This window comes from Salmo salar, chromosome 09 (assembly GCF_965601325.2).
Source record: "Salmo salar chromosome 09, fSalSal1, whole genome shotgun sequence".
NCBI lineage: Eukaryota > Metazoa > Chordata > Actinopteri > Salmoniformes > Salmonidae > Salmo > Salmo salar.
In genome coordinates this window covers 148,560,529-148,631,509 of record NC_138299.1, presented here as the reverse complement: position 1 = coordinate 148,631,509, position 70,981 = coordinate 148,560,529, and the positions used below count along the sequence as shown (strand labels likewise).

Sequence of the window (70,981 nt, the reverse complement as noted above, 5' to 3'; positions counted from 1 at the left end):
TAGGTATTTTCTTAACTGCATTGTTGGTTAAGGGCTTGTAAGTAAGCATTTCACTGTAAGGTCTACATCTGTTGTATTCGGCGCATGTGACAAATAAAATATGTACATTAACATTCATAGCTTTATACACAGAACATGAAAAAACAAGCAACAATATTTCATGCAAATATGATGTGGATATGGCACATTGTCAATAAAATAAATCAAGAAATCACATGTAGGCCTACAACTTCCAGTTACAGTGGTTTCCATATGACAAATTGAACAAAAATGTAGTTTGTGGCCCATGACGAGCACAGAGGTATTTTGGTAAGTTATTCAACAAAGTGTTTAAATTATCTCTGGCTCTGACCAATGAATGAAGAGACATGAGAGAGCAGTTAGCTGTTAGCTAGCGTATTCTTTTGTCACTCAAAACTCTGTCAAGGTACATAATAGGTTTTTTGAAATAACCTCTCCTCTTATATTTGACGAGGTGTAAACACTTCTGGCACCATGTTATGCGTTCAAGACAACTGAGAACTCGGGTAAAAAAGGAGGTCAAATCATGACATCAGTGATCTTAAGGTCAGGAAGTCGGAGCTTGGAGCTCTAGAAAGAGGCCCGAGTTCCCGACTTGGTATTCGGAGCTCTTTTTGTTTCGAGTTCCCAGTTTGAGCACTCGGAAGTCGGAGAGTTCCCAGCTCCCAGTTGTTTTGAACACGGCATTAGTCAGATATCACAGGAGGTTGGTGGCACCTTAATTGGGGACGAAGGCTTGTGGTAATAGCTGGAGCAGAGTTAGTGGAATCCATAATTACGCTGTGAATCCATAATGATGCTGTGAATCCATAATGATGCTGTGAATCCATAATGATGCTGTGAATCCATAATGATGCTGTGAATCCATAATTACGCTGTTAATCCATAATGATGCTGTGAATCCATAATGATGCTGTGAATCCATAATTACGCTTTGAATCCATAATGGTGCTTTGAATCCATAATGATGCTGTGAATCTATAATGATGCTGTGAATCCATAATGATGCTGTGAATCCATAATGATGCTGTGAATCCATAATGATGCTATGAATCCATAATGATGCTGTGAATCCATAATTATGCTGTGAATCCATAATTACGCTGTGAATCTATAATGATGCTGTGAATCCATAATGATGCTGTGAATCCATAATGATGCTGTGAATCCATAATGACAATGACAATGATGATGATGATGAATAAACAAAGTTGCTGGATGATGATGATTATGATGATGTCTCAAAGGCAGGTCGGGGTTCTGGCATGCAGTGGAGGAGATGGTGCTTTCCAATGCAGCCATGGACTTTCTGAGCTCCACACAGTCTGACCCGGTCTACCACTTTGACTCGGAGCACGTGGAGGAAGCCATGGCGATGCTACGGCAGTTCTGGGCCCAAACCCTGCTCTCTGCACGGGTCAAAGAGTGCCAGGGGTCAAGATACAGTCTGGGACAGCTGCTACACTCACTGCATGTACAATAGGCCAACCACATGGTACTCTGTAAGATAAAACATCATGTCAAATGTAAACATCACTCATCCAATAGTTTTTGGCATTGTGGAAATTTGAATGTGCAATGAGCCTTTCACATGAGAATGACAGGAGAGATCCCCAGTGTCTGACCTGCAGGACGCTGACTGTCTGTCTCTGTGAACAGGATTTCTACAGCCATAGCAACCGGGTGGAGATGCGTCAGCGTTCCATATACCTCCACCGGCTGCAGCCTGGGCATCCAGCCTTCCCTTTAGCCAGAGGTACAGTTAAAACACATTGTGGGTGATATTAATGAGATCGGTGTTCATGGTTCTCTTTGTCTACCTGTCATCCACAGAGGACACTCCTACCTGTATGCAGAGACAACCTCCTGCGCAGGCTGACCCAGAGTCAGCAGTACCCTCTACTGCTCACCATCGGGTACTTCAGCACGTACCCACCCAAACCACAAGGTACGGAGGCCTAGCTATATTCATCCTTGTGTAGTTGTACAACTAACATATGAGTCAGATATACTGATTAAGTTATTTGTAATCTTTCAAAAACCTTGAAATATGGTAGGCCTATGTTCAAACGTCTGCAAGCTTCAACATGAGTGTGGTATCCATTTGAGAAATTCTCTTTATAATAACTTTATACATTCTCTTTATAATAACTTTATCTTTGAATAATCCAAATAAATCTTTATAAATGCTGTTTCTCAGGGAAGTGTAGTCACAGGGGTTGTACTGGACAGCAGTCGCCACCAGGGGTTCAAGGGGGATATCAATAAGGACAGCACCTCCCCACTATTCTCCTCCCATCACTACCTCCATGTGGAGGCTGCCCGTCTCGCTACCACGGCAACCCTTACTGTGCTCGGAGACCTCGGAGACAGTGTGCACTACACTACCTTCCTCTGGTGGGTTTTATGTAGCGTTCATTATGATGTTAAATGCACTTTTTTAAAATGCAATTTGATATGATTACATTTGAATTTGATCTATAGACAATCCAATATACATTTGTGCTGATATACTGAACGTGGTACAAATACAGTACTTATCACATAATGTGTTGAAACCACTCGTGTCACAGTGTTTCCTTCTGTTGGCTGTACTCTCCTGAGGGCAGACTGTTTCCTTCTGTTGGCTGTACTCTCCTGAGGGCAGACTGTTTCCTTCTGTTGGCTGTACTCTCCTGAGGGCAGACTGTTTCCTTCTGTTGGCTGTACTCTCCTGAGGGCAGACTGTTTCCTTCTGTTGGCTGTACTCTCCTGAGGGCAGACTGTTTCCTTCTGTTGGCTGTACTCTCCTGAGGGCAGACTGTTTCCTTCTGTTGGCTGTACTCTCCTGAGGGCAGACTGTTTCCTTCTGTTGGCTGTACTCTCCTGAGGGCAGACTGTTTCCTTCTGTTGGCTGTACTCTCCTGAGGGCAGACTGTTTCCTTCTGTTGGCTGTACTCTCCTGAGGGCAGACTGTTTCCTTCTGTTGGCTGTACTCTCCTGAGGGCAGACTGTTTCCTTCTGTTGGCTGTACTCTCCTGAGGGCAGACTGTTTCCTTCTGTTGGCTGTACTCTCCTGAGGGCAGACTGTTCAGTGTGAAGCAGCCTCCAGCGTTGGTGTTTGCTATGGACTCCACAGGCAGCATGTTTGAGGAGATCACCACTGCCCGCCTCCGTGCCCACTTCATCATCCAGACCCGCGCCAACACCCCCGAGCAGTCTGGTACCTTCCTGCTGGTGCCCTTCTATGACCGAGGTGAGGGGAGAGGAAGAGGGCATGACCGGGCCAGGGGTCAGGGTTAGGGTCAGGGCCAAACCCCTGTGCCGAAAGTGTGTTACAGGCAAAACTCCTTTCTTCAGTTTATTTAATGTACACATACTAATCACCTTGCCCATCCCTCTATATGTCATCATTTCCTGTGTAGTATTCCTGATATCACATCCTGTCCCTTTCTCCCCCAGGATCCTGACATGTCTCCCTCATCTTGTTCCACCATGCAAGTAGAGCACACCTGCCCAGGCCAGATGGACTGTCTCTCTGGCTGTCTCTCGGGCCTGGCTTCCCTCCAGCTCTCCGGGGTTCAGGGCGTTCTCACCCTGCTCCACGGCCCCACAGACCCCCCCCAGGGGACAGCCTAGAGGTGAACCAGCCCACCCCCAACCACAACCAGAGAGACAGGGGGCAGACACGCCTAGCACAGGGGGAGAATGGCCATGCTGAACTGAGACCCAGGCTGGTACAAGGTAACCCTCCTCTGAACGTGGCCCAGTGGACAGGTGGATTGCCCTGTGGGTGAGGTACACCTCCCCCTGCTGCGAGACGGGGCTGGCAATGTGAGGCGCTGCCATCTGACCTCCAGCCAGCAGAGGGGTTTGTGGGAGAGGAGTGGAGTGTTAAACAGGGCTGTAGAGAAGCCACTGCAAAGTTTCTTCCTGTTTCCATTGTTGTTGAGTTTGATTTGGACTGTTCCACTGTAGGTTGATGTGGGAACATTTCTCTTTGTCAAATAAGCTTAAAGATGTTCTGTAACCAAAAGGCTTCCGTTTTTATGGGCCACTTGAAGAATACTTTAGACTTCAATTCCTCACTTGAAAACACACTGTAACTGGAAACCCTACACTGGAAAGCAGACAATGATTAATTAAGTTGTGTTTTTTTAATTGTATTTAAATAAATGCTGTGTTTTTTTTACTTGAATTTTCCATGAATGTAGTTCCTCCAGTCCGAACCATGTTAAAATCAAATCACAATGTATTTAAAGTGCATTTAACAGTCACAACACACTTCACAGAAAGAAAATAGACAGTTGAAATGTAACTCCTCCTCCATGGAGTTACTTCCTGATGTTAACCACTCCTTCAATGATATACTCAAACGTTTATTTGTTGTTTAGATTACATCTTGCAGCTCGTAAAATAACAACAGGACCAAGATATTTTTTTGTAACAACATCAACCACAACAACAAAAGCAGCAATTTTAACATGTATAAATGACTTTAGGGTTGTATAGAGCATCAACCACAACAACAAAAGCATCAAGTCTAACATTTTGTAAATTACTTTAGGGTTGTATAGAGCATCAAATGCATCTAGAGGACTTTTCTCATTCATCGTTGGTCATCCTCTTACTCTGGGTATTATGCTGAATAAACAGGAAAGGGAAAAATCTTTAAAATGTGTGTGAGGGGTCATTAAGCTCTTGTTTACTTTACTCTGATCAGAAATAACACCTAGTGCAGCAAGAGTTAAGATTGACTCTTACCTACTGCTCTCCTCCTTACTAAATACTTGAATAGGACAGTGAGTATCAAGACTACAGACACAATGATGACTATAGCCATGAGCACATTGGCCAGGTTCTTCTTTGGAGCTGGAAAAAGAATATCATACATATGAACATATTACATGCTGTAGTATATCTCCAGCCGATTCAATTGTAAGTAATATTGGGAAATGTACCGATACCTTACCCCAGGTTACTGTGATGTTCCCAGCTATACTGCTGTGGAGCACCAGGCAGCTGTAGCTCTGGGTGTCCTGGGCTTCCTGTGGGACAGTCAGGCTCTTCCTCAGCTGGTACGAGCCGTCTCCGTTGGGCAGCACCTCCCCACTGCTCACCCCGTCTACCATGGGAAGCCCCTCTGCCCCCAGCCACTCCACCTGCACCGCCCGAGGGTAGAACCCTGTCACATGACATGTGACCTCCACCTCGGAGTTGCCATGAGGTGGTCTCTCAAACAGACTGACGGCAGGGACTTGAAAGGAACATATTTGATGAACACATTTGGTCTGCCTTTCCAATGCAATGGACATCTTGACACTACAGACATGTACTGTTTGTTTACTGGACTAGAGGAATTCTGTCTGCAAAATGTCACACCGCGAAGAACATATACAGTGCCTTCGGAAAGTATTCAGACCCCTTGACTTTTTGCACATTTTGTTATGTTACATCCTTATTCTAAAATGTATTAAATTGTTTTTTTCCCTCATCAACCTGTGCACAATACCCCATAATGACAAAGCAAAAACAGGTTTTAGAATCTTTTGCTAATATATATATATATTTTTAAATGATATCACATTTGCATAAGTATTTAGACCCTTTACTCAGTAATTTGTTGAAGCACCTTTGGCAGCGATTACAGCCTTGAGTCTTCTTGGATATGACGCTACAAGCTTGGCACACCTGTATTTGGGGAGTTTCTCCCATTATTCTCTGCAGATCCTCTCAAGCTCTGTCAGGTTGGATGGGGACTGTTGCTGCACAGCTATTTTCAGGTCTCTCCAGAGATGTTCGATCTGGGCTCTGGCTGGGCCACTCAAGAACATTGAAAGACTTGTCCCGAAGCCACTCCTGCATTGTCTTGGCTGTGTGCTTAGGGTCGTTGTCCTGTTGAAAGATGAACCTTCGCCCCAGTCTGAGAACCTGCTACAGAGAGCTCAATTTTGAGTCTCATAGGAAAGGGTCTGAATACTTATGTAAATAAGTTATTTCTGTTTTAGTTTTTTAAATAGATTTGCAGCAATTTCTAAAAACCATTGTCATTGTCATTGTGGGGTATTGTGTGTAGATTGCTGAGGATTTTTTTTTTAATTCATCCATTTTAGTATAAGGCTGTAACGTAAACAAAGAGTGGAAAAGGTCTAGAGGTATGAATACTTTCCGAAGGCACTGTATAGCTTGTGCTCTGGGTCAATGATTTTGTTTAATCGAAAGGAGAACATAGGTATGGTAAGTGCAACACCTCGTTGAGGTTTTACAAAATGTACCGGTTAATAAAGTATTTGGTGTGTTGTTACCTTTGGGTTCTCGAAATGTAACACTAAACTGTAACAGTTTCTTCAGCCAACGGATGCATCCAGATTCGTAATGAATGACCAGCCTAACAAGATCTTCTAAATCTGTTTCCCGTTTTCTTTTGTAAAATACAGCATGGGAAACTGCAGCTGTCCATGTTCTGGTCGATACATCGAAGCTGACAAAGTCCTTGCCGTCATATGCATGGCTCATAAAGGCCTCTGTGGTTCCGTCTGACTTCCATCCACAGCGTCCATGAGCTTGGTAAAAGTGATCTGTATGACACATAAAATGACCATAATAAATCAGCACCATTTACTTCAAATATAGGCTACTGGTTAAAAGTATCAGCTCACAAAGGTAGGCTAATGGCTGCAACTAAGAAAATATGTTTTTTTGGTTATTGAACCTCTGTATAGCCATGCAATTCTCCTTTAGGCCTTCAGCTCTGTTGCACTGTCTCGGCACACATATTTTGTCCTACCATGTGAATGATTGTAATGTTCACTTGTTACTCTCACAGCCGTATCCATTACAAATCGATTAAATTTCAAATTTCGATTAACCTCCTGCCAGAATTCAATTCCCTCAGGGTGGTTCAACCATTCTGGCACTACGGCCTCTTGTTCAGCACTGCTGTTGTAGTAATAGACAGTGACATCATCTATCATTACCAACTGGATATTTTTCGGATACAAGGTCCCTTGGGTTGCGATGCAATGGCGATGAAGAGAATGAGGGGCTGGAAGACAACACTTCAAGTTATTGTTTCTGTAGCCTATTTCAATAGACAACGTCAAGACAATATTGTGTAGGGGTTGTGTTTGCTGGGTTTAGCCTATTGAAGCCTTTACAAAAAGTATACAAAGTAAAACTGCATTCAGTTTGTTATACTATGATACAACTTGGTGAGACAAGAATGCCAAAAACACAACTCAAATAATGAACTCACCTACGATGGAGAACTGCATGAATGAAATTAAAATTGTGGTTATCATATTTGCAATAACATGTTCTCGTTGGTGTATTCATGAATACAGAAGTGAAAGTGAAATAACCTGTCTAGGGTAGGTGGGACTAAATCGTCCCACACTAGACCTGGCACGTCCAGCAGATGGAGCCATCACCTCGTGATGTACACTCCATCTGCTACCAGGCCTCGATGAGTCTTCCCCTGGTGGCTTACCTGCTGTACGTCACGTAACACAATGTGCCATTGGAACACAGGAGTGATGGTTGCTGATAATGGGCCTCTGTGTGCCTTTGTACTGTAGATATTCCATAAAAAATCTGCCATTTCCAGCAACAATATTCATTTACAACATTAATAATGTCTACACTTCATTTCTGATCAATTTAATGTTATGGACAAGAAATGTGCTTTGACCCCAAACTTTTGAACGGTAGTGTAAACTCAACAAAAAAATAAACTTCCCTTTTTCAGGACCATGTCTTTCAAAGGTAATTCGTAAAAATACAAATAACTTCACAGATCTTCATTGTAAAGGGTTTAAACACTGCTTCCCATGCTTGTTCAATGAACCATAAACAATTCATGAACATGCACCTGTGGAACGGTCGTTAAGACACTAACAGCTTACAGACGGTAGGCAATTAAGGTCACAGTTATGAAAACTTAGGACACTAAAGAGGCCTTTCTACCGACTCTGAAAAACACTAAAAGAAAGATGCCCAGGGTCCCTGCTCATATGCGTGAACGTGCCTTAGGCATGCTGCAAGGATAATGAGGACTGCAGGATTGTAGGCCTGTAGGCAGGTCCTCACCAGACATCACCGGCAACAATGTCGCCTATGGGCACAAACCCACTGTCACTGGACCAGACAGGACTGGCAAAAATGCTCTTCACTGACAAGTCGCGGTTTTGTCTCACCTGGGGTAATGGTCGGATTCGCGTTTCTCGCTGAAGGAATGAGCGTTACACCAAGGCCTGTACTCTTGAGCGGGATCGATTTGGAGGTGGAGGGTCCGTCATGGTCTGGGACGGTGTATCACAGCATCATTGGACTGAGTTTGTTGTCATTACAGGCAATTTCAACGCTGTGCGTTACAAGGAAGACATCCTCCTCCCTCGTGGTATCCTTCCTGCAGGTTCATCCTGACATGACCCTCCAGCATGACAATGCCAACAGCCATACTGCTCGTTCTGTGCATGATTTCCTGCAAGACAGGAATGACAGTGTTCTGCCATGGTCAGCGAGGAGCCCATATCTCAATCCCATTGAGCATGTCTGGGATCTGTTGGATCGGAGGGTGAGGGCTAGGGCCATTCCCCCCCAGAAATGTCTGGGAAATTGCAAGTGCCTTGGTGGAAGAGTGGGGTAACATCTCACAGCAAGAACTGGCAAATCTGGTGCAGTCCATGAGGAGGAGATGCACTGCAGTATTTAATGCAGCTGGTGGCCACACCAGATACTGACTGTTACTTTTGATTTTTACCCCCACTTTGTTCAGGGACACATTATTCCATTTCTGTTAGTCACATGTCTGTGGAACTTGTTAAGTTTATGTCTCAGTTGTTGAATCTTATTATGTTCATACAAATATTTACACATAATCGCAGTTGACAGTGAGAGGACGTTTATTTTTTGCTGAGTTTATACACATAAATATAAATGTGGGTGGCCCAGAATAGCCCATATCGTAGCTAATATCGTTTCCCTACAAAATGTCATAATTCAACTTTCTCAAACATACAACTATTTTACACCATTTTAAAGATAAACGTCTCGTTAATCTAACCACATTGTCCGATTTCAAAAAGGCTTTACAGCGAAAGCAAAACATTAGATTATGTTAGGAGAGTACATAGACAAAAATAATCACACAGCCATTTTCCAAGCAAGGACATGTGTCAATAAAACCCAAAACACAGCTAAATGAAGCACTAACCTTTGACGATCTTCATCAGATGACACTCCTAGGACATTATGTTACACAATACATGTATGTTTTGTTCGATAAAGTTCATATTTATATCCAAAAACAGCATTTTACATTGACGCGTGATGTTCAGAAAATGTTTTCCCTCCAAAACTTACGGTGAATGTGCACATCAATTTACAAAAATACTCACCCAAACGTTGACAAAATATATAACAATTATTTTAAGAATTATAGATAGACTCCCCCTGGATGCAACCGCTGTGTCAGATTTTAAAATAGCTTTACGGAGAAAGCACATTTTTCAATATTCTGAGTACATAGCTCAGCCATCACGGCGAGCTATTCAGACACCCGCCAAGTTCGGGGCAACCTAAACTCAGAATTAGTATTAGAAATATTCTCTTACCTTTGCTGATCTTCGTCAGAATGCACTCCCAGGACTGCTACTTCCACAAGAAATGTTGTTTTTGTTCGAAGTAATCCATATTTATGTACAAATACCTCCGTTTTGTTCGTGCGTACAGATCACTTATCCAAAGGCATAACGCGCGACCGTGGAACGAGATACGAAAAGTCAAAATGTTCCATTACCGTACTTAAAAGCATGTTAAACGCTGTTTAAAATCAATCTTTATGGTATTTTTTACGTAAAAATTGCGATATTATTCCAACCGGACAATAGCATATTCATTCAAGAAGAAAAAGAAGGAGGGGCGCACTCGCGGGACCGAGCATATCCAATCCCTTTGTTGCCAGGCAGTCCACTCAGAAACTGAGCTCCTATTATCTGCCCAGTGACAGGAAAATGCTCAAACCACTTTCTCAATGCTTTAGACAGTCAATGGAAGCCTTAGGAAGTGCAACGTCCCCCACAGACACTGTAGTTTCGATAGAGAATCAAAAGAAGAACTACAATTCTCAGACTTTCCACTTCCTGCTTGGAATTTTCTCAGGTTTTTGCCTGCCATATGAGTTCTGTTATATTCACAGACACTATTCAAACAGTTAAGAAACTTCAGAGTGTTTTCTATCCAAATCTACTAATAATATGCATATTCTAGTTTCTGGGCCAGAGTAGTAACCTGTTTAAATTGGGTACGTTTTTCATCCGGCCGTGAAAATACTTTCCCCTAGCCCAGACAGGTTAACCACTTTTTATTGATCTAGTCGCTGGTGCTTCCTGCTTTATTAGTTATTAGTTTAAGCACACTGTGTTCGTCTATTGTTGTGACTAAGATGATCAGATCAAATTTTATGACAAATTTATGCAGAAATCTAGGTAATTCCAAAGGGTTCACATACTTTTTCTTGGCACTGTATGTATATATATATATATATATATATATATATATATATATATATATATATATATTTAGATAGATAGATAGATAGATATATAGATATATATATAGATATATATATATAGATTTACAAAAAATATATATGGGGATGGAAATTATGTATTGATGGAAGCTACAATCTATCTGCAATACTAAAGCTGATCTACCCCCTAAAAATGTTTCAATAAAATAATTTTTTAAACCCAGTTGCTTCCAGAAGCAGTTTGGAACTCGTTAGTGAGTGTTGCAACCAAGGACAGACGATTTAGCAGTCGGCAGTTCGGTTCTGTGAGCTTGTGTGGCCTACCAAATCAAATCAAATCAAATGTATTTATCAAGCCCTTCTTACATCAGCTGATATCTCAAAGTGCTGTACAGAAACCCAGCCTAAAACCCCAAACAGCAAGCAATGCAGGTGTAGAAGCACAGTACCACTTGGTGGCTGAGCTGTTGATTGCATGGCTGTGGGCTTGATATACACTTATACACTTGTCAGCAATGGGTGTGGCTGAAATGGCCAAATCCACTCATTTGAAGGTGTGTCCACATACTTTTGTATATATATAGTGTATCTTAAGATGAATGCACTTACTGTACGTCTGGATAAGAGCATCTGCTACATGACTAAAATGTAAAAGTTTTACATACAGATCTCGTATTATGGTATTGAATAATTTATTTAAAAAATAATAATAATATTGACGTCACAAATATATCATTTGTACAGTTCTTCATTAAACATTTAGTTATTTATTACATTTGACTGTGTCACGTTCTGACCAGTATGAGGGTTATTTTGTTAGTGTAGGCTGGTCAGGACGTGGCAGAGGTTATTTGGTTTATGTGATTCGGGGTGTGTGAATTATGTAGAGGGTAGTTGATTTATGTATTCCGGGGTTTTTTGGTCACTGCTCTATGTTAGTCTATTTCTATGTTCTTTCTAGTCAGTCTGTTTCTATGTTTAGTTAATTGGGGTGTGGACTCTCAATTGAAGGCAGGTGTTGTCTAGTTGCCTTTGATTGAGAGTCCTATATATTAGGGTGTGTTTGTATTTGTGGGAGGTTGTCACTTGAACTGCTGTCGTTTGCCTTCAAGTCTGTATTCGTCGTCCATCGTTTTGTTTTGTTTGAATAAGTGTTTTCATTAAAGTTAATTATGAGCACTCAACCCGCTGCGCCTTGGTCCATTCCTGACGACCGACGATACAGGACCACCCACCAAATCCAGACCAAGCAGCGGAGGAAGGAGCAACAGGTGGACTTTGAGGAGCAAAGGGAATTTGAGTTGGACCAACGGGAGAAATGGACATGGGAACAGATTATGGCCGGAGAGGGCCCATGAAGAAAATGGAGCGAAGACCGGAAACGCTACAGGGGAACACGACTGGCGTTTAAGCCGGAGAGGCAGCCCCAATAATTATTTTGGGGGGGGCACATGGGTAGTTTGGCAGGGCCAGGATTGAGCCGCAAGCCAAATCCCCGTGCTTATTGGGGGCAGCCTATTATTAGTCAGGTCCCGTGCGTTGGAGTGAGGTGCACGGCGTCGAGGCCTAGTATTCACAGGCCAGTGTGCGCAGTACCTGCGACCCGCATTTGTCAGGGGAAAGCGGGCATCCAGCCAGGAAGGGTGGAGCCAGTACTGCGCTTAAGACCGCCAGTGCGCCTTCACGGTCCAATATATCCTGTTCCCGCCCCACGCACTAGCCCTAAGGTATGTGTTTCCAGGCTGGCATATCCAGTACCAGCACCACGCACCAGGCTTCCAGTGCGTCAGCCCAGTCGAATACGTCCTGTTCCCGCTCCTCGCACTAGCCCTAGGGTGCGTGTCTCCAGTATGGTACCTCCATTACCAGCACCACGCACCAGGCTTCAGTGCGTCAGCCCAGTCCAGCACGTCCTGTCCATGTTCCTCGTACTAGCCATGTGGTGCGTGTCCTTAGTCTGGCACGTCCTGAGCCAGCCCCACGCACCAGGTCTTCCGGCAACAGTGCCTCGTCCAGAACTTCCGGCAACAGTGCCTCGTCCAGAACTTCCGGCAACAGTGCCTCGTCCAGAACTTCCGGCAACAGTGCCTCGTCCAGAACTTCCGGCAACAGTGCCTCGTCCAGAACTTCCGGCAACTGTGCCTCGTCCAGAACTTCCGGCGACAGTGCCTCGTCCAGAGCTTCCGGCGACAGTGCCCTGGAGAGAGACGGCCCACTGTTCGGAACCAGGTGAGACGGCCCACTGTTCAGAGCCGAGTGAGTCTGGCTACAGTCCAGAACCAAGTGAGTCTGTCTACAGTCCAGAGCTCCTAGAGTCGTCCTACAGTCCAGAGCTCCTAGAGTCGTCCTACAGTCCAGAGCTCCTAGAGTCGTCCTACAGTCCAGAGCTCCTAGAGTCGTCCTACAGTCCAGAGCTCCTAGAGTCGTCCTACAGTCCAGAGCTCCTAGAGTCACCCTACAGTCCAGAGCTCCTAGAGTCACCCTACAGTCCGGGGTCGACAGAGAGGGACATCACTGTAGAGACAGTTTATGAGGGGAGTGAGCCAGGGGTGGAGTGGGGTCTGCGTCCGGCTCCTGAGCCACCTCCTGAGGGGGGAGTATTGGGGTTAGGGGGGGGTGTTGCAGGAGCACCGTCGGTGACGGTGGCCACCCTCCCTTCCCTCCCATGTACTTTTGGGATTTGTTAGTGTTTTGGGGGTTATTTGTTTTTTTTGTTTTTTGTGTGTGAGGTGCATCCGGGGTCTGCACCTTTGGGGGGGGGGTAATGTCACGTTCTGACCAGTATGAGGGTTATTTTGTTAGTGTAGGCTGGTCAGGACGTGGCAGAGGTTATTTGGTTTATGTGGTTCGGGGTGTGTGTATTATGTAGAGGGTAGTTGATTTATGTATTCCGGGGTTTTTGGTTACTGCTCTATGTTCTATGTTCTTTCTAGTTAGTCTGTTTCTATGTTTAGTTAATTCGGGTGTGGACTCTCAATTGAAGGCAGGTGTTGTCTAGTTGCCTTTGATTGAGAGTCCTATATATTAGGGTGTGTTTGTATTTGTGGGAGGTTGTCACTTGAACTGCTGTCGTTTGCCTTCAAGTCTGTATTCGTCGTCCATCGTTTTGTTTTGTTTGTATAAGTGTTTTCATTAAAGTTAATTATGAGCACTCAACCCGCTGCACCATGGTCCATTCCTGACGACCGACGTTACAGACTGGGTAAAACTTAGTAGTTCTACTTATTTCTCTGAGAGTGAGGTGGATGTATAGCATTTTGCACAAAAAAACATGATTATTTGTCTCTGAAATGAAACCATCAAATTATAGATTTGAAACAAATACATTTTTACCACCATTCATTTTTAGAAACACTTAAAATAAGGGGTGTGTTTCGTGTAGGCTTACCCTGGCGTGACCTTGCCATGTATATCTCTCTCGGACAAGGTGACTTTTATCAATATATTCGGCTCTATTTACTCTTAGATTCGAAAATGCTAATTAGCATCGAAGTAGATATCATGCAAGACTACAAATCCTTCCTAGCTCCTGCACGTCATCTCTAACTGACACCTTTGCTAACAGGTATTGTGTCAATTTAAAATGTGTACAAGACAGTACACAGAATTGTCAATTTAAAGAAATGTTGCCAATTTATTAATTGCTACATTTAGCTAACATTAGATACATTTTCCTCGATTCGGCAGTGTAACGCCCTGGCCATAGAGAGGGGTTTGTTGTTCTTTATTTTGGTTAGGCCAGGGTGTTACATTGGGTGGGCGTTCTATGTTCTTTTTCTAGGTTTTTGTATTTCTGTGTTTTGGGCCGTGTGTGGCTCCCAATCAGGCACAGCTGAAGTTCGTTGTTGTTGATTGGGAGTCACACATAAGGAGCATGTTTTTCCTTTGGGTTTTGCGGGTAATTGTATTTTGTTAGTGTTTTCCTAACAGAACTGTTTGCTGTCGTCTTTAGTTTATTTTTGTAGTGTTCCCTTTTTCATTAAAACACTAATGATGAACACATCCTCCGCAGCGTATTGGTCCACCTTTTCCGACGATGACTTCTCTGTTTCATCTGACGACGAAGACAGCCGTTACCGGCAGTCTCGTCCAGATCATCATGGCATTTGTAGTTCTTTACAATAGCCACATTAACAGTTAGTTAGCATTTTATTTTTGGGGAGTAAATAGAAGGCGAATATATTGTTAAAAGTCACTTGGTTATGGAGATTTACATGGTTATCAAAACATCACGCCAGGGTAAGTCTACACAAAACACTGCCCTTATTTTAAGGGTTTCTAAAATCCCCCATGGGAAAAATGAATGGTAGAAAAACGATTGGAACTATTTCCCTGTTTAACCGTTAAGTTTTATGGGTATTATGACTCATACTGTGGTACTTTATTGAACAACCCCATGCCATGATTAGATACTGAAAAAACATCCGAATCTCTTTCATAATTTCTTTAAACAATTCAAGTTAATTTACCAACATTTCTGAAAATGGATACATAGCATTTTGGAATGAAAATCTGTAACTTATTCTTTGCATATGTAACGCTGATGTTTAAAATCATCTTCTCCTCATGAACCATATGTCAGATTCACTCCAGATTTTGTACATAACGGAAGATAGTTACTATATGATATAGCGCTTGCTTTGTTATCCAACTGATGTTGTGTCCTTTCTGTCATCCTGTGAACCCCATTCATTTTGATCCTGTTTTGTTTTCAGCTATTTATTTAATTGGTTCTGTGGTGTGTGTGTGTGTGTGTGTGTGTGTGTGTGTGTGTGTGTGTGTGTGTGTGTGTGTGTGTGTGTGTGTGTGTGGCTCTACCAGCCTGATTTGCTCCTGTGTGTGTTTGCCATGCTCAGTGTCTCCAGAGTGATGTTGAGGACCCCCTGCTCGGTGATAAACTGGTGTGTGTAGGAGACAGGGTTAACACACGGGTCCAGATGTTGGGGAGTAAATCTCTGCAGCCTGGTAGAGCCAGTACCACACACAGCAGAACATACAACCCCCTCATCTGAACCCCTGACCCACTGTGACCCCTACTCTGCGACGTCATCACTTCCTGGGGAAAAGGGTGGGGAGAAAAAGCCATTACACCTGAAACATACAATTATTTCCAGTAGACTTTGGTCTTAGGTACCGGTAGACTTGCAAGATTTGTAATCGTTTAATCTTTACATGAAAGGCAAACCAGTGTGTTACGTGTGTTACGTGCCTGTGTGTGTTGTGTTAGTTGTGAGAACAGGAGGATGTGTTTTTTGAACCTTGTGGCCACATAAACGTTTGTTTGTGGTGACAAAGATTTTCCATGTAGAGTAAAATAGGCCATGACCTTTTTGTATTTGTCACGTCCTGACCAGTAAAAGGGGTTATTTGTTATTGTAGTTTGGTCAGGACGTGGCAGGGGGTATTTGTTTTATGTGGTTCGGGCTGGTTGTGTTAGTAGTTGGGTGTTTGATTTATTATTCCGGGTTTTGGGCACTGTTCTATGTTAATGTATTTGTATGTTTAGTCTAGTTATTTTGTATCTCTATGTTTAGTTAATTGGGGGTTGGACTCTCAATATGGAGGCAGGTGTTTTCTAGTTGCCTCTGATTGAGTGTCCTATAAATAGGTATGTGTTTGTGTTAGTATTTTGTGGGAGATTGTTCTTGTTTAGCTATATGTGCCTGACAAGACTGTCAAGTTCGTTTTGTGTTTTGTATACGTTTTTGGTGTTTTTCCTTCTTCACTTTAATAAAAGAAAGATGAGTGTACATTTTCCCGCTGCGTCTAGGTCTCAACCCTACGAAAAACGTGACAGTATTTTGCCACCATGTTTATGGAGCATTGCTCAGTGAAGTCCCTTAAATTCCACACACCAAAGGTCAAACCTCTCACTGAACATCGTTCCGGAATCTCTGAAGCCTTCTAGCACATTCTCTGTTGCACATACTCACCACAGTTTGACTATCAGTTTCATGTCTCTAACCTCAACCACATATGCTGCTTGTCCTATCACAAGCCTTGTTTCCAAAAACGTTATTATTTTTCTCTCTCTCCGCTTATCTAGCTAGTGTATGCTGTATGAATTTGTTGAAATGTTTAGTACAATGGAGCCTAACAGAACTTTGAAGAAAATTACATGGTGAAGAGTCACATTTGTACACAGTAGTGAAATAAGGATGCTTACCTGACATAGGCATGTCTTGATGACTAGATTAACTGGATTGTGGGTGCTACCCATCATAGAACGAATCTGATTTTGTTTTATTTCACCTTTATTTAACCAGGTAGGCTAGTTGAAAACAAGTTCTCATTTACGACTGCGACCTGGCCAAGATAAAGCAAAGCAGTGCGACACAAACAACAACACAGAGTTTCACATGGAATAAACAAACGCACAGTCAATAACACAATAGGCCGCAGTGGCGAAGTAATTACAATTTAGCAATAAACAATGGAGTGATAGATGTGCAGAAGATGAGAATGTGCAAGAACAGATACTGGGATTCGAAGGAGCAAAACAATTTTTTTATATATAAATATATATATAAATAACAACATGGGGATGAGGTACAGATGGGCTATGTACAGATGGGCTATGTACAGATGCAGTGATCTGTGAGCTGCTCTGACAGCAGATGCTTAAAGATAGTGAAGGAGATATGAGTCTCCAGCTTCAGTGATTTTTGCAATTCATTCCAGTCATTGGCAGCAGAGAACTGGAAGGAAAGGCAGCCAAAGGAGGAGTAGGCTTTGGGGGTGACCAGTGAAATATACCTGCTGGAGCGCGAGCTACGGGTGGGTGCTGCTATGGGTCGGGTTGTGTGGGGTGGTTGCTCTCCTGTAGATGAATTAAGCAGCAGAGTATCTGCTGGCCATCCAACATGGCAATTCACATAAAAATACATCACCTACAACAGCCTTTGTCGTGTAGAATAGAGAATCGAGTACAGATCTATATATTGCATTTCTATCTGGAAAACTGTATCTGAATGCGGTGCCTCAGATGAAATAAGCCGCCGTTCTTCATTCATTATCAATGGAGAAAGCTCAAAACTGCGGAGGACAGCAGAGAGAGGGATGGTGGGATTTGTGTGAAGCAGAAACACAATCAGAGGTTCAAGCACTCGCCGTAATCAGCAGGATAGGAAGAGCACACAACCATTCTAGGAGGCACTCTGCCACAAATGCGCTCATTTGATCTTTTCCAGCTCCGAACAGCGTGGTGACGAGTCAATCTGCAAATCTAATCTAGGCAAGCAGTGAGGAGCGCACATAACAATACATGCTCCAGACATCACAAGCCAGCAAAAAGAAACCCATGAAACAAACACACAACCTCGTGTGATGGATAGCTGTCGGCTATATTAGCCACGACTTACCGCTCTTTGTGCAGCTTCAAATGTTGAAAAAAGTTGGAAATTGTTGTGCCTTCATCTGTAATTTTCTTCCCGCATGTTTTGCAAGTTGCAATCCGTTTTTTGTTGACTACAGCGTAGTCTTTATATCCTAATATAATAATTTTCGGTATCATCTTTCCAAGGGCTACATCTGAATTCACCTGCCGACGTTCCTCTGCACTGCCACGCACAACTTTTTCTCAGCTGGCACAATTTGATTGGCCGCTGTCCGATTCAAACTGTAATCTGTTAAATAAAGAGTTGATGCACTGCACACTTTTTTGATGATGCTGGACGGGCGGGCAGGTGCGGGCAGCGATCGGTTGAAGAGCATGCATTTAGTTTTACTTGCATTTAAGAGCAGTTGGAGACCACGGAAGTAGAAATGTATGGCATTGAAGCTCGTCTGGAGGTTAGTTAACACAGTGTCAAAAGAAGGGCCAGAAGTATACAGAATGGTGTCGTCTGCGTAGAGGTGGATCAGAGACTCACCAGCAGCAAGAGCGAAATCATTGATGTATACAGAGAAAAGAGTCGGTTCGATAATTGAACCCTGTGGCACCTCCATAGACTCCCAGAGGTACGAACAACAGGCCCTCCGATTTGACACACTGAACTCTGTCTGAGAAGTAGTTGCTGAACCAGGCGAGGCAGTCATTTGAGAAAGCAAGGCTTTTGAGTCTGCCGATAAGAATGTGGTGATTGACAGAGTCGAAAGCCTTGGCCAGGTCGATGAACATGGCTGCACTGTAATGTCTTTTATTGATGGCAGTTATGATATAGTTTAGGACCTTGAGAGTGACTGAGGTGCACCCATGACCAGCTCGGAAACCAGATTGCATAGATGTAGAACCCTAATTGAAGTTAACTAATAATGTGTATAATCATCGCCATAGTAATAAAGTTATCAATGTTGTATATACGGTATATGTATTTCAGTGAACTTATAACTTGTGAGGTGCTTCCTTATTTAAATTGTGTTAGATAAACAATGTTAGTGCCATGTGCTGGATTGCAACCATGGATTTCAGGAATAGATATATGAACCTACAATGTTTTATATGAATACCATTAAATACCATTAAATGTCATAAACAGTTGTTACCTATAATTTCTATAGTTACTATAATGTCTTAGTGTATATCAGATGAGGAAAGCCCTCATCTTCAACTTGATTATATAAGTTTTCCAAATAAATGTACTTTGAACGTATTGCTGTTCGTAGGTACGAGTCGACACAGTTATTTTTTCACCTTAGTTCATGACCTGTCTTGGTTCCTGTTCCTTCTACTTCCTGCTTGATAAGTCAGACACTATTGTTGTGTGTGTCAGACATGCTGTGTGCTAGGTGAGCCTTCAACCACAGTCTGTAACCAGAGAAAGGTTGTTGAGGATATTACACCATTATTGAGTCTACATAAATATGTCATGGATGGGATGTGCACCGCTGTTGCAGCTTGCATGAGAGTCTGGTTGAAACTGAGTCTTTCTTAAGGGGTAAACAGAAGGCTGAAGGCATCCTCCTGTCCCCCTCCATTAATACACGGTGCATTGACTCTCCACAATAAGGCTGCATATACTACCAGCCATGGTGTTCAACTGAAGGCCTCCTCCCTCTTCTCTCAATCCCTAACTCCCTCTCTTTTCTCCTAGGAAGAAAAACGGTGGGACGGCCTCTACGATGAAAAACAACCTCTCCACACCCTCTCCCACCTAGCAGATCCTTCCTTATGAGGGGTGGGGGTCAGTTGCTAACCAACGATAGACTCAGCATTGCACTTCAGGGTCTGACCCCCAGAGGAAGCAGAGCTAGACTCTATAACTTAAACCCGTATGTTTCCACAGGAGAAGGGAATTGGGACTGTGACTGAGAAATGTGTGAGCTTCAGAAGGGGATGTCAGAGAAAAAAGGGGAAATGATTTACTATTGTTTATTTGCATGCATCAATATAAATATGAAAATGAGAGACATGGGAGTAGATGAGGTTAGAGAATTAGAGAGTTTGGGTGAATGACTCAACAGACGATTAATAATGATTCAGAAAAATGGAACCGGAGGAGATGGCTGCTGTTTTACGGGCGCCCAACCAATTGTGCTACTGTGTGCTGACAAGGCAGCAGCTACTCTTCCTGGGGTCCAGCAAAATTAAGACAGTTTATACAATTTTAAAAACATTACAATACATTCACAGACCGTGTGCCCTCAGGCCCCTACTCCACCACTACCACATATATACAGTACAAAATCCATGCGTACATGTGTGTATAGTGCGTATGCTATCGTGTGTGTGTATGTGTGTGTGTGTGTTTGTGTGTGTGTGTGTGTGTGTATGCATGTGTCTGTGCCTATGTTTGTCATGCTTCTGTCATGCTTCTACCCTCAAGCCATAAGACTCCTGAACAGCTAATCAAATGGCTACCCATTGTTCCCCTCTTTTTATGCTGCTGCTACTATCTTTTTATTATCTACACATAGTCAATTTAACTCTAGCCTCGCTACTGTTATTTTACTGTTGCTTTTTAATTATTTGTTATTTGTTATTTTTCACTTATCTATTTTTATCTTAACACTTATTTTTTGTCTTAAAACTGCATTGTTGGTTAAGGGCTTGCAAGTAAGCATTTCACTGTCAGGTCTACAGTACACCTGTTGTATTTGGCGCATGTATCAAATAAAATGTTATTTGGTATGATTTAAGCAACAGTGAGCGTGAATTAATTGGAATCTGAGTTAGGCTTTGAGGTGACTCACGGATGAAAGAGAGAGAGAGAGAGAGAGAGAGAGAGAGAGAGAGAGAGAGAGAGAGGGGGAGACAGAGAGAGAGAGAGAGAGAGAGAGAGAGAGAGAGAGAGAGAGAGAGAGAGAATATTGTGAAACTCATAACCATGCACAGTCCACCCTAGCTGCACCATATCCAGTGTGCCTTTATAAACCAGGAAGAAGTAGTGCACTCTGATGCATATTCATTATAAACTAAAGTAAAAACTTGTTATTGTTTTTTATCACCTGGACCAGTAAAGCAGTTTTTGAAAACCATCACAGATTTTAAGGTATGTTACACACATGTCTTGTTTGGGATGATTACTTTGTTAACGCATTCAGGTTTTCTACATTTTGAATTACATTTACTATGTTTATTATTGTTGGCCCAAAATTGTTATAAGTAGACTTAGAACCATCCAATTCGATAGGATCCACATATCACAACATTCTATTTTATGGCGGTTTGCTTTAGCTAGCTAGAATAGATGCACAACAAGCAACATGTGACAACTTCTCAGGGTCTGTTCAAGAGTGCGCAACGTTACAAAACGTTCAGAATGTATCATGTTTATTGAACAGACATTAATCACAGGCTCTATAATTCTTTCTGGTAACGCTTCAATTTAAGGGGTCCTTATTATAGTGTAATTACATGTGTAATTACACTAACAAGTATTATAGTTAACTGTAACAACTCATAGTTACAGTGTAATAACAACATGTAACTGGTAGTAATTGCGGTCTGTAATTACAGAGGTGTAACAATGAATGCTTGTTACCATGCTTGTTACAAATGGGCAGGTTTCCACTAAATTCACCAACTTCTTCTCAGCTGCATACAGTAACAACTGTCACAAAGATGATCTCTCATGGATGCGCTGGGTGTCTGAGAGATTATAGCCTATGGTCAATAGGCTCTAATTATTTAGCCTTGAATGTGAACTGTTCAAACTATATCTCCACTCAGTGTTGTTGCTAGCACTTGCCCCCAGAATAAAGTGTTCTATCTGGGTTAACTTGGTTGAATAGGTAAAAACAGATCAGTAGATCAACCTCACTGACTGGGATCTAATATGGGTGGCATCCCAGATGTGGAAAAATACATTATTTCAAAGCATAGTACATGTCATGTTTCCCTGAGTAGATTATAATGAACTTACTAGATGTTACACAGGATTTAGCCCATTCAAAATAAGTGTATGTTGAGGCGTACTTACTTAATTAAGTGATAATGCCCTCGAAGCCGATGTAGGAAGGATATATTGGCACGGCTGTGCCAGATATGAAGTCGAGGGCCGGCAAACCGTGCCAATATATCCTCCAAACACCGGCTTTGAGGGCATTGTCACTTTTATACAATGGGTTACCAACATATTCAAATAATGATTTACATATTTTAATTACAAATATTATGTTGATGAATTTATTCATACTTCCGCAAGATATAGTCCGACACAAATCCTGGGTTGCTACCGAAGCCGGCTGGTAATTCTTTCTATCGGTTGGGTTGGTAGAGATGCGACCCAGTCATTAAGCATTTTTGTTCTGTATCTATGGACGCGACCCAGTCATTTATTCTAAATGTTCCTTTGCATACTGGCTGGCAACGTTCTTATCTCTTGCTTGCTAGCTAGCCATACTATTGCAAACTTACAGTCACGTCAAAAAGTGCAGCCAGAATAACAGCAAACTAGGCACATTTGCATTTGTTTAAGTAGTTTTCTAGTGACATTTATTTGGATACATCTATAACAATGAGCTAATGAGGAGCGATTTCGCCTGGCATTCAAAATGTGCTCGCTCGTCAGGACACTGTTGTTCAGAGGAGCTAGCCAACAACACACCTAGCTAACACAATCACTTCAAACTGAAGCTGGAAAGACTGCAAACTAGCTGACATTTCTTTGTACACATCCATAAACATTATGCCAGCTGATTCAGGATTTCAACTGGCTGAGAAATGCTGCCTCCCTGCCTGTCTGTCTCATCCCAACACATGTATTACTATGGGACAGCTGGAGACCGAATTTGAATATTGAAATAATGTTGAAAATGTCAGAGAGACAGACAGCAAGGTTTATACAAATCTCCGCTGTTGCAAACTAAATGTTAGTATAAAAGAAATGTGGAATAATGTCTAGATGCTTTTTATAGTGGAGATCAATTTTATAAATTGCTGGGCTGGGCTGATGAGACAGTGGATTGCGCATTCAGATGGAACAGAGTAAATATGCATGTTAATGTCATAGATTTAGCTGGTGGTAACTTGTGGAATGGACACCGGCTGGAATGTGGTTTTAACCAATCAACATTCAGGATTAGACCCACCTGTTGTATAATTATAATTAAAGTGTACTTATACAGTAAATTAACCATCCTGAAAACCTGGCCCTCATTTTAAAGGTGCAATGTGTACAATATGTTACGAATTAGTAATTAGCGCAATATGTTACGAATTTTAAAAATCTATGATATGTTGAGAATTTTGATTTGTTGTGGCTAACGTCAGCTGGGTGGCTAGGTGGCTAACACTAGCTAGGCTAGGGGTTAGGGGTTAAGGTTAGGGTTAGGAGTTAGGTTAAATGGTTAAGGTTAGGGTTAGGGTTATGTGGAAGGGTTAGCTAACATACTAAGCAATCGCAAAGTAGCTCAAAAGTAGTAAGTAGTTGAAAAGTTGCTAATTAGCTAAAATACTAAAGTTGTCTGTGATGAGATTCGAACATGCAACTTTTGGATTGCTTGATGTTCTTTTTATACGCCTTCCCATCCACTCCGACCAACAACACTACTTTAATTTTTACCTAAAGTAACCTATCTTATGCAACCATACCAAACATAACTTATACTAATTTGAGTGTCCCGGATTTACATGTAGTATGTTACGTCTTGTCTATGAGACCACTCTGGTTGTTTATTTAGCATATGACGAATACATTTGATTTGATTTGTATGAGTAAATACAGCACTGTATGTTCCCTCTCCTAAGAAGACCAATGTTGTATTATTGCCAGGTTTTATCAATATTGATACAGTACAAATCAATATTCCAACAGGGCCTGTTTCCCAGTAAGAGGACAATAATATGACACCTGACTTCCCCATTCAGGTGCCAAAATGGTGAACTGCTGTGGATTGGTAACTGTCAAGAATAAACCAGGTACTGTTTGAAAGCAGAAATTGTTGTTTACTTCCCATGTCTATGTGGATTTTCCTTCTCCCAGTCATGAGCTCTCATTGGTATCTTGTTTATCCTCTCTCCATCCATCGCTCTCTCTCTCAGTGCCTCTGAAGAGTATTGCTGTGGAGGTGAGTGTCCAGGGGCATGTGGCCACTGTGAGCTCCACTCTGCAGTATGAGAACCAGGAGGAGAGCCCCCTGGAGGCCATCTTTGTTTTCCCTCTGCCAGGAGAGGCTGCTGTCTGCAGGTTCAGCGCCAAGATAGGACAGTCTGAGGTGGTGGCTGAGGTTCAGGAGAAACAGAAGGTGAGGGGAAATGACAAGTCAACAACGAGACAAATGCAACAACGCAGATCTACAAAAGTATAATTTATAGTTGGATTCAGGTTAATTTCATGTTTATAACAATCAATAACATGTTAGTACAAATGTTACTAGTGTAGTTACATCATTACTACACAGGTTTAAGAACAACTTGGTGTAAAGTCTTACTGGGCAGCTATACCCAATTGGTTAACCAAGCAGTCTATGACTTGCGGAGCTTCAAGAATCAGTATTATCCTTTTGACCGCTCTCATATCACTATTGCCTCAGGCTGATGATGCGTCCTTGTGATCCTCTGTCCCCCTCTCAGGCGCGGGAGCAGTATGATGATTCGTTGAGCTTGGGCCAGCAGGCCTTCCTATTGGAGGAGAGTGATGAGAGCCCGGATGTGTTCAAGCTGAGTGTAGGTAGTCTGCCTCCAGGGGAGAAGGCCTCTGTCAGCCTGGACTATGTGACAGAGCTGGCTGTACAGGCTGACGATGGCCTGAGGCTCTGCCTTCCCGCCGTGCTCAACCCCCGCTATCAACCCCAGGGTAAGAACATGGGCCCCTGTATGGAGAGACACAAACCAGTAATACATCAGAGTGCAGTGTAAAACCTTGTGGGCAGCAGTGTGACTAGGAACCAGCAGCTGGTCCCAGAGGGTGGTGGTCTTCAGTCCTGCTCTTGGAGACCCACAGGGGGTGGTGCAGGCTTTAGTTCCAGTCCAGCTTATACACATATCTGATTGAATTAATCAAGGTCTTGTGAGTTGTTGAGTTGAAAGGTGCTGGGCTGGAACAAAAACATGCTAAGTGCTGGGCTGGAATAAAAACATGCTAATTTGTGGGTCTCTCTCTTCTCTCTATCCTTCTTTCTTCTCTCTCTGTCTCTCCCTCCTCCTCCCTCCCTGACCCCAACTTTCTCTAAGGGTCAGACATTGTTAGTGGTGGCAGTGCCCTGGTGTCCTCGGTGCCCGCTGGTTCTGTGCCCTACAGTCTGTCCCTCAGTGCCCGAGTGTCGTCCCCTCATCCCATCTCTAGAGTAGAGTCCAACTGTCCCCTGGACCCGCTCAACTACCTCAACACAGAGAAAACTCAAGCCACGGTACTGTGTGTGTGTGTGTGTGTGTGTGTGTGTGTGTGTGTGTGTGTGTGTGTGTGTGTGTGTGTGTGTGTGTGTGTGTGTGTGTGTGTGTGTGTGTGTGGGGGGGGGGGGGGGGATACGTTATATCTGTGTGTATGCACCATGAACCATCAGAATCCTTCATAGTTGTTACATTCCCTCTCTGACTGCTCTGTCTTCATGTGAATGTTGTTCTAACTGCAGGTCAGTCTGGCTGCAGGTCATCAGTTTGACCGGGACGTTGAGCTGTTGTTGTATTACCAAGACACCCATCAGCCTACTGCTATAGTAGAGGCAGCACAGACTTCTGCCAAGCCAGGTGAGGGGGGGTGGGTGTACTCTGTTGTAGATGTGTGGATATGACATCAATGAGTAGGCTACTACCTTAATTCATCTTTACATAGAGGAACATGGTGAGACAGTAGATACAGTAGATGTAGTGTAGAGATGGAGAAAGGCTGTTCTCTCTCTCTCTCTCTCTCTCTCTCTTTCTCTCTCTCTCTCTCTCTCGTCTCTTCTCTCTCTCTCTCTCTCTCTCTCTCTCTTCTCTCTCTCTCTCTCGCTCTCTCTCTGTCTTTCTCTCTCTCTCGCTCTCATTCTCTCTCTCTCTCTTTCTCTCTCAAATCAATTAAAAGTGCTTCATTGGCATGGGAAACATATGTTTACATTGCCAAAGCAAGTGAAATAGATAATAAACAAAAGTGAAACAAGCAATAAACAATTAACAGTAAAAATTACACTCTCAGAAGTTCTAAAGGAATAGAGACATTTCAAATGACATATTATGTCTATATACAGTGTTGTAACAATGTGCAAATACTTAAAGTACAAAAGGGAAAATAAATATGGGTTGTATTTACAATGGTGTTTGTTCTTCACTGGTTGCCCTTTTCTTGTGGCAACAGGTCATAAATCTTGCTGCTGTGATTGCAAACGGTGGTATTTCACCCAATAGATATGGGAGTTTATTAAAATTGGATTTGTTTTGACATTTTTTGTGTGTCTGTGTAATCTGAGGGAAATATGTGTCTGTAATATGGCTATACATTTGGCAGGAGGTTAGGAAGGTCAGCTCAGTTTCCACATCATTTTGTGGGAAGTGTGCACATGGCCTGTCTTCTCTTGATACCCAGGTATGCTTTCGGCAGCCTCTCTCAATAGCAAAACTATGCTCACTGAGTCTGTACATAGTCAAAGCTTTCCTTAACTTTGGGCCAGTCACAGTGGTCAGGTATTCTGCCACTGTGAACTCTCTGTTTAGGGCCAATTTGCATTCCAGCTTGTTCTCTCTCTCTCTCTCTCTCTCTCTCTCCTCTCTCTCTCCTCTCTCTCTCCTCTCTCTCACTCTCTCCCAGGCTCTCTGATGGGCGACCCAATGGTTATGCTGAGCATGTACCCAGAGTTCCCCAAGGATGTGATGTCATTGATGACCTCACACGGGGAGTTCCTGTTTGTTGTGGATTGCTCTGGCAGCATGTCATGCCCCATGCACAATGGGTCTGGGGCTCAGGACCGCATCGGCAGTGCCAGGGTACACACACACACACACACACACACACACACACACACACACACACACACACACACACACACACACACACACACACACACACACACACACACACACACACACACACACACACACACACACACCCCCCCCCCCCCCCCCCCCTCTCAATCTGCACAGGATTCACCAAGAGATGGTTTAGAGTGAAATCCAGTACACAGTGGTTACGCTGTAGTCTTCTGGTCTTTAAGATTGTCCTATATGGTTTATTGAAGAGTAAAGGCACTTGTTGAATTTCTCTCTTGCAGGATACTCTGCTGCTCTTGCTGAAAAGCCTGCCAATGGGCTGCTACTTCAACATCATCGGTTTTGGGTCCAGATATGAGTCCTTCTTTCCGTGAGTGTTCTCTCCTTCCAACCCTCGTCTCAGTCAATTCAAGTCAGTGTCTGAGAGCTTCCGTTTTTTACAAACACATTTAGCTGTGTCATTCTAGGGTTTTATCATGTATGTTGCACCAGGTAGTCACAATCCAAAGATAATCAGTGACAGTGTTTGACAGTTACTGTTTGTCTTGGGTCTGTAATATGTTGTGGTGATGACCCTTTGTCCTTCTGTGTGTGTGTCTATCTGGACATCAGTAAGAGTGTGGAGTACAGCCAGAAGACTATGGATGAGGCTCTGCAGAAGGTGAAGGCAATGAGGGCTGACCAGGGAGGTACAGAGATCCTCCAGCCTTTAAAACATATCTACAGCCAGCCCTGCCTCCCTGACCAGCCCAGACAGGTAACTTACACACCTTACATAAACAAACACCCCATAGATAAATGTGTCTGCACTTTCTGTAACGATGGTTCCATTGAGAAGCTCATGCATTACTTTACTGTGGGTTATACAGTGACAGTAGGGAAGATCTTTACTGTGGGTTATACAGTGACAGTAGGGATGATCTTTACTGTGGGTTATACAGTGACAGTAGAGATGATCTTTACTGTGGGTTATACAGTGACATTAGGGATGATCTTTACTGTGGGTTATACAGTGACAGTAGGGATGATCTTTACTGTGGGTTATACAGTGACAGTAGGGATGATCTTTACTGTGGGTAATACAGTGACCGTAGCGATGATCTTTACTGTGGGTTATGCAGTGACAGTAGGGATGATCTTTACTGTGGGTTATACAGTGACAGTAGGGATGATCTTAACTGTGGGTTATACAGTGACAGTAGGGATGATCTTTACTGTGGGTTATGCAGTGACATTAGGGATGATCTTTACTGTGGGTTATACAGTGACAGTAGGGATGATCTTTACTGTGGGTTATACAGTGACAGTAGGGATGATCTTTACTGTGGGTTATACAGTGACATTAGGGATGATCTTTACTGTGGGTTATACAGTGACAGTAGGGATGATCTTTACTGTGGGTTATACAGTGACAGTAGGGATGATCTTTACTGTGGGTTATACAGTGACAGTAGGGATGATCTTTACTGTGGGTTATACAGTGACATTAGGGATGATCTTTACTGTGGGTAATACAGTGACAGTAGGGATGATCTTTACTGTGGGTTATACAGTGACAGTAGGGATGATCTTTACTGTGGGTTATACAGTGACATTAGGGATGATCTTTACTGTGGGTTATACAGTGACATTAGGGATGATCTTTACTGTGGGTTATACAGTGACAGTAGGGATGAACTTTACTGTGGGTTATACAGTGACAGTAGGGATTACGTTTTTCATCAGCTGTTCAACCAAAATTATAATTTTATGTCCTTTTATCTACTCTACTTTGTTTTGTTAATGCATCATGTGTATAGATGACGTAATGTGTCATAACTTTTACCAAGAATGTAGTTGATTTAATGTATTATAGATGATGCCAAAGGAACCACTGTACCATGTTTGACTAGACTTGTTTTTTAGGGTCTAAAAAATATCTGAGTGGTCAACAATTAATGCTATTAATGTTAATGTTCATATTTGTATCATTGTGGTGCGAGTGACACTTTAATATTTGTATCATTGTGGAGCGAGTGACACTTTAATATTTGTATCATTGTGGAGCGAGTGACACTTTAATATTTGTCTCATTGTGGACCGAGTGATACTTTAATATTTGAATCATTGTGGAGCGAGTGACACTTTAATATTTGTATCATTGTGGAGCGAGTGACACTTTAATATTTGAATCATTGTGGAGCGAGTGACACTTTAATATTTGAATCATTGTGGAGCGAGTGACACTTTAATATTTGTATCATTGTGGAGCGAGTGACACTTTAATATTTGTATCATTGTGGAGCGAGTGACACTTTAATATTTGTATCATTGTGGAGCGAGTGACACTTTAATATTTGTATCATTGTGGAGCGAGTGACACTTTAATATTTGTATCATTGTGGAGCGAGTGACACTTTAATATTTGTATCATTGTGGAGCGAGTGACACTTTAATATTTGTATCATTGTGGTGCGAGTGATACTTTAATATTTGAATCATTGTGGAGCGAGTGACACTTTAATATTTGTATCATTGTGGAGCGAGTGACACTTTAATATTTGTATCATTGTGGAGCGAGTGACACTTTAATATTTGTATCATTGTGGAGCGAGTGACACTTTAATATTTGAATCATTGTGGAGCGAGTGACAGTTTAATATTTGTATCATTGTGGAGCGAGTGACAATTTAATATTTGTATCATTGTGGAGCGAGTGACACTTTAATATTTGTATCATTGTGGAGCGAGTGACACTTTAATATTTGTATCATTGTGGAGCGAGTGACACTTTAATATTTTAATCATTGTGGAGCGAGTGACACTTTAATATTTGTATCATTGTGGAGCGAGTGACACTTTAATATTTGTATCATTGTGGAGCGAGTGACACTTTAATATTTGTATCATTGTGGAGCGAGTGACACTTTAATATTTGTATCATTGTGGAGCGAGTGACACTTTAATATTTGTATCATTGTGGAGCGAGTGACACTTTAATATTTGAATCATTGTGGAGCGAGTGACACTTTAATATTTGTATCATTGTGGAGCGAGTGACACTTTAATATTTTTATCTAACCTCTAATCTCCTATCTGAAATTACTTATACATACCACACACAATGTAATTCATACAGTTTCCTCCTGAAACACCTGAAACTATATGAACCTGGGTCTCCCACGGGAGCAACCAATGTCTTAGACCATGAGGAAATTCCCTCTTGGGCTGAGGGCAGACACTGTTTTTTTAAGTCCGCGGGCGAGGCTACCTCATCACATGACCATGACTGACTCATGTCCGCTACACATGACTACACTCACATGTACTGTCTGTTCACTACAATGTCATGTTTAGTTACAGAAATACACCCAACCAATGGCACGTTAAGTTACAGAGTTACAACGAACCAATGGCATGTTTAGTTACAGAGTAACACCCAACCAATGACATGTTTAGTTACAGAGTTACACCCATCCAATGGCATGTTTAGTTAGAGTTACACCCATCCAGTGGCATGTTTAGTTACAGAGTTACACCCAACCAATGGCATTTTTAGTTAGAGTTACACCCAACCAATGGCATGTTTAGTTACAGAGTTATACCCAACCAATGGCATGTTTATTTACAGAGTTACACCCAACCAATGGCACGTTTAGTTACAGAGTTACACCCAACCAATTGCATGTTAGGTTACAGAGTTACACCCAGCCAATGGCATGTTTAGTTACAGAGTTACCTCCAACCAATGGCATGTTTAGTTAGAGTTAAACCCAACCAATGGCATGTTTAGTTACAGAGTTACACCCAACCAATGGCATGTTTAGTTACAGAGTTACACCCAACCAATGGCATGTTTAGTTACAGAGTTACATCCAACCAATGGCATGTTTAGTTACAGAGTTACACCCAACCAATGGCACGTTTAGTTACAGAGTTACACCAAACCAATGGCATGTTTAGTTACAGAGTTACACCCAACCAATGGCATGTTTAGTTACAGAGTTACACCCAACCAATGGCATGTTTAGTTACAGAGTTACACCCAACCAATGTTTCATTTAGTTACAGAGTTACACCCAATCAATGGCATGTTTAGTTACAGAGTTACACCCAACCAGAGGCATGTTTAGTTAGAGTTACACCCAACCAATGGCATGTTTAGTTAGAGTTACACCCAACCAATGGCATGTTTAGTTACAGAGTTACACCCAACCAATGGCATGTTTAGTTACACCCAACCAATGGCATGTTTAGTTACAGAGTTACACCCAACCAATGGCATGTTTAGTTACAGAGTTACACCCAACCAATGGCATGTTTAGTTACAGAGTTACACCCTACCAATGGCATGTTTAGTTACAGAGTTACACCCTACCAATGGCATGTTTAGTTCCAGAGTTACACCCAACCAAACAGTATCTTTTGACTGTGTGGTATTTATAGTTCTTACTGGTACATCAAATAGACTTGTGTTTTTCGTTGCTGAGGAAACATTCTCTGTATACTTCAAGGCTGCATGTACATTATTTCACATTAACACATGATGAACTGTCGTCCTCAGCTCTTCTTGTTCACTGACGGTGAGGTGAGGAACACCAAGAAAGTCCTGGATCTGGTGAAGGCAAATGCCGGTTCTCACAGGTGGGACCACAATCACTGTTTCTCCTATCATAACCTAGTTTTGGCAGGGCTTCCATAGATAACTTTATTACCTCCCACCTGAAAGGTAAAAGACAGTTCGAAAATGACTGCGAGGGTAGGTGGGGTGGTCCAAAATAGGGGAGTTTTGTTTTGCTTTGGGGAGGGTAGTGGTGGTTTTTATTGGACACAGGGGAGGGTAGTGGTGTTTTTATTGGACACAGGGGAGGGTAGTGTGGTTTTTATTGGACACAGGGGAGGGTAGTGGTGTTTTTATTGGACACAGGGGAGGGTAGTGGTGTTTTTATTGGACACAGGGGAGGGTAGTGTGGTTTTTATTGGACACAGGGGAGGGTAGTGGTGTTTTTATTGGACACAGGGAGGGTAGTGGGGTTTGTATTGGACACAGGGGAGGGTAGTGGTGTTTTTATTGGACACAGGGGAGGGTAGTGTGGTTTTTATTGGACACAGGGGAGGGTAGTGGTATTTTTATTGGACACAGGGGAGGGTAGTGGTGTTTTTATTGGACACAGGGGAGGGTAGTGGTGTTTTTATTGGACACAGGGGAGGGTAGTGTGGTGTTTTTATTGGACACAGGGGAGGGTAGTGGTGTTTTTATTGGACACAGGGGAGGGTAGTGTGGTTTTTATTGGACATAGGGGAGGGTAGTGGTGTTTTTATTGGACACAGGGGAGGGTAGTGGTGTTTTTATTGGACACAGGGGAGGGTAGTGTGGTTTTTATTGGACACAGGGGAGGGTAGTGTGTTTTTTATTGGACACAGGGGAGGGTAGTGGTGTTTTTATTGGACACAGGGGAGGGTAGTGGTGTTTTTATTGGACACAGGGGAGGGTAGTGGTGTTTGTATTGGACACAGGGGAGGGTAGTGGTGTTTTTATTGGACACAGGGAGGGTAGTGGTGTTTTTATTGGACACAGGGGAGGGTAGTGGTGTTTTTATTGGACACAGGGGAGGGTAGTGGTATTTTTATTGGCACAGGGCTGGGTAGTGGTGTTTTTATTGGACACAGGGGAGGGTAGTGGTGTTTTTATTGGCACAGGGGAGGGTAGTGGTGGTTTTATTGGACGCAGGGGAGGGTAGTGGTGTTTTTATTGGACACAGGGGAGGGTAGTGTGGTTTTTATTGGACACAGGGGAGGGTAGTGTGGTTTTTATTGGACACAGGGGAGGGTAGTGGTGTTTTTATTGGACACAGGGGAGGGTAGTGGTGTTTTTATTGGACACAGGGGAGGGTAGTGGTGTTTTTATTGGACACAGGGGAGGGTAGTGGTGTTTTTATTGGACACAGGGGAGGGTAGTGTGGTTTTTATTGGACACAGGGGAGGGTAGTGGTGTTTTTATTGGACACAGGGGAGGGTAGTGGTGTTTTTATTGGACACAGGGGAGGGTAGTGGGGTTTGTATTGGACACAGGGGAGGGTAGTGGTGTTTTTATTGGACACAGGGGAGGGTAGTGGTATTTTTATTGGACACAGGGGAGGGTAGTGGTGTTTTTATTGGACACAGGGGAGGGTAGTGTGGTTTTTATTGGACACAGGGGAGGGTAGTGGTGTTTTTATTGGACACAGGGAGGGTAGTGGGGTTTGTATTGGACACAGGGGAGGGTAGTGGTGTTTTTATTGGACACAGGGGAGGGTAGTGTGGTTTTTATTGGACACAGGGGAGGGTAGTGGTGTTTTTATTGGACACAGGGGAGGGTAGTGGTGTTTTTATTGGCACAGGGGAGGGTAGTGTGGTTTTTATTGGACACAGGGGAGGGTAGTGGTGTTTTTATTGGACACAGGGGAGGGTAGTGTGGTTTTTATTGGACATAGGGGAGGGTAGTGGTGTTTTTATTGGACACAGGTTGAGGGTAGTGGTGTTTTTATTGGACACAGGGGAGGGTAGTGTGGTTTTTATTGGACACAGGGGAGGTTAGTGTGTTTTTTATTGGACACAGGGGAGGGTAGTGGTGTTTTTATTGGACACAGGGAGGGTAGTGGTGTTTTTATTGGACACAGGGGAGGGTAGTGGTGTTTTTATTGGCACAGGGGAGGGTAGTGGTGTTTTTATTGGACACAGGGGAGGGTAGTGGTGTTTTTATTGGACACAGGGGAGGGTAGTGGTGTTTTTATTGGACACAGGGGAGGGTAGTGGTGTTTTTATTGGACACAGGGAGGGTAGTGGTGATTTTATTGGACACAGGGGAGGGTAGTGGTGTTTTTATTGGCACAGGGGAGGGTAGTGGTGTTTTTATTGGACACAGGGGAGGGTAGTGGTGTTTTTATTGGACACAGGTGAGGGTAGTGGTGTTTTTATTGGACACAGGGGAGGGTAGTGGTGTTTTTATTGGACACAGGGGAGGGTAGTGGTGTTTTTATTGGACACAGGGGAGGGTAGTGGTGGTTTTTATTGGACACAGGGGAGGGTAGTGTGGTTTTTATTGGACACAGGGGAGGGTAGTGGTGGTTTTATTGGACACAGGGGAGGGTAGTGGTGTTTTTATTGGACACAGGGGAGGGTAGTGGTGTTTTTATTGGACACAGGGGAGGGTAGTGTGGTTTTTATTGGACATAGGGGAGGGTAGTGGTGTTTTTATTGGACACAGGGGAGGGTAGTGGTGTTTTTATTGGACACAGGGGAGGGTAGTGTGGTTTTTATTGGACACAGGGGAGGGTAGTGGTGTTTTTATTGGACATAGGGGAGGGTAGTGGTGTTTTTATTGGACACAGGGGAGGGTAGTGGTGTTTTTATTGGACACAGGGGAGGGTAGTGGTGTTTTTATTGGACACAGGGGAGGGTAGTGGTGTTTTTATTGGACACAGGGGAGGGTAGTGTGGTTTTTATTGGACACAGGGGAGGGTAGTGTGTTTTTTATTGGACGCAGGGGAGGGTAGTGTGGTGCGGAGTAGACCTGACAGTAGGTTAGGGTTCTTTCACCCCTGTGAGAAAACAAAAGCTTCTGTATTGATGATTCTTCCTGTACAGTTATGTTTTAAGTCAGTCAGCCCACAAGCACAAGAAAACGGTACCAGTGATTTGTTTGATGGGCTTATTTTGGTATTTGACAACAACAACAATTATACTGTTTCCCTGGTGTGTCCCTGCCAGGTGCTTCTCCTTTGGGATCGGGGAGGGGGCCAGCTCTGCTCTCATCTCTGGGGTGGCCAAGCAGGGTGGAGGGCACGCACAGTTTATCACAGGACAGGACAGGATGCAGCCCAAAGTAAGAGAGTTTATGAGTGAGTGTGTGAGTGTGTGTGTGCATACGTAAAGAGAGGGCTGTATTGGTTAGACATGTTTTATTACCTCCCTTCTTCTCTCTCCCTTTTCCCCCTCCATCGCTCCCTTCACTCTCCTCCCTTTTTTTACCTCCCCCGCCCCTCCCTCACTCCCTTCACTCTCCTCCCTCAGGTGATGCAGTCCCTCCGGTTTGCCCTGCAGCCGGCTGTGGTGGACATCTCAGTCAAGTGGAATGTCCCAAAGGGAGTGTCTGTCACCCCTCTGTCTCCACCAATCAGAATGCTCTTCCAGGGTCAAAGGGCACTGCTGTATGCCCAGATCACTGGGGAGGTGGGGGCTCTGCCTTCTCCTGTTATGAGTGTTAATATTGTTTAACATACAGTATGTCAATGTTCAAAGGGCACTGGTAAGGTCATAACTATTTGTTTGGTCACAGTCCACGTGTTTCACTCAAGCCCATATTTCCTTGTTTTCTCTCTATATTGTTCTGTCTCTCTTTCTTTCTCTATCTCCTTCTCTCAGAGCTCAGGGGACACAGAGGGCTCAGTGACAGTGAAGTACAGCCTGGCTGAGCAGCCTGTTGAGAACCAGCTGAGCTTCAGTCTCAAGCCTGCAGAGGACACTGGGTAGAAACAACACTGTTTATACTGTTTACAGTGTGCAGGCCTTGGTCAGACTACATTAAGGGAATGTGCCACCACTTTCAGACAAGACTGCCATGACGCTCCATTAACAGAAACAGTGCCAGCACTGCTAATGCATTTCAGCTATGTAGTATGATTTGATACATTTAGTAGATACCCCCATCCCATCTTCAATCCTCCTCTCTTAATCTCTCTATCCCTCCTCTCCCACACTCCACCATCTTAATCTCTATCCCTCCTCTCCCCCACTCCACCATCTTAATCTCTATCCCTCCACTCCCTCACTCCACCATCTTAATTTCTATCCCTCCTCTCTACCATCTTAATCTCTATCCCTCCACTCCCTCACTCCAACATCTTAATCTCTATCCTTCCTCTCCACCATCTTAATCTCTATCCCTCCTCTCCCTCACTCCACCATCTTAATCTCTCTATCCCTCCACTCCCCCACTCCACCATCTTAATCTCTCTATCCCTCCACTCCCCCACTCCAACATCTTAATCTCTCTATCCCTCCTCTCCCTCACCCCACCACCTATACCTCTCTATCCCTCCTCTCCCTCACCCCACCATGTATACCTCTCTATCCCTCCTCTCGCTCACTCCAACATCTTAATATCTCTATCCTTCCTCTCCCCCACTCCACCATCTTAATCTTTATCCCTCCACTCCCCCACTCCACCATCTTAATCTCTATCCCTCCTCTCCCTCACTCCAACATCTTAATCTCTATCCCTCCACTCCCCCACTCCACCATCTTAATCACTCTATCCCTCCACTCCCCCACTCCAACATCTTAATCTCTCTATCCCTCCTGTCCCTCACTCCACCATCTTAATCTCTATCCCTCCACTCCCCCACTCCACCATCTTAATCTCTCTATCCCTCCTCTCCCCCACTCCACCATCTTAATATCTCTATCCCTCCTCTCTCCCACTCCACCATCTTAATCTTTATCCCTCCACTCCCCCACTCCACCATCTTAATCTCTCTATCCCTCCTCTCTCCCACTCCACCATCTTAATCTTTATCCCTCCACTCCCCCACTCCACCATCTTAATCTCTATCCCTCCTCTCCCTCACTCCACCATCTTAATCTCTCTATCCCTCCACTCCCCCACTCCACCATCTTAATCTCTCTATCCCTCCACTCCCCCACTCCAACATCTTAATCTCTCTATCCCTCCTCTCCCTCACCCCACCACCTATACCTCTCTATCCCTCCTCTCCCTCACCCCACCATGTATACCTCTCTATCCCTCCTCTCCCTCACTCCACCATCTTAATATCTCTATCCCTCCACTCCCCCACTCCACCATCTTAATCTCTCTATCCCTCCACTCCCCCACTCCAACATCTTAATCTCTCTATCCCTCCTCTCCCTCACCCCACCATCTATACCTCTCTATCCCCCCTCTCCCTCACCCCACCATCTATACCTCTCTATCCCTCCTCTCCCTCACTCCAACATCTTAATCTCTCTATCCATTTTACATTTACATTTAAGTCATTTAGCAGACGCTCTAATCCAGAGCGACTTACAAATTGGTGCATTCACCTTATGATATCCAGTGGAACAACCACTTTACAATAGTGCATCTAAATCTTTTTTTGGGGGGGGGGTTAGAAGGATTACTTTATCCTATCCCAGGTATTCCTTAAAGAGGTGGGGTTTCAGGTGTCTCCGGAAGGTGGTGATTGACTCCGCTGTCCTGGCGTCGTGAGGGAGCTTGTTCCACCATAGGGGTGCCAGAGCGGCGAACAGTTTTGACTGGGCTGAGCGGGAACTGTGCTTCCTCAGAGGTAGGGGGGCCAGCAGGCCAGAGGTGGATGAGCGCAGTGCCCTCGTTTGGGTGTAGGGACTGATCAGAGCCTGAAGGTACGGAGGTGCCGTTCCCCTCACGGCTCCGTAGGCAAGCACCATGGTCTTGTAGCGGATGCGAGCTTCAACTGGAAGCCAGTGGAGAGAGCGGAGGAGCGGGGTGACGTGAGAGAACTTGGGAAGGTTGAACACCAGACGGGGTGCGGACTCCTGGATGAGTTGTAGGGGTTTAATGGCACAGGCAGGGAGCCCAGCCAACAGCGAGTTGCAGTAATCCAGACGGGAGATGACAAGTGCCTGGATTAGGACCCGCGCCGCTTCCTGTGTGAGGCAGGGTCGTACTCTGCGAATGTTGTAGAGCATGAACCTACAGGATCGGGTCACCGCCTTGATGTTAGTGGAGAACGACAGGGTGTTGTCCAGGGTCACGCCAAGGTTCTTAGCACTCTGGGAGGAGGACACAATGGAGTTGTCAACCGTGATGGCGAGATCATGGAACGGGCAGTCCTTCCCCGGGAGGAAAAGCAGCTCCGTCTTGCTGAGGTTCAGCTTGAGGTGGTGATCCGTCATCCACACTGATATGTCTGCCAGACATGCAGAGATGCGATTCGCCACCTGGTTATCAGAAGGGGGAAAGGAGAAGATTAATTGAGTGTCGTCTGCATAGCAATGATAGGAGAGACCATGTGAGGATATGACAGAGCCAAGTGACTTGGTGTATAGCGAGAATAGGAGAGGGCCTAGAACAGAGCCCTGGGGGACACCAGTGGTGAGAGCACGTGGTGCGGAGACAGATTCTCGCCACGCCACCTGGTAGGAGCGACCTGTCAGGTAGGACGCAATCCAAGCGTGGGCCGCGCCGGAGATGCCCAACTCGGAGAGGGTGGAGAGGAGGATCTGGTGGTTCACAGTATCAAAGGCAGCAGATAGGTCTAGAAGGATGAGAGCAGAGGAGAGAGAGTTAGCTTTAGCAGTGCGGAGAGCCTCCGTGACACAGAGAAGAGCAATCTCAGTTGAATGACCAGTCTTGAAACCTGACTGATTTGGATCAAGAAGGTCATTCTGAGAGAGATAGCAAGAGAGCTGGCCAAGGACGGCACGTTCAAGAGTTTTGGAGAGAAAAGAAAGAAGGGATACTGGTCTGTAGTTGTTGACATCGGAGGGATCGAGTGTAGGTTTTTTCAGAAGGGGTGCAACTCTCGCTCTCTTGAAGACGGAAGGGACGTAGCCAGCGGTCAAGGATGAGTTGATGAGCGAGGTGAGGTAAGGGAGAAGGTCTCTGGAAATGGTCTGGAGAAGAGAGGAGGGGATAGGGTCAAGTGGGCAGGTTGTTGGGCGGCCGGCCGTCACAAGACGCGAGATTTCATCTGGAGAGAGGGGGGAGAAAGAGGTCAAAGCACAGGGTAGGGCAGTGTGAGCAGGACCAGCGGTGTCGTTTGACTTAACCTCTTACATCTAGATGTTCTGCTAGCGGAACACCTGCTCCAATATCCAATGATGGGCGTGGCGCGAATTACAAATTCCTCTAAAATCCGAAAACTTCAATTTTTCAAACATATGACTATTTTACAGCATTTTAAAGACAAGACTCTCGTTAATCTAACCACACTGTCCGATTTCAAAAAGGCTTTACAGCGAAAGCAAAACATTAGATTATGTCAGCAGAGTACCCAGCTAGAAATAATCAGACACCCATTTTTCAAGTTAGCATATAATGTCACAAAAAACAAAACCACAGCTAAATGCAGCACTAACCTTTGATGATCTTCATCAGATGACAACCCTAGGACATTATGTTATACAATGCATGCATGTTTTGTTCAATCAAGTTCATATTTATATCAAAAACCAGCTTTTTACATTAGCATGTGACGTTCAGAACTAGCATACCCCCCGCAAACATCCGGTGAATTTACTAAATTACTCACGATAAACGTTCACAAAAAACATAACAATTATTTTAAGAATTATAGATACAGAACTCCTCTATGCACTCGATATGTCCGATTTTAAAATAGCTTTTCGGTGAAAGCACATTTTGCAATATTCTCAGTAGATAGCCCAGCCATCACGGCTAGCCATTTAGACACCGACCAAGTTTAGCCCTGATCAAACTCCGATTTACTATTACAAAAGTTTCATTACCTTTGTTGTCTTCGTCAGAATGCACTCCCAGGACTGCTACTTCAATAACAAATGTTGGTTTGGTCCAAAATAATCCATCGTTATATCCGAATAGCGGCGTTTTGTTCGTGCGTTCCAGACACTAACCATAAATGGTAAATCAGGGTCGCGAGCATGGCGCAATTCGTGACAAAAGATTTCTAAATATTCCATTACCGTACTTCGAAACATGTCAACCGCTGTTTAAAATCCATTTTTATGCCATTTTTCTCGTAAAAAAGCGAGAATTATCCGACCGGGAATCTCCGTTTAGCTAAACAGAGGAAAGTAAACAAAGCTTTCGGTCGACGCGGGCACGAGCCTGAGTCTCACAGTACTGTAACCAGCCACTACCCAAACGCGCTACTTTGTTTCAACCAGAGCCTGCAAAGTCACGATTCAGCATTTTGCCACCTTCTGAGAGTCCATGTGAGCCGTAGAAAGTGTCACATAAGAGCAGAGATCCCCTGTAATTGATAGAGATAATCAACAAGGCCAAGAAATGGTCAGACAGGGTACTTCCTGTACAGAATCTTCTCAGGTTTTGGCCTGCCAAATGAGTTCTGTTATACTCACAGACACCATTCAAACAGTTTTAGAAACTTTGGAGTGTTTTCTATCCAAAGCTAATAATTATATGCATATTCTAGTTTCTGGGCAGGAGTACTAATCAGATTAAATCGGGTACGTTTTTTATCCGTCCGTGAAAATACTGCCCCCTAGCCATAACAGATTAACAAACGAGGATCGGATGTCGTCGTTCTTCCTTTCAAAATGGGTTGAGGAGGCCAAATCAGGAGATAGGTTGGAGAAGGTTTGAGCAGAGGGAAGAGATGATAGGATGGAAGAGGAGAGAGTAGCGGGAGAGAGAGAGCGAAGGTTGCGACGGCGCAATATCATCCGAGTAGGGGCAGAGTGAGAAGTGTTGGAGGAGAGCGAGAGGGAAAAGGATACAAGGTAGTGGTCGGAGACTTGGAGGGGAGTTGCAATGAGATTAGTGGAAGAACAGCATCTAGTAAAGATGAGGTCAAGCGTATTGCCTGCCTTGTGAGTAGGGGGGAAAGGTGAGAGGGTGAGGTCAAAAGAGGAGAGGAGTGGAAAGAAGGAGGCAGAGAGGAATGAGTCAAAGGTAGACGTAGTGAGGTTAAAGTCACCCAGAACTGTGAGAGGTGAGCCATCCTCAGGAAAGGAACTTATCAAGGCGTCAAGCTCATTGATGAACTCTCCAAGGGAACCTGGAGGGCGATAAATGATAAGGATGTTAAGCTTGAAAGGGCTGGTAACTGTGACAGCATGGAATTCAAAGGAGGCGATAGACAGATGGGTCAGGTGAGAAAGAGAGAATGTCCACTTGGGAGAGATGAGGATTCCAGTGCCACCACCCCGCTGGCCAGATGCTCTCGGGGTATGCGAGAACACGTGGGCAGACGAGGAGAGAGCAGTAGGAGTAGCAGTGTTTTCTGTGGTAATCCATGTTTCCGTCAGCGCCAAGAAGTCGAGGGACTGGAGGGTAGCATAGGCTGAGATGAACTCTGCCTTGTTGGCCGCAGACCGGCAGTTCCAGAGGCTGCCGGAGACCTGGAACTCCACGTGGGTCATGCGCGCTGGGACCACCAGGTTAGAGTGGCAGCGGCCACGCGGTGTGAAGCGTTTGTATGGCCTGTGCAGAGGGGAGAGAACAGGGATAGACAGACACATAGTTGACAAGCTACAGAAGAGGCTACGCTAATGCAAAGGAGATTGGAATGACAAGTGGACTACACGTCTCGAATGTTCAGAAAGTTAAGCTTACGTTGCAAAAATCTTATTGACTAAAAAGATACAGTACTGCTGGCTGGTGAAGTAGGCTAGCTAGCAGTGGCTGCGTTGTTGACTTTGTTTGAAAGTGTAGCTGGCTAGGTAACCTCGATAGTTTCAGTACTACACAATTATCATGATACAAAGACAACTATGTAGCTAGCTAACATAACACTAATCAAGACGTTCCTTTGTAATGTATTTAGTTTCTACAATGCTGCTCGTCGGTAATAGTTGGCTAGGTTTGGACGATGGCATCGCGGGGGACGAAAATAGCTGGCTAGCTAACCTCGATAATTACTCTAAACTACACAATTATCAAACTATGACAAAGACAACTATGTAGCTAGCTAACACTACACTAGTCAAATCGTTCCGTTGTAATGTATTAGTTTCTACAGTGCTGCTATTCGGTAAAGGTTGGCTAGCTAGCAGTGGGTTTGATGATGACTAGGTGTGTTGACTAAGTCTGGAGTCTGGAGAACGGCGTCGCGTCGCGGCTGGCTAGCTAACCTCGATAATTACTCTAAACTACACAATTATCTTAGATACAAAGACAGCAAAGACAACTATGTAGCTAGCTAACACTACACTACACTAATCCCTCCTCTCCCCCACTCCACCATCTTAATCTCTCTTTCCCTCCACTCTCCCACTCCACCATCTTAATCTCTCTGTCCCTCCTCTCCAGACTGACCGTCCACAGGCTGGGGGCTCGAACCCTGATCCGCTGCATGGAGATGGAAGAGAGACAGGGGGGTGGAGAGAAGAAGGGAGTGAAAGAGAAGGTGGTTGAGCTCAGTGTCCAATCAGGAGTGAGCAGTGCCTTTACTGCCTTCATCGCTGTCCACAAAGTAGATGGAAAGGCTGTGCAAGGACCGATGCTACGCAGACAAGTCCCCACGCCAAGTGAGTGAGTGAGTGAGTGAGTGTATGTGACAGAGAGGCTGTGCAAAGAAATGATTTAATGCAGATTTAATGTATAGAGTGTGGAATGTGTGATAGGTGCGAGCTTATTCATAAATGTGTGCTGTGTGTTCCTTTATGTTTGTAACCCAGTGACCTGTGTGTTGTTGCTTTCTTCTTTCTCAGTGTTGTGTCAGAGCTCCATGACCATGCTGGGTAGCACGGCTATGCCCTGGTCTATGCTCTGTTCTAAGCCCAAGATGATGGGTATGCACAGGAGGATGGACAGGGGTCGAAAGGGAGCTTTACTGGCAAAAGGTCTGTGGTACTTTACAGCACAAGGACTTTACCACTGTTTTTAGGGTTAGGGTTCAAGTTTGGGTGACCCAGTTAGCCACTGGTGCTGTAATGGAACAGTTAAGGTATTAGGTATATAACCGTTTCTATCATTTGTAACCGTTCTGACCATTTGAAGTTCCATCAGACTCTCGTGATGATGTATCAGACTCCGACATACAATATGGAGGTAATTATAAAGGTTAATATCTGTGTTAACCTCATTTCAAATACCTGTTGTTCACATGAGAATTGTAACACAGTTGGATACTTCTCAAAGCGTATCTATTTATTGTGATTGTATTACTCAAGCCCAGTACAAGGACTTTACCACTGTTTTTAGGGTTAGAGTTTGGGTGACCCAGTTAGCCACTGGTGCTGTAATGGAACAGTTAAGGTATTAGGTATATAACCGTTTCTATCATTTGTAACCATTCTGACCATTTGAAGTTCCATCAGACTCTGGTGATGATGTATCAGACTCCGACATACAATATGGAGGTAATTATAAAGGTTAATATCTGTGTTAACCTCATTTCAAATACCTGTTGTTCACATGAGAATTGTAACACAGTTGGATACTTCTCAAAGGGTATCCATTTATTGTGATTGTATTACTCAAGCCCAGTACAAGGACTTTACCACTGTTTTTAGGGTTAGGGTTGGGGTGACCCAGTTAGCCACTGGTGCTATAATTGAACAGTTAAGGTACTAGATATGTGACTGTTTGATCAGTTGTAACCGTTCTGACCATTTGTTGACCCATCAGGCTTTGACTGTCCAGCCCCAGCCTCTAATCCTGCAATGGACCCTCTCCTCCAGCTGATCTCCCTCCAGAAGGCCTCTGGTTCCTGGGTCCTGGAGGCAGCGTTGGCTGAGGTGCTGGGGAAGACTGAGGAGGAGTTGGCCAAGCCAAAGCCTGCACCGGTAGGTCCACAGAAATAAACTGAGACTCAGCAATATGAGCGTGCTGCAAGACTCTGCACTCACAGAGTATCTGCACGTATGCTCTGTAGAAAGACCATCAGCTCTGGACAAAGGCATGATGACCATTGAACTGAATCTCACCATGATTCCCATGTCTCAGTATTCTTATCTTCTGCCTCTTTCCTCTCTTTCTCACCATGTCTCTCTCTCTCTTTCTCTTCATGTCTCTCTTTCTCTTTCCTTTACGCTCTCTGTCTGTCTGTCTGTCTGTCTGTCTGTCTGTCTGTCTGTCTGTCTGTCTGTCTGTCTGTCTGTCTGTCTGTCTGTCTGTCTGTCTGTCTGTCTGTCTGTCTGTCTGTCTGTCTCACTCACTCACTCACTCACTCACTCACTCACTCACTCACTCACTCACTCACTCACTCACTCACTCACTCACTCACTCACTCACTCACTCACTCACTCACTCACTCACTCACTCACTCACTCACTCACTCACTCACTCAGGTGGACCAGGAAGTGTGGGCCACGGTTCTAGCCCTGGTATGGCTCTATGGGTTCAAGATGGAGGCTCAGGAGGAGTGGCAGTTTCTGGCCATGAAGGCAGTATCATGGATCCAGGCTCAGAAAGGTAGCTATAACTCACTCTCATAGTCCTGGCATCTAAACTCTTGGCCTTCATCTAACCTGATTGGAAATAAACTGTTTAGGTGAATGCAATTTCCTGGTAGGGATCCACTGTATTACTTAAATGACAAATATATGTATTTTGAGTAGAATCATTCACAATACAATGTTGGTGGTATTTTGTCTTCTAACAAGTGTTTGAAGATACATTTTGCCTACCTTTGTCCCCATAATGCCACAGTATAATGATCCCTGTCCTGGTGATGTGTGTTTCAGTGGCCAGTGTGTCCGAGTGTGTCCAGGCTGGAAACACCCTTCTGGGTTGCCAGGTGCAGAAAGAAACCCTGGGACTCTGAGACGTTCACCCTGCTTGTCCTCTCTCTGTCCCCCACACTCCTGCTACTCTACCTGGGGTCAGATATACACGCAACCCCACCTGCTCCTGGTCCCCTCCTCAAAACAACATGGTGGAACTAGTTACTGTACCGGTCTGAACAAGCCTAATTATCAACCTCTTACCTATATTAGCCTACTGTCATTTAATGTAGGGGCACTTATGTATCTCAATGTATTGGTTGTTATTAACATATCAACATGAATCTATGTATTACATATACAGCTATACTTGTTAGACTTTGCTTTGGTTATCATTTCCATATAGGCTACTGGAAACAATGTGTTAACAGTACTTGTCATCACTAACCAAAATGCTTGGTAAAATAGAAAGCTAGATGAGTGCCTTTCCTAGTGCCTTTACAGTGTGATCATGTAACACTGTCTATATTCATGTATTTGCTCATATTTTACCACTGTACTTTAAAATCATATGATAAAATCAATTATAATCTACATGTTGATTGGTAATTTTATCTATTTTATTAATGACTCCACTCTCTTCCTTCTTCATGGAACTAAATTATAATCTACATGTTGATTGGTAATTTTATCTATTTTATTAATGATCCCAGTCTCTGTTCTTTCTGCATGGAACCTAGATCAGGAGTGGCCAACCCCTCCTGGAGAGCCACTGGGTGTGCAGGCTTTTGTTCCAGCCCTGCTCTAACACACCTGGATAATTAGTCCTACACCTCATCCTCTCATCAGGACCTTGATAAGCTGAATAAAGGGTTTAATCTGGGCTGGAACAGAAACCTGCACCTCCAATAGCTCTCCAGTAGTGTTGGGTAACTCCTGATGAAGATGAGTAGGGAGGCTAGAAGACCACGTTGAATATAGGTCAGTGTGTTATGATACTGGAAGGCAGAATTATTCACAGAAACATACTATGTTTACTACCCAGTTCCTTTACTATATCCTGAGAAGCTCACCAACCATTCCTACTTGTTGCTTGGTAACACTGGACCTTTAACCCCATCTACAGGCACAAGACAGGAAAACATCTCTGTACTACAGTGGCTATGTCGTTCCAGCCATTCCCTCGCTGCATGTCTCTCTAGTAACTTAGCCCAGTCAGTTAATCATATGATCTTGTTCAAGCAGCCAGGCGCCAGTGGACAGACTGGATATCCTCAGACCACCCGTCTATGTGTCCGTCTGGGTCATTCTCCCGTTCCCAAATCACCCAATATTTAATTGATCACACACAGCATCTTCTTGTGTAGTTTATTTACTGTTACTTCAGGACCTTAATTGGCTCTGTGTTGTAGACTCTAAATATAGCCTGCTGACAGTCTTTCCTGCAGTGGTTAAGTCAGTCTGCACCTGCCACCCAGGCAACAGCCCCTGTCAACCCACACACACACACACACACACACACACACACACACACAGACACACACACACACAGACACACACACACAGGATGGTTATGTTTTCAGGAACACACACTCTGGATGTGGTGTTATTAAGCCCCCTGAACCCCCCTGGAGATGCTGGGAAACTTCCCCGATATTGATATCGTTCACAATGTCAGATAACCAATAGCAAGGAAGATAGTAGGCTTGACAATGAATACTGGTTAATGGGTTGAATGCACAACGATTACTGTTGGTGTTTGCCTTTATAAACCAGGAAGTAGTCTCTTCATATATTAATTCTAAACGAAAGTAGAAACGGAGGGATTCTATCACGAGGACCAGTAAAACGCAATCATTGAAAAGCATCCTATCACACATTTTAAGGTAATATGTTACAGAGCAGCTTCGTTTGGGGATGACTAGCCTATTATGTGAAAGCGTTGAGTTGTAAAAAAATAGAAAATGATCAGACATCATTGAAATGGCACTTAGCCTACTTTGCTTATTATTGTTGGTGGCCAATATACGTTATAAATAAGCCATTCAATTCGATATATTGAACATACAGTATCACACTATCCTTATTTTATGGAGGTTTAGTTTAGCTTGCTAGAATAGACGCAGTCAGGGTGTGACAAGACCTTGATCATGAAGCTCCGTTCCATTACACGGAAGTCACTGGAAGAAGGCGTCTTCATGATGGGGCGTTTTGTTATTAGGCCCGACGGTCATTCTGATCATTATCACACATCGCTTGTGGTACGGTTATAGAAGCATAGGGAGCTTATCTTTCAGATCAGCGTGAAATATTATTATTATTATTATTATTTAAAAACTTTTAGTTGATACACACCTTTTCATAGGATTAAGGTTAGTGTTCCTACAAGGACATAATCATCTCCATGTTACAGCGCGTGTTTACAGAAGACAAAGGCTGTCTAGACTTGACAGTGAATGTCAAAGATTTCGATAACTAACTCAAGACAGACCAGAGCCTGTCGTTTTTAATAGGAGCAAATGAATCATAGTGGGCAGAACAAGCAAGTAGGTGGTGCAGAGCCAAGCTCGAACCAGTGGGATTACCACATTCTAGCATTTTGAAAATATATTTAACCTTTATTTAACTAGGCAAGTCAGTTAAGAACAAATTCTTATTTACAATGACGGCCTACCCCGGGCCAAACCCTAACGACCCTGGGCCATTTGTGCACAGCCCTATGGGACTCCCAATCACAGCCGGTTGTGATTCAGCCTGGACTCGAACCAGGGTCTGTAGCACTGAGATGCAGTTCCTTAGACAGCTGCGCCACTCTGGAGCCCCTTGCATTTCCGTAGCCTGATTGTGTCAAGACTGAGGAGACATCCGCACACAATGCGTCCCTGACCTCCTGAAGAGGTCAGACAGATCTGAACACAATACAGCCACAATGCGACTTTTCAATGCTATCTTCCTATTCTGATAGCAGAAGTCACATGTTAATGTCAAGTGTAGACACAGAGAGAGGGACCACATGTGCTAATTAGCCATCTAGCATGCTCTGAACACCTGTGTGTAATGGAAGAAGGCCACCAGAAATGTGTTGTCACTGAAAAATACTGTCTTCTGCAACTGTGATGAAGCAGGTTAAAACTGTACAGCACAAGAGGCTGCTGAGGGGAGGATAATAATAATGGCTGGAACAGAGAATGGAATGGCATCAAACACATGGAAACCATGTGTCTGATGTATTTGATACCATTCCACTGATTCCGCTCCAGCCATTTCCACGAGCCCGTCCTCCCCAATTAAGGTGCCACCAGCCTCCTGTGGTGTACAGTACGTGCGTATTTTGCGTTTTAAAAATTGTTTTCATGTGATATGAAAATAAAGGACTTTATGTTTCTAGAATCGTATCGCAATTGAGAAACGATTCATGTTTAGATGGAGAATTTGGCTGTTTTGGCTGCCAGAGCCAGTCTACCTGTGAAAATAACATGTAAGGGCCTTGGACCTTTAGGAGCAACGTTAAGGTTCTTTTAGAGTATGTATTGGCTGGGCTAGATATGACTGTGCCAGAGCAACAAGCAAAGTGACTGAAGCTCAGGGTCTGTTCAAGAGTGTGCATCGTTACAGAATGTTCAGAAATGTATAATGTTGGGGAGATCGGAGACAATAGTGATTTTTATTTAGTCTTCTATTCTATTGTTCAGAGACCACTTGAACTAGACCAGTAATTTTATGATATAGGACACTGACATCTGTCTACTAATTATTCATGCTATTTAGGTCTGTGTATATAAGACTCTCACAACCAGAGGTTGCATAAATAACTCTACATTTAGCATACAGGAGGACCTGTTAACAATATTAATTTTAATCCGAATAGTCAGAACGTTACACGTGATTGAAATAGTAGCTGGGGTCAAATATAACACCTAAAAAATAAACCAAGTAAACTCCTGAATCATTAATGTTGATGAATGATCATATTAGCTAGCCTAGGCAGTGCAGATATAGCGCCCACTATAGGCTACATGTTAAATAGGTTATGATAATGGTTTTGCGAGAAATATACAGTACCAGTCAAAAGTTTGGACACACCTACTCATTCAAGGGTTTTTCTTTGTTTTTACTATTTTCTACATTGTAGAATAATAGTGAAGACATCAAAACTATGAAATAATACATTGACTCGTGTAGTAACCAAAAAAGTGTTAAACAAATCAAAATATATTTTATATTCTTCAGTTGCCTTGATGACAGCTTTGCACACACTTGGCATTCTCTCAGCCAGCTTCACCTGGAATGCTTGAAGGAGTTCCCACATATGCTGAGCACTTGTTGGCTGCTTTTCCTTCACTCTGCAGTCCAACTCATCCCAAACCATCTCAATTGGGTTGAGGTCAGGTGATTGTGGAGGGCAGGTCATCTGATGCAGCACTCCATCACTCTCCTTCTTGGTCCAATAGACCTTACACAGCTTGGAGGTGTGTTGGATCATTGTCCTTTTTTTTAAGTGTATTTTTATTTAACCTTTATTTAACTAGGCAAGGCAGTTTGCTCCGCCCTATGGGACTCCCAATCACGGCCAGATGTGATGCAGCCTGAATTCGAACTAGGTACTGCAGTGATGCCTCTTGCACTGGGATGTAGTGTCTGAGACCACTGCGCCACTCGGGAGCCCACTCGGGAGTCCTGTTGAAAAACAAATGATAGTCCCACTAAGAGCAAACCAGATGGGATGGCGTATCGCTGTAGAATGCTTTGGTAGCCATTCTGGTTAAGTGTGCCTGTTAAGTGTGCCTTGAATTCTAAATAAATCACGGTGTCACCAGCAAAGCACCATCACACTTCTTCCTCCATGCTTCACGGTGGGAACCACACATGCGGAGATCATCCGTTCACCTACTCTGCGTCTCACAAAGGTGGTTGGAACCAAAAATCTCAAATTTGGACTCATCAGACCAAAGGACAGATTTCCACTGGTCTTATGTCCATTGCTTGTTTTTCTTGGCCCAAGCAAGTCTCTTCTTATTATTGGTGTCCTTTAGTAGTAGTTTCTTTGCAGCAATTCAACCATGAAGGCCTGACTCACAGTCTCCTCTGAACAGTTGATGTTGAGATGTGTCTGTTACTTGAACTCTGTGTAGCATTTCTTTGGGCTGGTAACTCTAATGAACTTATCCTCTGCAACAGAGGTATCTCTGGGTCTTCCTTTCCTGTGACGGTCCTCGTGAGAGCCAGTTTCATCATAGCGCTTGATGGTTTTTGCGACTGCACTTGAAGAAACTCTAAAAGTTCTTAATTTTGACTGACCTTCATGTCTTAGTGATGGACTGTCATTTCTCTTTGCTTATTTGAGCTGTTCCTGCCATAATGTGGACATGGTCTTTTGCCAAATAGGGCTTTCTTCTGTATACCACCCCTACCTTGTCACAAGACAACTGATTGTCTCAAACGCATTAAGAAGGAAAGAAATTCCACAAATTAACTTTTATCAAGGCACTCCTGTTAATTGAAAAGCATTCCATGTGACTACCTCATGAAGCTGGTTGAGAGAATGCCAAGAGTGTACAAAGCTGTCATTAAGGCAAAGGGTGGCTACTATGAAGAATCTAAAATATATTTTGATTTGTTGAACACTTTTTTTGGTTACTACTTGATTCCATATGTGTTATTTCATAGTTAAGGTGTCTTCACTATTATTCTACAATGTAGAAAATAGTGAAAATAAAAAAACCTTGAATGAGGTGTGTCCAAACTTTTCACTGGTACTGTATATTAGAACAAGAATATTAATACTTTCTTTATAGATTTTACTGAGTTACAATTCATCAATGGAAATCAGTGAAATTAAAAATATTCAATAGGCCCTAATTTATGGGCTGGGGTGCAGCCACAGGTTGATACTTTTTTTCCCAACAAAGGCTTTATTACAGAAATACCCCACGCTTCTTAAAATGCTACACCTGTCATGAGAATTAATCATATTGGCGAAGGAGATATACTCACTAACAGGGATGTTAAGAAATGTATGTGTAACATTTAAGAGAAATCAGCTTTTGGTGGGTATGGAACTTTTCTGGGATCTTTTATTTCAGCTCAGTATCACTTTACATTTATATTGTAGTTATTTATTTTTCTTTGTATTTATTAAATTATTATTTTAAATTACTTTTACCCTTTTTCTCCCCAATTTTATTTTTTTAGATCTTGGCTCATCACTGCAACTCCCCAACGGGCTCGGGAGAGGAAGGTGCAGTCATGCGTCCTCCAAAACATGACCCACCTAACCGTGCTCCTTAACACCCACCAGCTTAACCCAGAAGCCAGCCGCACCAATGTGTTGGAGGAAACACTGTTCAACTGGCGTCCAAGGTCAGCCTGCAGGCACACCACAAGGAGTCGGTAGAGCGCGATGAGTCAAGTAAAGCCCCACCGGCCAAACCCTCCCCTAACCCAGACAGCGCTGGGCCAATTGTGCGCGGTCCTATAGGGCTCCCAACCACAGCCGGTTGTGGCACAGCCCAGGATATGAACCTGCGACCGTAGTAACGCCTCTAGCACCTTAGACAGCTGCGCCACTTGGGAGCCCGCGTTTATATTTTTGTTCAGTATAGAGATAGTTATGTACGTAACCAATATTTACAGTTACACCCCTGTTTCTGCATGGCTGTTTTGTTCCTCTCAAAACATTTTGAGTAATCTGATGCTTCCCAGATTATATCTGTTTGCAATTTATTTGGCAGTCTACAGTAGTGTTTCCCAACCTGGGGTAATAGGACCTCTGGGGGTACTTGGCCTATCCACATGGGGTACTTGAGAAGACTCATGAGACCATAGGCTAACTGGTAAAATACACGTGAGTGGGTACTTCAGGGGTACTCTGGACAGAGCAGAATGTACTTGGTGGTACAGTAACCTGCTCCACAGGACCCCAATGCTATTTAAAGTTATTATTTGTATAATTCATACCATGTTAAAGTTTAAATCACTTATTGTTTTCATAATTTGGCTGCTTGGCTCAGGATCATTTTAATACTGTGCTACAGTTGCCCCCAACCCTAGCAGCCATGACAAAACCTAATGTGCCTACAGCAAGAGACAACAATTGTGACATGTCTATCATGTCAATGTTTTACCAACCCGATAGTGATCAAAATGATGCTAGTTTAAGTTTTAATGCTCTGGGCAAAACAAGAAAAATACAGCCTGTAGGAGAACTACATTCACCCCTTGCCCATAAACGTGTAATTAGTATGAAACGTTTGAAACAGGGAGAGAACCTAAATGGAACAATTTAATAGGATCTCTGATTAGTTCAACCAGAGGTTACACAGGATGGACAATGGACAGAGACTGACATTATTGCGTCAAGCTGCTGTGATCATTTCATTGTTTATTGTTCACAAGAAATTCAGGCTTGGTTATGTCCTTTTTACACAAAGCAACTGTTGTATGAGGAAATGTGTTCTGGGAAGAGCAATACGGTATTACCTTAAAAAGCAATATTCTTTATCAGCAACCAGCAGTTATGGTGCGATAAACCTCTCCAATGGCTCTTATATTACTGTCAGTAGTTGAATTCTGTGGCTGCCTTTTATAAAACAATTTATCATAGACGCTTGGCATATTATGATTTATTGTTGCACGCCAATTAACTTAATTGAAGTGATGTGAACAGTGTCTAATTTGAGTTGAGGACAATAATATCCCACCTGACTTCCCCATTCAGCTGCCAAAATGGTGAACTGCTGTGGATTGGTAACTGTCAAGAATGAACCAGGTACTGTTTGAAAGCAGAAATGATTGTTTACTTCCCATGTCTGTGTGGATTTTCCTTCTCCCAGCCATCACTATCTTGTTTATCCTCTCTCCATCCATCGCTCTCTCTCTCAGTGCCTCTGAAGAGTATTGCTGTGGAGGTGAGTGTCCAGGGGCATGTGGCCACTGTGAGCTCCACTCTGCAGTATGAGAACCAGGAGGAGAGCCCTCTGGAGGCCATCTTTGTTTTCCCTCTGCCAGGAGAGGCTGCTGTCTGCAGGTTCAGCGCCAAGATAGGACAGTCTGAGGTGGTGGCTGAGGTTCAGGAGAAACAGAAGGTGAGGGGAAATGACAAGTCAACAACGAGACAAATGCAACAACGCAGATCTACAAAAGTATAATTTATAGTTGGATTCAGGTTAATTTCATGTTTATAACAATCAATAACATGTTAGTACAAATGTTACTAGTGTAGTTACATCATTACTACACAGGTTTAAGAACAACTTGGTGTAAAGTCTTACTGGGCAGCTATACCCAATTGGTTAACCAAGCAGTCTATGACTTGCGGAGCTTCAAGAATCAGTATTATCCTTTTGACCGCTCTCATATCACTATTGCCTCAGGCTGATGATGCGTCCTTGTGATCCTCTGTCCCCCTCTCAGGCGCGGGAGCAGTATGATGATTCGTTGAGCTTGGGCCAGCAGGCCTTCCTATTGGAGGAGAGTGATGAGAGCCCGGATGTGTTCAAGCTGAGTGTAGGTAGTCTGCCTCCAGGGGAGAAGGCCTCTGTCAGCCTGGACTATGTGACAGAGCTGGCTGTACAGGCTGACGATGGCCTGAGGCTCTGCCTTCCCGCCGTGCTCAACCCCCGCTATCAACCCCAGGGTAAGAACATGGGCCCTTGTATGGAGAGACACAAACCAGTAATACATCAGAGTGCAGTGTAAAACCTTGTGGGCAGCAGTGTGACTAGGAACCAGCAGCTGGTCCCAGAGGGTGGTGGTCTTCAGTCCTGCTCTTGGAGACCCACCGGGGGTGGTGCAGGCTTTAGTTCCAGTCCAGCTTAAACACATCTGATTGAATTAATCAAGGTCTTGTGAGTTGTTGAGTTGAAAGGTGCTGGGCTAGAACAAAAACATGCTAAGTGCTGGGCTGGAATAAAAACATGCTAATTTGTGGGTCTCTCTCTTCTCTCTATCCTTCTTTCTTCTCTCTCTGTCTCTCTCCCTCCTCCTCCCTCCCTGACCCCAACTTTCTCTAAGGGTCAGACATTGTTAGTGGTGGCAGTGCCCTGGTGTCCTCGGTGCCCGCTGGTTCTGTGCCCTACAGTCTGTCCCTCAGTGCCCGAGTGTCGTCCCCTCATCCCATCTCTAGAGTAGAGTCCAACTGTCCCCTGGACCCGCTCAACTACCCCAACACAGAGAAAACTCAAGCCACGGTACTGTGTGTGTGTGTGTGTGTGTGTGTGTGTGTGTGTGTGTGTGTGTGTGTGTGTGTGTGTGTGTGTGTGTGTGTGTGTGTGTGTGTGTGTGTGTGTGTGTGTGTGTGTATACGGTATATCTGTGTGTATGCACCATGAACCATCAGAATCCTTCATAGTTGTTACATTCCCTCTCTGACTGCTCTGTCTTCATGTGAATGTTGTTCTAACTGCAGGTCAGTCTGGCTGCAGGTCATCAGTTTGACCGGGACGTTGAGCTGTTGTTGTATTACCAAGACACCCATCAGCCTACTGCTATAGTAGAGGCAGCACAGACTTCTGCCAAGCCAGGTGAGGGGGGGTGGGTGTACTCTGTTGTAGATGTGTGGATATGACATCAATGAGTAGGCTACTACCTTAATTCATCTTTACATAGAGGAACATGGTGAGACAGTAGATACAGTAGATGTAGTGTAGAGATGGAGAAAGGCTGTTCTCTCTCTCTCTCTCTCTCTCTCTCTTTCTCTCTCTCTCTCTCTCTCTCTTTCTCTCTCTCTCTCTCTCTCTCTCTTTCTCTCTCTCGCTCTCTCTCTGTCTTTCTCTCTCTCTCGCTCTCATTCTCTCTCTCTCTCTTTCTCTCTCAAATCAATTAAAAGTGCTTCATTGGCATGGGAAACATATGTTTACATTGCCAAAGCAAGTGAAATAGATAATAAACAAAAGTGAAACAAGCAATAAACGATTAACAGTAAAAATTACACTCACAGAAGTTCTAAAGGAATAGAGACATTTCAAATGACATATTATGTCTATATACAGTGTTGTAACAATGTGCAAATACTTAAAGTACAAAAGGGAAAATAAATATGGGTTGTATTTACAATGGTGTTTGTTCTTCACTGGTTGCCCTTTTCTTGTGGCAACAGGTCATAAATCTTGCTGCTGTGATTGCAAACGGTGGTATTTCAGCCAATAGATATGGGAGTTTATTAAAATTGGATTTGTTTTGACATTTTTTGTGTGTCTGTGTAATCTGAGGGAAATATGTGTCTCTAATATGGCTATACATTTGGCAGGAGGTTAGGAAGGTCAGCTCAGTTTCCACATCATTTTGTGGGAAGTGTGCACATGGCCTGTCTTCTCTTGATACCCAGGTATGCTTTCGGCAGCCTCTCTCAATAGCAAAACTATGCTCACTGAGTCTGTACATAGTCAAAGCTTTCCTTAACTTTGGGCCAGTCACAGTGGTCAGGTATTCTGCCACTGTGTACTCTCTGTTTAGGGCCAATTTGCATTCCAACTTGTTCTCTCTCTCTCTCTCTCTCTCTCTCTCTCTCTCTCTCTCTCTCTCTCGCTCTCTCCCAGGCTCTCTGATGGGCGACCCAATGGTTATGCTGAGCATGTACCCAGAGTTCCCCAAGGATGTGATGTCATTGATGACCTCACACGGGGAGTTCCTGTTTGTTGTCGATTGCTCTGGCAGCATGTCATGCCCCATGCACAATGGGTCTGGGGCTCAGGACCGCATTGGCAGTGCCAGGGTATACAAACACACACACACACACACACACACATCTCAATCTGCACAGGATTCACCAAGAGATGGTTTAGATTGAAATCCAGTACACAGTGGTTACGCTGTAGTCTTCTGGTCTTTAAGATTGTCCTATATGGTTTATTGAAGAGTAAAGGCACTTGTTGAATTTCTCTCTTGCAGGATACTCTGCTGCTCTTGCTGAAAAGCCTGCCAATGGGCTGCTACTTCAACATCATCGGTTTTGGGTCCAGATATGAGTCCTTCTTTCCGTGAGTGTTCTCTCCTTCCAACCCTCGTCTCAATCAGTTCAAGTCAGTGTCTGAGGGCTTCCGTTTTTTACAAACACATTTAGCTGTGTCATTCTAGGGTTTTATCATGTATGTTGCACCAGGCAGTCACAATCCAAAGATAATCAGTGACAGTGTTTGACAGTTACTGTTTGTCTTGGGTCTGTAATATGTTGTGGTGATGACCCTTTGTCCTTCTGTGTGTGTGTCTATCTGGACATCAGTAAGAGTGTGGAGTACAGCCAGAAGACTATGGATGAGGCTCTGCAGAAGGTGAAGGCAATGAGGGCTGACCAGGGAGGTTCAGAGATCCTCCAGCCTTTAAAACATATCTACAGCCAGCCCTGCCTCCCTGACCAGCCCAGACAGGTAACTTACACACCTTACATAAACAAACACCCCATAGATAAATGTGTCTGCACTTTCTGTAACGATGGTTCCATTGAGAAGCTCATGCATTACTTTACTGTGGGTTATACAGTGACAGTAGGGATTACCTTTTTCATCAGCTGTTCAACCAAAATTATAATTTCATGTCCTTTTATCTACTGTACTTTGTTTTGTTAATGCATCATGTGTATAGATGACGTAATGTGTCATAACTGTTACCAAGAATGTAGTTGATTTAATGTATTATAGATGATGCCAAAGGAACCACTTGTCACAACGTCGACAGAAGGTGGCGCCTCTCCCCGGTCGGGCGGGTCGTTGTCGCCGGCCTACTAGCTACCTGATTATTGTGCACCCTGCCTTGTTGTGGCATTTTTTCCCATACTATTAAACGTGTGTTTCACGGACCTCAGTCTCCTGCGCCTGACTTCACCCCTCTTGCTATCGAAGTGTTTTATGACACCACTGTACCATGTTAGACTAGACTTGTTTTTAAGTGTCTAAAAAATATCTGAGTGCTCAACAATTAATGTTATTAATGTTAATATTTGTATCATTGTGGAGTGAGTGATACTTTAATATTTGTATCATTGTGGTGCGAGTGACACTTTAATATTTGTATCATTGTGGAGCGAGTGATACTTTAATATTTGTATCATTGTGGAGCGAGTGACACTTTAATATTTATATCATTGTGGAGCGAGTGACACTTTAATATTTGTATCATTGTGTATCGAGTGACACTTTAATATTTGTATCATTGTGGAGCGAGTGACACTTTAATATTTGTATCATTGTGGAGCGAGTGACACTTTTTAATATTTTTATCTAATCTCTAATCTCCTATCTGAAATTACTTATACATACCACACACAATGTAATTCATACAGTTTCCTCCTGAAACACCTGAAACTATATGAACCTGGGTCTCCCACGGGAGCAACCAATGTCTTAGACCATGAGGAAATTCCCTCTTGGGCTGAGGGCAGACACTGTTTATTTAAGTCCGCGGGTGAGGCTACCTCATCACATGACCATGACTGACTCATGTCCGCTACACATGACTACACTCACATGTACTGTCTGTTCACTACAATGTCATGTTTAGTTACAGAAATACACCCAACCAATGGCACGTTAAGTTACAGAGTTACAACCAACCAATGGCATGTTTAGTTACAGAGTTACACCCAACCAATGGCACGTTTAGTTACAGAGTTACAACCAACCTTAGTCATGTTTAGTTACAGAGTTACACCCAACCAATGACATGTTTAGTTACAGAGTTACACCCAACCAATGGCATGTTTAGTTACAGAGTTACACCCAACCAATGGCATGTTAGGTTACAGAGTTACACCCAGCCAATGGCATGTTAGGTTACAGAGTTACACCCAGCCAATGGCATGTTTAGTTTCTGAGTTAAACCCAACCAATGGCATGTTTAGTTTCAGAGTTACACCCAACCAATGGCATGTTTAGTTACAGAATTACACCAAACTGTCACGTCCTGGCCAGTATAAGGGTTAATTGTTATTGTAGTTTGGTCAGGACGTGGCACAGGGTTTTTGTTTTATGTGGTTATGGGTGGTGTGTTAGTTAGGAGGGCGTTTGATTTATTATTTCCGGGTTTTGAGTTATGGTCTATGTTTATGTATTTCTATGTGTAGTCTAGTGAGTGTGTTTTTTTGTCGTTCATCGTTTGTTTATTTTTGTATACGTGTTTGTTTGGTTTTTTTCCCTTCTTTTCCCGTAAATAAAGAAGATGAGTATACACATACCTGCTGCGTTTTGGTCCACCATTTCTAACGATGAACATGACAGAATCTCCCACCAACTAAGGACCAAGCAGCAGAAGAAAGGGGACTTCGAGTTGGACTGGCGGGAGAGATGGACCTGGGAGGAAGTTCTGGACGGGGCTGGACCTTGGCACCAGGCTGGGGATTATCGCCGCCCGCAGTGGGAAATTGAGGCAGCCAAGGCAGAGAGGCGGAGGTACGAGGCCTTGGACGCGCTGAGGGAGAAGCACGAGAGGCACCCCCAAGACATTTTTTTGGGGGGGCACACGGGTAGTTTGGCTAGGCCTAGGAAGAGCCGGAAGCCAGCTACCCGTGGTTATATGGAGGAGCGTATGAGGTGGAGAGCGCCATGTTTCGCTGAGGAGCGCACTATCTCACCCATACGCACGCACAGTCCGGTGCGCGTTATTCCAGCCCCTCGCAGGTGCCGTGCTAGAGCGGGCATCCAGCCTGGTAGGAGGATGCTTGCGCATCAGGTCGCCGGTACGCCTCCGAGGACCAGGCTACCCAACTCCCGCTCTACGCACGGCTACCATCAGGCCCCTGCACAACCCAGTCCGCCCTGTACAAGCACCCCGTTCGTGCAGGGCTACTAGTTCCATCCATTCAGGACGGGTTGTGCAGGAGGTAAGATCAAGACCGCCTGTGCGCCTCCATAGCCCTGGGTTTCCAGCTCCTGTCTCTGGAGGTGCGTGTTCCCAATCTGGTACGCCCAGTACCAGCACCACGCACCAGGCTTCAAGTGCGTAAACCCAGCCTCGCCAGTCAACAGTCGCCAGAGCTGCCCACCAGTAACAGTCGCCGGAGCTGCCCGCCAGTCAACAGTCGCCGGAGCTGCCCGCCAGTCAACAGTCGCCGGAGCTGCCCGCCAGTCAGTCAACAGTCGCCGGAGCTGCCCGCCAGTCAACAGTCGCCGGAGCTGACTGCCCTGAACCGCCGGAGCTGCCGGCCAGACTGCCCTGGACCGCCGGAGCTGCCGGCCAGACTGCCCTGAACCGCCGGAGCTGCCGGCCAGACTGCCCTGAACCGCCGGAGCTGCCGGCCAGACTGCCCTGAACCGCCGGAGCTGCCGGCCAGACTGCCCTGAACCGCCGGAGCTGCCGGCCAGACTGCCCTGAACCGCCGGAGCTGCCGGCCAGACTGCCCTGAACCGCCGGAGCTGCCAGCCAGACTGCCCTGGACCGCCGGAGCTGCCGGCCAGACTGCCCTGAACCGCCGGAGCTGCCGGCCAGACTGCCCTGAACCGCCGGAGCTGCCGGCCAGACTGCCCTGAACCGTCCCGAGCGGCCAGACTGCCCTGAACCGTCCCGAGCGGCCAGACTGCCCTGAACCGTCCCGAGCGGCCAGACTGCCCTGAACCGTCCCGAGCGGCCAGACTGCCCTGAACCGTCCCGAGCGGCCAGACTGCCCAGACTGTCCCGAGCGGCCAGAGTGGCCCGACTGCCTGGAACGGCCAGAACCGGAGCCACCTCCTGATATAGGTGGGTTGGGGAGCGGGGCTGTAGCACAGTGCCGTCGTTGACGGCAGCCACCCTCCCTTCCCTCCCTTTTAGTAGAGGGGAATTTTTGTTTTGTTGTTTGGGGTTGTGTTTTTTTTTTTTTTTTTAAGGTGCTTCCGGGGTTAGCACATTTAAGGGGGGGGTACTGTCACGTCCTGGCCAGTATAAGGGTTAATTGTTATTGTAGTTTGGTCAGGACGTGGCAGAGGGTATTTGTTTTATGTGGTTCGGGGTGGTGTGTTAGTTAGGAGGGCGTTTGATTTATTATTTCCGGGTTTTGAGTTATGGTCTATGTTTATGTATTTCTATGTGTAGTCTAGTGAGTGTGTTTCTATGTTGAGTTAATTGGGGTGGACTTCCAATTGACGGCAGCTGTTTGGTGTTGCCTTTGATTGGAAGTCCTATATTAGTTGGGTGTGTTTGTCTTGTATTTGTGGGAGATTGTTCTTGGATTGCTGTGTTGCCTTCAAGACTGTCATTTTGTCGTTCATCGTTTGTTAATTTTTGTATACGTGTTTGTTTATTTTTGTATACGTGTTTGTTTGGTTTTTTCCCTTCTTTTCCCGTAAATAAAGAAGATGAGTATACACATACCTGCTGCGTTTTGGTCCACCATTTCTAACGACGAGCGTGACACAAACCAATGGCACGTTTAGTTACAGAGTTACACCCAACCAATGGCATGTTTAGTTACAGAGTTACACCCAACCAATGGCATGTTTAGTTACAGAGTTACACCCAACCAATGGCATGTTTAGTTACAGAGTTACACCCAACCAATGGCATGTTTAGTTACAGAGTTACACCCTACCAATGACATGTTTAGTTACAGAGTTACACCCTACCAATGGCATGTTTAGTTACACCCAACCAATGGCATGTTTAGTTCCAGAGTTACACCCAACCAATGGCATGTTTAGTTACACCCAACCAATGGCATGTTTAGTTACAGAGTTACACCCAACCAATGGCATGTTTAGTTACACCCAACCAATGGCATGTTTAGTTACAGAGTTACACCCTACCAATGGCATGTTTAGTTACAGAGTTACACCCTACCAATGGCATGTTTAGTTCCAGAGTTACACCCAACCAAACAGTATCTTTTGACTGTGTGGTATTTATAGTTCTTACTGGTACATCAAATAGACTTGTGTTTTTCGTTGCTGAGGAAACATTCTCTGTATACTTCAAGGCTGCATGTACATTATTTCACATTAACACATGATGAACTGTCGTCCTCAGCTCTTCTTGTTCACTGACGGTGAGGTGAGGAACACCAAGGAAGTCCTGGATCTGGTGAAGGCAAATGCCGGTTCTCACAGGTGGGACCACAATCATTGTTTCTCCTATCATAACCTAGTTTTGGCTGGGCTTCCATAGATAACTTTATTACCTCCCACCTGAAAGGTAAAAGACAGTTCGAAAATGACTGCGAGGGTAGGTGGGGTGGTCCAAAATAGGGGAGTTTTGTTTTGCTTTGGGGAGGGTAGTGGTGTTTTTATTGGACACAGGGGAGGGTAGTGGTGTTTTTATTGGACACAGGGGAGGGTAGTGGTGTTTTTATTGGACACAGGGGAGGGTAGTGGTGTTTTTATTGGACACAGGGGAGGGTAGTGTGATTTTTATTTGACACAGGGGAGGGTAGTGGTGTTTTTATTGGACACAGGGGAGGGTAGTGTGGTGTTTTTATTGGACACAGGGGAGGGTAGTGTGGTGTTTTTATTGGACACAGGGAGGGTAGTGTGGTTTTTATTGGACACAGGGGAGGGTAGTGGTGTTTTTATTGGACACAGGGGAGGGTAGTGGTGTTTTTATTGGACACAGGGAGGGTAGTGGTGTTTTTATTGGTCACAGGGGAGGGTAGTGGTGTTTTTATTGGACACAGGGAGGGTAGTGGTGTTTTTATTGGACACAGGGGAGGGTAGTGGTGTTTTTATTGGACGCAGGGGAGGGTAGTGGTGTTTTTATTGGACGCAGGGGAGGGTAGTGTGGTTTTTATTGGACGCAGGGGAGGGTAGTGTGGTTGTTATTGGACACAGGGGAGGGTAGTGTGGTGTTTTTATTGGACACAGGGGAGGGTAGTGTGGTGTTTTTATTGGACACAGGGGAGGGTAGTGGTGTTTTTATTGGACACAGGGGAGGGTAGTGGTGTTTTTATTGGACACAGGGGAGGGTAGTGTGGTTTTTATTGGACACAGGGGAGGGTAGTGGTGTTTTTATTGGACACAGGGAGGGTAGTGGTGTTTTTATTGGACACAGGGGAGGGTAGTGTGGTTTTTATTGGACACAGGGGAGGGTAGTGTGGTTTTTATTGGACACAGGGGAGGGTAGTGGTGTTTTTATTGGACACAGGGGAGGGTAGTGGTGTTTTTATTGGACACAGGGAGGATAGTGGTGTTTTTATTGGACACAGGGGAGGGTAGTGGGGTTTTTATTGGGCGCAGGGGAGGGTAGTGGGGTTTTTATGGGACACAGGGGAGTTTTGTGAATGTCCCTTCCAAGCTGCGCGTGAAATTCAGACTTCCACTTGCTGATCATTGTCTGCAACTGGCTCTGATCGTAGTGTAATGAGACGGGCAGGGAAAGCTTCTGTCTTGATGATTATTCCTTCTGTACTGTTAAGTCAGTCAGCCCACAAGCACAAGAAAACGGTACCAGTGATTTGTTTGATAGCCTTATTTTGGTATTTGACAACACCAATAATAATACTGTTTCCCTGGTGTGTCCCTGCCAGGTGCTTCTCCTTTGGGATCGGGGAGGGGGCCAGCTCTGCTCTCATCTCTGGGGTAGCCAAGCAGGGTGGAGGGCACGCACAGTTTATCACAGGACAGGACAGGATGCAGCCCAAAGTAAGAGAGTTTATGAGTGAGTGTGTGAGTGTGTGTGTGCATACGTAAAGAGAGGGCTGTATTGGTTAGAAATGTTTTCATCACCTCCCTTCTTCTCTCCACCCCTTCTTCTCTCTCCCTCTCCATCGTTCCCTTCACTCTCCTCCCTCAGGTGATGCAGTCCCTCCGGTTTGCCCTGCAGCCGGCTGTGGTGGACATCTCAGTCAAGTGGAATGTCCCAAATGGGGTGTCTGTCACCCCTCTGTCTCCACCAATCAGAATGCTCTTCCAGGGTCAAAGAGCACTGCTGTATGCCCAGATCACTGGGGAGGTGGGGGCTCTGCCTTCTCCTGTTATGAGTGTTAATATTGTTTAACATACAGTATGTCAATGTTCAAAGGGCACTGGTAAGGTCATAACTATTTGTTTGGTCACAGTCCACGTGTTTCACTCAAGGCCATATTTCCTTGTTTTCTCTCTATATCGTTCTGTCTCTCTTTCTTTCTCCATCTCCTTCTCTCAGAGCTCAGGGGACACAGAGGGCTCAGTGACAGTGAAGTACAGCCTGGCTGAGCAGCCTGTTGAGAACCAGCTGAGCTTCAGTCTCAAGCCTGCAGAGGACACTGGGTAAAAACAACACTGTTTATACTGTTTACAGTGTGCAGGCCTTGGTCAGATACATTAAGGGAATGTGCCACCACTTTCAGACAAGACTGCCATGACGCTCCATTAACAGAAACAGTGCCAGCACTGCTAATGCATTTCAGCTATGTAGTATGATTTGATACATTTAGTAGATACCCCCATCCCATCATCAATCCTCCTCTCTTAATCTCTCTATCCCTCCTCTCCCTCACTCCACCATCTTAATCTCTCTATCCCTCCACTCCCCCACTCCACCATCTTAATCTCTATCCCTCCACTCTCCCACTCCACCATCTTAATCTCTCTATCCCTCCTCTCCCCATCTCCACCATCTTAATCTCTCTATCCCTCCACTCTCCCACTCCACCATCTTAATCTCTCTATCCCTCCACTCTCCCACTCCACCATTTTAATCTCTCTATCCCTCCACTCTCCCACTCCACCATCTTAATCTCTCTATCCCTCCACTCTCCCACTCCACCATCTTAATCTCTCTAACCCTCCACTCCCCCACTCCACCATCTTAATCTCTCTATCCCTCCACTCTCCCACTCCACCATCTTAATCTCTCTATCCCTCCACTCCACCATCTTAATCTCTGTATCCCTCCTCTCCAGACTGACTGTCCACAGGCTGGGGGCTCGAACCCTGATCCGCTGCATAGAGATGGAAGAGAGACAGGGGGGTGGAGAGAAGAAGGGAGTGAAAGAGAAGGTGGTTGAGCTCAGTGTCCAGTCAGGAGTGAGCAGTGCCTTTACTGCCTTCATCGCTGTCCACAAAGTAGATGGAAAGGCTGTGCAAGGACCGATGCTACGCAGACAAGTCCCCACGCCAAGTGAGTGAGTGTCTTGGAAGCAGAGTCTGTGTAAAGAAATTATTTTATGCAGATATTATGTAAACTGCACTAAATAAGTGGAAACCCGAGCTGCAGTGTCACAAACTGTACCTTCTGCACGTGTAAGCCTCAGTGTTTAGTTATAAATGTGTTCTGTGTGTTTTACTTTGTTTGTAACCCAGTGACCTGTGTGTTTCTTCTTTTTTTTTCTTCTCAGCGTTGCGTCAAAGCTCCATGCCCAGGATGATGGCGTGTGGTGATGCTATGAACAGGTCTATGCCCAGGAGTGTTTTGCGTCGTGCTCCTATGCCCATAAAGATGAATTTCGATGTCCAAGCTGATATGGGTCCCCGAGGATTAAGGTCAAAGTTTAGCAAAAAGAGTAAAAGTGAAGGTAAGCACTGAGTCTATTTGGTTAAGAAACATGACTCATGCTCATGACTCTACTTCACTATGCTTACCTATCACTATTATGAGTTAATAATAATACTTTTACTGAACCCTGTTAATACGATCCCTGTTCATTGGTATTAAGATTGTGATCTGATGGGTTCATGTTTAAAGTCTGCATGTTTTGATGAAACTACATGACTTTATTCATTTCAGGTTCAATTCAAATAATAATTACATTTGACAAAATCCGGAATTGACAATAAACATTTCATAACTTTTTTCCGTTTCACATGTTATGGCTTTGACAGAAATGTTGGAATTAACATTGTAAATCAAAAAGAAAGGAGGACCAAGGCACTCTTCATATAATTGATTAAAATGCCTTTATTAGTATGGCATGTTCAATAGAAACAATTTTTATAAAAATCCGATGCGTTTCGGCTGCATGGCCTTCGTCAGGGAGTACAAAGAAATAATACAATGTTCTCTTTTTACCAGCTTTTCACATTAACCCTAATTTGAAGAGGGAGTGGTTCAAATTGATTGGACACACCTAGTAAGCAATAGTGTACACACTTTAAAGTGAAATACTGTAGCTATGTTATCATAACAATTTAACTCCAAGCTAGAAGTATCAGAACACTTAGAAAGGTAGCTCTAACCTAAAATATGTCTGGGAGAAGTGTCAAGAATAAGAAAGCAATATATTCCATAGTACACTAGAACACAGCAAAACATGAAAAACATGAGTCTAAACATAGCTGAGGGCATTTGAGCAAAATGTCCACTAGATGACAGCAAATGTACCCATCACAACCCTACAAGAAGGGTGAGAAATCCATATCTTCATTTAAACCCGGGTATTTAGTGGCCACTACATTTGCTGTCATCTAGTGGACATTTTGCTCAAATGCCCTCAGCTATGTTTAGACTCTTGTTGTTCATGTTTTGCTGTGTTCTAGTGTACTATGGAATATATTGCTTTCTTATTCTTGACACTTCTCCCAGACATATTTTAGGTTTGTACCTTAGTAGCGCTTCCCTTCCTCCTCTTTCTAACATTGTAAATGTTGAATTATTTTGGGTAGAAGTGAACTGCAATTAAAATATTGAATTGTGATCTGTTATTGATAGACTTTTGTTGATGGGAATGTACAAAACAAACATTACCGATTTACATTGGTTTTCTGGTTTGGAGACTTGAAGTATTAGACTGTGACCAAGACTCTTGCAAAGGGTTAATATCTGAGTTAACCTCATTTGAAATACCTGTTGTTCACATGAGAATTGTAACACAGTTGGATACTTCTCAAAGCGTATCCATTTATTGTGATTGTATTACTCAAGCCCAGTACAAGGACTTTACCACTGTTTTTAGGGTTAGGGTGACCCAGTTAGCCACTGGTGCTATAATTGAACAGTTAAGGTACTAGATATGTGACTGTTGATCAGTTGTAACCGTTCTGACCATTTGTTGACCCATCAGGCTTTGACTGTCCAGCCCCAGCCTCTAATCCTGCAATGGACCCTCTCCTCCAGCTGATCTCCCTCCAGAAGGCCTCTGGTTCCTGGGTCCTGGAGGCAGCGTTGGCTGAGGTGCTGGGGAAGACTGAGGAGGAGTTGGCCAAGCCAAAGCCTGCATCGGTAGGTCCACAGAAATAAACTGAGACTCAGCAATATGAGCGTGCTGCAAGACTCTGCACTCACACAGAGTATCTGCACGTATGCTCTGTAGAAAGACCATCAGCTCTGGACAAAGGCATGATGACCATTGAACTGAATCTCACAATGATTCCCATCTCAGTATCCTTATCTATGCTCTTTCTCATCATGTCTGTCTGTCTGTCTGTCTGTCTGTCTGTCTGTCTGACTCACTGACTCACTCACTCACTCACTCACTCACTCACTCACTCACTCACTCACTCACTCACTCACTCACTCACTCACGTGGGCCAGGAAGTGTGGGCCACGGTTCTAGCCCTGGTATGGCTCTATGGGTTCAAGATGGAGGCTCAGGAGGAGTGGCAGTTTCTGGCCATGAAGGCAGTATCATGGATCCAGGCTCAGAAAGGTAGCTATAACTCACTCTCATAGTCCTGGCATCTAAACTCTTGGCCTTCATTTAACCTGATTGGAAATAAATTGTTTAGGTGAAAGCAATTTCCTGGTTGGGATCCACTGTATTACTTAAATGACAAATATATGTATTTTGAGTAGAATCATTCACAATACAATGTTGGTGGTATTTTGTCTTCAAACAAGTGTTTGAAGATACATTTTACCCACCCTTGTCCCCATGATTCCACAGTATAATGATCCCTGTCCTGGTGATGTGTGTTTCAGCGGCCAGTGTGTCCGAGTGTGTCCAGGCTGGAAACACCCTTCTGGGTTGCCAGGTGCAGAAAGAAACCCTGGGACTCTGAGACGTTCACCCTGCTTGTCCTCTCTCTGTCCCCCACACTCCTGCTACTCTACCTGGGGTCAGATATACACGCAACCCCACCTGCTCCTGGTCCCCTCCTCAAAACAACATGGTGGAACTAGTTACTGTACCGGTCTGAACAAGCTTAATTACCAACCTCTTACCAATAATACCACTACTGTAATTTACTGTTGTTGTATTGCTATTTATACTGAACAGAAATGTAAATGTAACATGTAAAGTGTTGGTCCCATGTCTCATGAGCTGAAATAAAATATCCCAGAAATGTTCCATACGCACAAAAAGCTTATTTCTTTCAAATTATATGCAGAAATGTGTTTACATCCCTGTTAGTGAGCATTTCTCCTTTGCCAAGATAATCCATCCACCTGACAGGTGTGGCATGTCAAGAAGCTGATAAAACAGCATGATCATTACACAGGTGCACCTTGTGCTGGGGACAACAAAAGTCCTCTCTAAAATGTGTAGTTTTGTCACACAACACAATGTGCCACAGATGTTTTGAGGGAGTGTGCAATTGACATGGTGACTGCAGGTATGTCCACCAGAGCTGTTACCAGAAACTGTAATGTTAATTTCTCTACCATAAACTGCCTCAAATGTTGTTTTAGAGAATTTGGCAGTACATCCAACCTGCCTCACAACCACAGACCATGTGTAACAATGCCAGCCCAGGACCTCCACATCTGGCTTATTCATCTATTGGTAGTCTGAGACCAGCCATCCGGACAGCTGATGAAACTGTCTAGGCCTGGCTCCTGAGTGTGTAGGCCTATACCCTACCAGGCCCACCCAAGGGTGCGCCCCTTCCCATTCATGTGAAATCCATAGATTAGGGCCTAATTTATTTATTTCAATTGACTGATTTTCTTATATGAACTGTAACTGAGTAAACCCAACCCTTTCTGGAGAGCCATGATTTTGTTCCAGCCCTGCTTGAACACACCTGATTAATGGGGTCCATGAGGAGTGTTAGGTATCTGCCAATGAAGAAGAGTAGGCTAGAAGACAACTTTGAACTTGTGTTATGATAATTAAAGGCAGAATTATTCACAGAGAAATACTATGTAGGCTACCCAGTTCCTTTACTGTATGCTGAGCAGCTCACCAACCGTTCTAAATCAAATCAAATCAAATTGTATTGGTCACATACACATGGTTACCAGATGTTAATGTGAGTGTAGCGAAATGCTTGTGCTTCTAGTTCCAACAGTGCAGTAATATCTAACAAGTAATCTAAAAATTCCCCAACAGCTTCCTAATACACACAAATTAAGAGGGGTGAATGAGAATATGTACATATAAGTATATGAATGAGCGATGGCCAAGTGGCATAGGCAAGGTGCAGTAGATGGTATAAAATACAGTATATGCATGTGATATGATTCATGTAAGATATGTAAACATTATTAAAGTGGCATTATTTAAAGTGGCATTGTTTAAAGTGACTAGTGATCCATTTATTAAAGTGTTCAGTGATTGGGTCTCAACACAGTATATACATGTGATATGAGTAATGTCATTTTTATTAGGATCCACATAACGCTAGCTAATCTTCCTGGAGTCCAACACCAATTAACAAGACATTACAAACAACCACAATCAAGACTTCACAAACATTCAACAAGTAGACAATACAGACATTTAAAATACCTGACAGGAAACACACATCAGTTGATACTGTCTATTTCCTGTCCAGTCGTATGGTCTATCACATTAGATGTTCTTTTATTTTTTTTCTTGAAGGTGGATTTACTTGTTGCCTGAGAAATATGGATTGGTAAAAAGTTCCATTCAGTATTGCTCTACATAAAACTGTAGATTTAAGGTGATTTGTCCTTGCCTTGAATTTGGCTGTCTGGTTTGGGGGTTATGCGTGTTGCTAGTATTAATTATTAGACTGAAAAATACTGTGGTTTTTTAAAAATATAACATTCCTAAAGAAAATCAGAAGACTAGATAGTAATTTGTTTTTAACATGAAGCCATGAGAGATTCTGATGCGTTTTAATAATATTCATTCGGTTATGAAGAGATAATCTGGCAGCCCTGTTTTGAGCAATTTGGAGCTTTTTTATATCGTTCTTTGCTGCAGATGACCATATAACTGGACAGTACTCTAAGTGTGATAGGACCTGGGATTGAATCACCTGATTCAGAGTGCTAGATGTTACATACTGTGAACATTTTCTTGCAACAGTAATTCCCTTATTCATCTTAATAGCAATATTATCTATGTGTTCTGACCATGATAAAGCTGCATCCAACATGATGCCTAGCAGTTTAGTTTTTTTCACTTTTCTACATGTGTTCTATTCATTGACAAATTCAATTGGGGATCATCAGTAAGCATATATCTAGAACCAAATACAATACATTTAGTTTTAGAAATGTTCAGCAGCAATTTGTTCATATCAACCCACTCAGACACCATTCTTAGTTCACTGCTCAGTACATTCTGAGGCTGCGCTATACATTGGAGAGTCGTCAGCATACATGACCACTCTTGCTTTGTTCATTACTCAAGGTGAATCATTAGTAATGTGGGCCTAGGCAACTTCCTTGAGGAACACCATAATGTATATCTTTACTATTTGAAAAGCTACCATTAAATAACACTTTTTGCCTTCTCTTGGATAGATGGCTTTCCATCCAGGATAGAGCTGCAGACTTAAAACCATAACATTTGAGTTTTCCTAGTAACAGTTCATGATCAATTACATCAAAAGCAGCACTGAAATCCAGCAACACTGTACCAATTAACTTACTATCATCCATACTCTTTAACCAATCATCTGTCATTTGTGCTAAGGCTGTACTCATATAATGCCCTTCTTTGTATGCATGCTAGTAACCCGTTATCAGACCATTACATGAGAAATAATCCTTGATTTGTACAGATACAATTTTTTCCAATAATTTACTTAACACAGGCAGCAAGCTTATAGGACAACTCCTTTCTACCTCTTCCCTTTCTACTTGATGAAATTCAAACCTGCCTTGCCTCTCCTTCATGTTACAATATTTTATAAGGGTGTATGACATGGAGCCCTCAGTTGGAATCATAGCACTCCTCAACTTGTCCACTTTGCCGGTAAAATAAAGTAGTTTGCGATGTCATGTGGTTTTGTAATAAATATACCCTCTGATTCCACAAAAGAGGCAGACATGTTTGAATTCCTACCCATAAGTGTTCAACGTTTTCCACAGCTTTTCCCCATTACTTCATCAATTTTGTGCTGATAGAATCCCTTCTTCTCCTTTCTTTAGATGGTCACACGATTTCTACAATAACTTTGCTTATCAAACAAAGAACCAGATTTATCTGCAATTTTTTGGCATCATAACGTTGAATCATTACATTTCTCAGCTCATCATCCATGGGGCACCATTTGATCTCACAGTGCATTTTCTTAAAGGGGCGTGCTTATCAGCTATATTCATAAATCATTTCATAAACAAAGATTTCAGGATCATCCTTACTACACACTTCTAACCATTTCGTATTCTTAATCTCATCCACAAATGAGTCCTGATTGAACCCTCTGTAGGACCTTGGGTAGATTACCGTAGGGCCAGCCTTTGGTATTTTAGTTTTCCTAGTGAGTGCAACCAAGTTATGATCACTGTAACCTAGTGCCACTGATACACCTTTAGAACAATGTTCAGCCATGTTAGTAAAAATGTGATCGATACAAGTTGATGATGTAATACCAGACCTATTAGTGAACGTTCTGGTTGGTGATGCCATAACTTGGGTCAGGTTACGTACATTGGCAACAGAAATATGTTTATTTCTCATTGGACAGTTGGTGTTCAAAAAATCGATATTCATATCTCCCTAAAAAATCAGCACTAGGTGGCCTATAGCAGCAACGAACTAGTATAGGTTTCAAATGTGGTCAATGCATCTGTAGTGCCTCTAATCCATTCAACATTAAGTCCTGACGTTGTTTTGCTGGAATATGATTCTGGATGTAAACTGCAACCCCCCAGATCTATTTCTGTCCCTCCTGAACAAATTGTATCCATGTATAGAGATCTCAGCATCCTCGAAAGAAGAGTCCAAGTGAGTCTCTGATATTGCCAATACAAGAATTTTGTTTGACAGCACTAGACAGCATATTTCATGAATTTTGTTCCTTAAACTGCATATAGTCAAGTGAGCAATTAACAGACCTTTCTTTTGTTGATTTACAGTATTTATATGTCCAAACATGAATCAATAGTTGGAATCTGAGAGAGAGATACTCAGTGTGTGTATGTGGGGCTGAAATTACTTGTGACTGTCGCTCCTCCTAATTCCATGGGAGGGAGGGTGAACAATTAGTTTGTCGTATCTCAGATATGCTATGTCACCTTGTTCTCTTGCAGTGTTCTTTCTTCTTTGACGGACCCCATCTGAGAAATCCTCATTGATGAAGATGAAGGACCCTTTAAGGCGTTTGGCTTTTTCAAGGACTGCAAGCTTATCCTTGAACCTGAGGAATTTCACTACAATTGGCCTGGGTCTGGTTCCATTCTCACCACTAGTGACCCCTGGTTTCCCAGACCTGTGAGCACGTTCCAGCTCTACCTGTTGATCCAGTTGTAGCGCCTCATAAAACAGCTTTCGAATTTTGTCCTCTGATTCAGCCCATGTCTCACTTTGGCTCTCCTGGATACCATCGATTCCAAGATTATTTCTCCTGGATTGTCCATCCAGGTAATCAGCCTTCCCAGACATGTTCTGGAGGCCCTCCCTGACTGTGGTGATTTCATTCCACATTGAGGAACAGTTGCTGGAAAGTGTATCCTGTGTGGTCTTCAATACATCCACATCCTTCTGTGAACTGAAGGCTTGTTTTAATGTCTTGTACATCTTTAGTTAGGTCGTCCAGCCGTTTGTTGGTAGACTCCATGATCATTTGTATGAAGCTTTTAAAGTTATTTTCCTGCTGAAGTATCATTTCCTTGGAGAATACTTTTTTCTTCTCCAAGAGTTCACGTACCTGCCCAGCAGAGAC

General features: G+C 43.8%; 3 protein-coding genes across 19 annotated transcripts; 2 read left to right on the top strand and 1 right to left on the bottom strand.

Annotated features, from left to right (window-relative positions):
* Positions 1-4,363: 4,363 nt before the first annotated feature.
* On the bottom strand, positions 4,364-7,409 carry LOC106597015 (major histocompatibility complex class I-related protein 1). Of its 5 annotated transcripts, none has more exons than XM_014188252.3 (6): positions 7,256-7,409; positions 6,788-7,045; positions 6,306-6,578; positions 4,973-5,162; positions 4,765-4,872; positions 4,364-4,644 (listed from the first exon to the last, which is right to left on the bottom strand). In XM_014188252.3, the coding sequence occupies exons 1-6, from the start codon at positions 7,299-7,301 to the stop codon at positions 4,620-4,622; spliced, it is 900 nt and encodes a 299-aa protein (XP_014043727.3). In that variant the 5' UTR covers positions 7,302-7,409; the 3' UTR covers positions 4,364-4,619. The 5 variants fall into 5 exon arrangements, with proteins under 5 accessions (XP_014043727.3, XP_014043726.3, XP_045580705.2 ...); XM_014188251.3 differs by having other exon boundaries at positions 4,973-5,257; positions 7,256-7,408; XM_045724749.2 differs by having other exon boundaries at positions 4,973-5,257; positions 6,978-7,045; positions 7,256-7,408.
* Positions 7,410-20,730: 13,321 nt separating this feature from the next.
* LOC106597045 (von Willebrand factor A domain-containing protein 5A) lies at positions 20,731-44,741 on the top strand. 9 transcript variants are annotated; one of them, XM_082956419.1, is made up of 20 exons: positions 20,731-20,961; positions 23,781-23,831; positions 23,955-24,157; positions 24,486-24,708; positions 25,086-25,261; positions 25,484-25,598; positions 26,635-26,810; positions 27,095-27,183; positions 27,426-27,570; positions 31,357-31,436; positions 34,542-34,656; positions 34,845-35,003; positions 35,196-35,299; positions 41,791-42,008; positions 42,192-42,323; positions 42,490-42,531; positions 42,801-42,842; positions 43,111-43,268; positions 43,773-43,896; positions 44,169-44,741. In XM_082956419.1, exons 2-20 carry the CDS (start codon positions 23,789-23,791, stop codon positions 44,246-44,248), a joined length of 2,424 nt encoding a protein of 807 aa, XP_082812545.1. In that variant the 5' UTR covers positions 20,731-20,961; positions 23,781-23,788; the 3' UTR covers positions 44,249-44,741. The 9 variants fall into 9 exon arrangements, with proteins under 9 accessions (XP_082812545.1, XP_082812543.1, XP_082812541.1 ...); XM_082956417.1 differs by having other exon boundaries at positions 42,792-42,842; XM_082956415.1 differs by having other exon boundaries at positions 42,490-42,543; positions 42,792-42,842.
* A 1,154-nt stretch (positions 44,742-45,895) lies between these two features.
* LOC106613147 (von Willebrand factor A domain-containing protein 5A) lies at positions 45,896-66,246 on the top strand. 5 transcript variants are annotated; one of them, XM_082956423.1, is made up of 19 exons: positions 45,912-46,033; positions 50,340-50,385; positions 51,865-51,915; positions 52,029-52,231; positions 52,560-52,782; positions 53,160-53,335; positions 53,554-53,668; positions 54,683-54,858; positions 55,035-55,123; positions 55,366-55,510; positions 60,075-60,154; positions 61,567-61,681; positions 61,833-61,991; positions 62,184-62,287; positions 62,923-63,140; positions 63,358-63,534; positions 65,020-65,177; positions 65,490-65,604; positions 65,877-66,246. In XM_082956423.1, exons 3-19 carry the CDS (start codon positions 51,873-51,875, stop codon positions 65,954-65,956), a joined length of 2,376 nt encoding a protein of 791 aa, XP_082812549.1. In that variant the 5' UTR covers positions 45,912-46,033; positions 50,340-50,385; positions 51,865-51,872; the 3' UTR covers positions 65,957-66,246. The 5 variants fall into 5 exon arrangements, 3 of the variants coding, with proteins under 3 accessions (XP_045580704.1, XP_082812549.1, XP_082812548.1); XR_014378916.1 differs by having other exon boundaries at positions 45,914-46,033; positions 50,340-50,507; positions 65,494-65,604; XM_082956422.1 differs by having other exon boundaries at positions 45,914-46,033; positions 50,340-50,507.
* The last annotated feature ends 4,735 nt before the right edge of the window (positions 66,247-70,981 follow it).

Bases quoted from the DNA above. Each gene is read 5' to 3' on its own strand.
- LOC106597015 (XM_014188250.3), bottom strand. From the start codon at position 7,301: ATGATAACCACAATTTTAATTTCATTCATGCAGTTCTCCATCGTAG. The intron at 7,046-7,255 runs GTGAGTTCATTA...GTTGTCTTCCAG, and splicing joins CATGCAGTTCTCCATCGTAG to CCCCTCATTCTCTTCATCGC. The intron at 6,579-6,787 runs GTAGGACAAAAT...TGTGTCATACAG, and splicing joins ACATTACAATCATTCACATG to ATCACTTTTACCAAGCTCAT.
- LOC106597045 (XM_082956413.1), top strand. From the start codon at position 23,789: ATGGTGAACTGCTGTGGATTGGTAACTGTCAAGAATAAACCAG. The intron at 24,158-24,485 runs GTGAGGGGAAAT...TCCCCCTCTCAG, and splicing joins AGGTTCAGGAGAAACAGAAG to GCGCGGGAGCAGTATGATGA. The intron at 35,004-35,195 runs GTGGGGGCTCTG...TCCTTCTCTCAG, and splicing joins ATGCCCAGATCACTGGGGAG to AGCTCAGGGGACACAGAGGG.
- LOC106613147 (XM_082956422.1), top strand. From the start codon at position 50,471: ATGTGTTGGAGGAAACACTGTTCAACTGGCGTCCAAG. The intron at 51,916-52,028 runs GTACTGTTTGAA...TCTCTCTCTCAG, and splicing joins AACTGTCAAGAATGAACCAG to TGCCTCTGAAGAGTATTGCT. The intron at 61,682-61,832 runs GTAAGAGAGTTT...CTCCTCCCTCAG, and splicing joins AGGACAGGATGCAGCCCAAA to GTGATGCAGTCCCTCCGGTT.